Source organism: Mus caroli, unplaced genomic scaffold (assembly GCF_978045245.1).
Source record: "Mus caroli unplaced genomic scaffold, Mus_caroli_1 scaffold_3, whole genome shotgun sequence".
NCBI classification, from domain to species: domain Eukaryota; kingdom Metazoa; phylum Chordata; class Mammalia; order Rodentia; family Muridae; genus Mus; species Mus caroli.
Genome location: NW_028227258.1, coordinates 52055070 through 52124365, shown reverse-complemented (window position 1 = coordinate 52124365; position 69296 = coordinate 52055070). Strand labels below are relative to the sequence as shown.

The 69296-nt window shown below is 47.5% G+C and overlaps 4 protein-coding genes and 1 long non-coding RNA gene across 7 annotated transcripts; 3 read left to right on the top strand and 2 right to left on the bottom strand.

Annotated features, from left to right (window-relative positions):
- The first annotated feature begins 17998 nt into the window (after window positions 1-17998).
- Window positions 17999-30945, top strand: Eps8l3 (EPS8 signaling adaptor L3). The gene is made up of 17 exons (XM_021157281.2): window positions 17999-18029; window positions 18169-18233; window positions 19575-19733; window positions 19997-20146; window positions 21133-21188; window positions 21651-21808; window positions 21898-22016; window positions 22180-22300; window positions 22386-22447; window positions 22661-22735; window positions 23031-23179; window positions 28829-28910; window positions 29125-29159; window positions 29307-29499; window positions 29682-29810; window positions 30113-30186; window positions 30654-30945. Exons 1-17 carry the CDS (start codon window positions 17999-18001, stop codon window positions 30943-30945), a joined length of 1950 nt encoding a protein of 649 aa, XP_021012940.2.
- A 4188-nt stretch (window positions 30946-35133) lies between these two features.
- Window positions 35134-37996, top strand: Gstm3 (glutathione S-transferase mu 3). Its single transcript, XM_021157282.3, has 8 exons — window positions 35134-35315; window positions 35589-35664; window positions 35925-35989; window positions 36585-36666; window positions 36759-36859; window positions 37272-37367; window positions 37475-37585; window positions 37760-37996. Exons 1-8 carry the CDS (start codon window positions 35271-35273, stop codon window positions 37856-37858), a joined length of 675 nt encoding a protein of 224 aa, XP_021012941.1. The 5' UTR covers window positions 35134-35270; the 3' UTR covers window positions 37859-37996.
- Window positions 37997-44218: 6222 nt separating this feature from the next.
- LOC110291409 (glutathione S-transferase Mu 2-like) lies at window positions 44219-49324 on the bottom strand. Of its 3 annotated transcripts, none has more exons than XM_021158549.3 (8): window positions 49208-49323; window positions 48844-48919; window positions 48353-48417; window positions 47985-48066; window positions 47786-47886; window positions 46861-46956; window positions 46668-46778; window positions 44220-44853 (listed from the first exon to the last, which is right to left on the bottom strand). In XM_021158549.3, the coding sequence occupies exons 1-8, from the start codon at window positions 49241-49243 to the stop codon at window positions 44764-44766; spliced, it is 657 nt and encodes a 218-aa protein (XP_021014208.1). In that variant the 5' UTR covers window positions 49244-49323; the 3' UTR covers window positions 44220-44763. The 3 variants fall into 3 exon arrangements, with proteins under 3 accessions (XP_085691705.1, XP_021014208.1, XP_029331449.1); XM_029475589.2 differs by having other exon boundaries at window positions 48844-48954; window positions 49208-49314; XM_085835579.1 differs by lacking the exon at window positions 46861-46956 and having other exon boundaries at window positions 44219-44853; window positions 49208-49324.
- Window positions 49325-51274: 1950 nt separating this feature from the next.
- LOC147005476 (uncharacterized) lies at window positions 51275-57611 on the top strand. The gene is made up of 3 exons (XR_015046608.1): window positions 51275-51355; window positions 54002-54086; window positions 57524-57611. It is a non-coding gene; the product is annotated as an uncharacterized LOC147005476 (long non-coding RNA).
- A 5482-nt stretch (window positions 57612-63093) lies between these two features.
- On the bottom strand, window positions 63094-68487 carry LOC110291410 (glutathione S-transferase Mu 7). Its single transcript, XM_021158551.3, has 8 exons — window positions 68333-68487; window positions 68063-68138; window positions 67577-67641; window positions 67212-67293; window positions 67013-67113; window positions 65800-65895; window positions 65621-65731; window positions 63094-63728 (listed from the first exon to the last, which is right to left on the bottom strand). Exons 1-8 carry the CDS (start codon window positions 68366-68368, stop codon window positions 63639-63641), a joined length of 657 nt encoding a protein of 218 aa, XP_021014210.1. The 5' UTR covers window positions 68369-68487; the 3' UTR covers window positions 63094-63638.
- Between the last annotated feature and the right edge of the window lie 809 nt (window positions 68488-69296).

Genomic DNA, 69296 nt, shown 5'->3' with positions numbered 1-69296 from the left:
TCATCCTAAAACTTGAATCCTGAAGGCAGTGGCATCAGGAAGTGGGTTTTCTGTGAGGTGACCAGGCTCATTATAAGAGACTCCAAGGAACTACAGAGTACCTTCTGCCCTGTGCGGACACAGCAGGAGTGTGAACCAGAGAGCAGGCCTCACCAGACAGTAACTTTGCTGACGCCTTGATTGCTGACTTCTCAGTTTCCAAAATCTCGAGAAACAAATCTTCCCTGTTACAGCCTGAACAGACCAAGGTGGGGATCCTGAATGATGGTGTGTGTGTGTGTGTGTGTGTGTGTGTGTGTGTGTGTGTGCTACATCACACCCCAGAAGGGCCAGATGGAGAGATGGCTTAGCATGTAAGGGCTAGGCTCACAGATGAGGGGCTAGAAGGTGTTCTGAGGAGTGGGAAGCCCCAGAAGAACAAGCCTAGACAAGGGGTCATCCAGGGCCGTGTCCTCTCAGCACCTCCATTCTAGACAGACAGAAAGGCAGGTGGACAGATGGACCGACGAACAAACAAACAGGCAGACACAGCTCCTGGGGAAGGAGGCCGTGTTAGTTTGCTTTCTTTTGCTGTGATGAAGGCTTTGATCTAAAGCAACTTGGAAAGGAAAGGTTTTGTTTATTTGGGCGTACAGATTACAATCCATCAGCAGAGGAAGTGAGAACAGGAACTCAAGCAACCACAGAGGCAGGAACTCAGGAGAACTGATTACTGGCTTGTTCTCTGTGGCTCATGGCTTGCTCAGCTTGCTTTTTATATAGCTCAGGACCACCTGCCTAGGGGATGCCACTGCCCATAGTGGGATGGAACCTCCCTCTCACATATTAAATATGAATTAACAAAACACCCCCACACACACAGACTTGCCTACAAGGCCAATCTGATGGAGGACATTCCTCTATTGACACAGCCTGGGGTGGAATGGGGGGGGGGACCCAAACTCTGGCCCATGAGAGCACAATTCACACAGGAAATCCTCAGTAAAGGTAAAGGAAAGTGAGAAGAGAAATATGTGTATGGGTGGCTGTGAGAGGATGCGTTTCTAGCCAGAAGATCTTACGGCTCCAGCAGAGAGGGAGAAGCCAAAAATGGAGACCCCCTCAGGACAGAAAGACCTCCATCTTTGTTCTCCGTGCGCATCACATATACCCCTGACTTCAGACTGGTAGAAGTGTCATGGAGGGTCACGTGAGCCAGAACAGGGATATCAGTCAGCTCCTTGCTAGGCTCCTGAGTTCCTGACTAGGACACTTTACATCTCTGACCCTCTGACTGGTCATCTGTGAAGTGGAGGTGGTGATAACACAAGGTAGTTTGAGAAGGAGAACTCATATTGGCCAGAGGCCCAAAGGTTATTTAAAAGCACCTCTAACCCTATTCACTGACTCAATCATCAGAGTCAGCCTGGTGCCTCTGCTCATGTGGGTCCTGTCAGGGTTGTTCTTCGGCTGGTAAAACCCTATTCACATTCCAAGGCTTCCCTCCTCCTATGTCAGATCCTCTGTAAAACCTCTACCTCCCTGCCCAGAGGAGGGCTAGTCAACATCACCTTCCACCCTTATCAGCTGGGTCAAAAGCTGTTCAGTCTGTGGACTGGAGGGTCTGGGCAGGAGCTGTGTTGGTTGAATACTTACCTAGCATTCTGCCTTTCTGCCTCTAACACAGAACTGGCTGGCTAAGCACCTGCGAAATGCCCACAGGATAGATAGAACACCTTCCCCTCGTCCTGACAAGTCCCTCGACCTTCTTAAGGAAGGAAAGATCAAGGGCCCTGCATTTCTTTATCCTCTGCTACATGAATTCTTCTGTTTGGTTTAATTCCAAAGAGACTGGTAGTCAGTCCCCAGAAGCTAAACTCAGACAGTGATGGGATTCTGAGGGTCCCTTACTGAGAAAGTGTGGCTAAGGATGCCAAAGGCACAGCTGGGAAGGAAGCAGGCTATATGTGGTATATCACCTGATCTCACTTCAGCTGGCCATAAGTGGCCAGCGTCTCTCTTCTCCAGCTGTGCACAGCTGGCCTGTTTCCTTTGCCAACTGTTCCTTTTCTTCACTCTCAAACCAGCCAGGCCTCTCATAGGACCTTAGATATGTGTTGAACACGGTTGGGGATAAGGAAATGTGAGTTAGAGCTGCCCTCTGCTGGCCACTCCTGGGAACTACCCTTTCTCTGGTGATGGAAGCTGCTTTCTGTAAGTTAACCCACCCAGCCCCAGCACTTACGGCTCTCATTTTGACCTTTTGGATGGAGTTTAAACTCTCTGGCCTGGATAAATTGGATCTAGGTCCAATGTCCCTTTCCAAACAATCGCCCCCCCCTTCACATGCTGATCCACAAAACCTGACCCTAGGCTGTATGAGCTAGATCTCCGCCAACAGTGTCCACCATGGTCCTCCATGGTGAGGACTAGTTCAAGTTTTGCCTCTTCTCAGCTATTCCGAAGGCCAGTTGCACCGGAGGGTGTACACACAAGCTCCGGGGTTGAGCACGTTCCTGTAGGACCTAGTCTAGTCGTGAAAGGAAAACATATTCCAGCTTTTTCCATTTCTAGCTCCACCCCCACTGGCCCCTGAGTAGCTTCATTGTGCAGTCTGGTAGAGTCCTTCCAAAAGAGATGGCATGACTGTCAGGCAGGTTTCTGATCATGCCCAGACCTCTTGACCTTGCAAGAATAGTTACTGGCTGTCAGGGAGAGTCAGGGGTAAATCCTCAGGCATGTAGCCTTCTCACCTTCTCTCTATATGCATTTGAGACAAGGTTTCTTTGTGTAGCTCTGGCTGTCCTGGAACTAGCTCTGTAGATCAGGCTAGTCTTGAACTGACAAAGAGCCACCTGCTTCTGCCTCCCCAGTGCTAGGACTAAAGGCGTTGTGCCACCACTGCCCAGCTTTAAAAAATATTTTTAAAGCAGATGTCTTAGTCAAGTTTCTGGTGCTGTGGAGAGACTCTGTGACCATGGCAACTCTTATCAAAGAAAGCATTTAATTGGGACTAAGTTACAGTTCAGAGGTTTAGTTCACTGTCATTGTGTCAGGAAGCATGGTGGCATGTAGGCAGACAAGGTGTTAGAGAGGAGCTGAAAGTTCTATATCTAGATCTGCAAACAGCCAACAGAGAGACAGAGACACAGAGTCAGAGAGAGACAGACAGAGAGAAAGGCACACAGAGACACAGAGACACAGAGACAGACAGATACACACACATACACACAGAAAGAGAGTCAGAAACAGAGAGATACAGATACAGAGAGGAGAGAGAGAGGCACACAGAAACACAGAGCAACAGAGACAGATGCACACACAGAGAGAGTCAGAAACACAGAAATACAGACACATACACACAGAGAGAGAGAGAGTCAGAAACAGAGAGATACAGACACAGAGAGGAGAGAGACAGAGTGAGACAGAGATGGAGAGAAAAAGAAGCACACAGAAACACAGAGCAACAGAGACAGATGCACACACAGAGAGAGTCAGAAACACAGAAATACAGACACATACACACAGAGAGAAGGGGAGGGAGGAGGAGGGGGGAGGGAGGGGGAAGGGGAGTGGGGGGGGGGACTAGGCCCGGCTTGAGCATTTGGAAGCTCAAAGCCCACTCCTAGTGACAAGCTTCCTCCAACAGGGCCATACCTTTTAGGGACCATTCCTATTCAAATCACCGCATTCCACTCCCCGACCTCCCAAAGGCTTGTAGCCCTATCAAAATGCAAAAATGCACTCAGTCACCACAGTCTAGAACAGAGTCAATACTGTTTAAAAGTCCAAAGTCTCTTCTGAGTCCCATGACAATCTCTTAACTGTAATCTTCTATAAAGGCAAAGCTAGAGCAGATTAAGCACAGTACACAGAATATACATTACCACTCCCAAAGGGAGGGAAGGGGGCACAGTGAGGAGACCCTGGACCAAAGCAAGAAGGAAAACAGCTGGATAAACTCTAAACTCTGCATCTCCATGTCTAATGTCAAAGCGCTCGCTCTTCAGATCTCCAAACCCTTTCAGCTTTGTTGACTGAAACACACTTCTCTGGCTTAGGCTGGTTCCATTCCCTGTTAGCAGCAATGCTTGGCAGGTATCCACAGCTCTGGCATCTCCAACATCTTTGCGTCTCCAAGGTATGTATCCAGGCTTCACCATCACAGCTTTACGCAGAGGCTTCTCTGGGTCTCCATGCAGGGACATCCCTGGTACACATCTGAACTCAGAGGCTCAGTCTCGGAGGGAGAGTCCAGAACCGCGGAGCTGAAGCTGCCAAGTTCTGCTGCTTGCTGGGACTGGAACATGGCCTCCTTGTTCAAATATATTTCCATCAGCTTCCTGATTTGGGTGGTTTCCTTCACTCACTGAGCTTGGCTGTCCTGGAACACTCTCTCCAGACCCCCACCCCCACCCCCGCCTCCTAAGTGCTGGGATTAAAGGTATGTGCCACAACACCTGGCCCTAAACTTTTTTTTTAAATTTCTTTTCCCAAACTGGAAGCTTAAGCTGGGTGGAGTCTTCCCCTGGGGTCACCGCTCCCTTCATTACATTTGCATCAGCTTTTCTTTAATCTGTTTATCTCCTTGAACACTTAGCTTCAGCACACTCCCTGGTGCCCACCCCCCTTCTCCTCAAACATTTTGTATCTTTTCTTGTTCAGCTTGCTCCTTTTCATTGTAGATAGATCTGCATAAGACTGGCCACTAATAACTAAGCAACTCTTGGTCAATACTAGGCTGTTTTGAAATTTTCTCTGCCAACACTGTTGATCCAAAACTCTTCAACTGAACCTCTGGCAGGTTTTGTTTTGTTTTGTTTTGTTTTGTTTTGTTTTGTTTTGTTTTGTTTTGTTTTATTTTGGACAAGGGCAGAATACAGTCGCATTCTTCACCAAAATATCACAAGACTGATCTATAGACCACTTACTAATATTTTTCTCCTCTGAATCTCCTTGAGCCGGAGCATCATAATTCACCAGTCTTCCATGCTCTTACTAGCACGGCCCATGAAGCCCCACTTAAAGCATCCAACTGTCCCAAAGGCCCAAAGTCCACATTCTGCCAAGAAACATGGCCAGGTCTTTCACAACAATACCTAGTCCCTGGTATCAACTTCTGTCTTAGTCAAAATTCTATTGCTGTGGAGAGACACCATGACCAAGGCAACTCTTAAAAAAGAAAGCATTTAATTGGGGCCAAGTTACAGTTCAGAAGTTTAATTCATTGTCATTGTGTCGGGAAGCATGGTGGCAAGTAGGCAGTCATGGTTGGAGCTTGAACTCCAAAGCCTCCCCCAGTGACACACCTACCCCAACAAGGACACACCCCCTAACAGTGCCACTCCCTAATGGCCAAGCATTCAAATATATGAGCCTGTGGGGCCATTCCTATCCACACCACCACAGCAGGGGATTGAGATACACGCATCTCATTTTAGAGGGTTCTATTGGGCAAAGCTCTGTGGGAAGCTGTGGGGAGAGTCAGACTAGAGAGCCTCAGGAAGGAGAAGGGCTTGGGAGGCCAGAAGATTGTAGTGACATGAGGAAAGAGAGGTGTTGGGGAGCAAAACTGTGGTCAAACTCTGCAGGTTTGGGTGAAGAAAATATGTGACTTGTGGCTGAGTGTGGTGAGCAGATTGGGCAGCTGGGGACTGGCATGGGGAGATGGGATGGGGAGATGGGAAAGGAACTGAGGAGAGGGCAACCTCAGCCTACAGCATGCTAGGCTTGCAAATATCTTAGGGACACTGGCCAGAGGTGACTAAGAGAGGGTCCCATCTGGCCTGGCTGTCAGAGGACTAGTTAGCTCTTGTCTTTGGTGGAACCATTCCCTCAGGGACAGTGGGTAAAAACAAGGGGGGAGGGAGGAGGAGAAGTCCCATTCTTCTCACGAGTTCTGTGGCTAATTATCTAGGGGCAAGAATGCTAAAACAAATGCCTGGTGGTGAGGTTAGGGAAGGAGGCGCACACATCATATCCCACCTCCTCTAGGTCCCAGGCCATTGTTTCCATCTGGTGGTTCTCAGCCTTCCTAACGCTGTGACCCTTTAATAGGGTTCCTCGTGTTGTGGTGACCCCTGACCATAAAGATCTTTTCATGGCCGCTTCATGCCTGTAAGTTTGCTATAGTTATGAATCGTAATGTAAGTGCCTGGTTTCCAGAGGTCTTAGGCGACCCCTGCGAAGGGGTCCTTTGACCTCCAAGGGGGGTCGAGAACGGCTGTTTTAATTCTTCAAGACTCAGATTCAAGATATACACCTAATATACCTTCTATATACTTATAGCAGGCATTGACAATAAAATACAATGTCTGTCAAATACATCACAGCTCCAAGCCAAGGGGCATTCAGGAAAGAGTAGCTGCCATGAGTGATACACAGGGGGAATTTACAAAGTTTCTGAGCCTGCTAGCATTCCCCACTGAAGTCCTCTTGGTCCTAGACACAACAGTGTCATTACCAATCACAGGAGCATATCCCAGCAGGCCTTAGAAAATGATGCAGTTCCTACCCGTACCTGAACAGCACACAGGCTGAGAGACACCAGCTTCCAAGGAGTGATGCTCTCCAGACAGACTCCACAGTCCAGCATTGCTGACCCCACCAAGCCCTCAGATCTTCCCGCAAAGTCCAGCTTGCTAGCAGGAGGAAGGGACAGCTTAGCAGCCACCCTGTACCTGTGCCCCACGATACTGGTTCCTGCAGCTTTACCTGGCAGTGCCAGAGGGGATGGGTAGGACAGGCTCTGCGTGGGGCTTAGGAAGGCTCAAACTGAACCGCATGGCTCCCCTCTCTGCATATGGGAGCTCCTAAACCCCAGATCCACACAGGCAGTCTTGAAAGAGGCTGTTCAGTGAGATGGCTGGCCTTGGTCTTAGTTTCCTCTTCTGTACAGTAACAGGGTGAGCACGCACCTCCTGCTGACAGCCAGTGGTTCTTTCTACCTTCACCTCCCCTTCCTTCGCTACAATTCACCTACCAGCCAGCAGAGGGAGCTCGCACATCTCTACAAACCAGGGTTCTATGAGTTAGGGCTTGCCTAGGGTCTAAAGTACCTTAAAGGACCAGCGCTGTGTAGGTGTGTGACAAGTTTAAATGCAGAGCCTAGCCAGGTCACATATTCTGTAAATAGTAGCTGTGCCTGTCAGCATTTTGTAGATGAGGACACAGGCTCTGAGAGTTCAAAGGAGCCCACCTTTGCTATCTGTGAGCACCCCTATCTGAGAGAGTGCTGTAGGGAGTCAGAAAGAGAAGAGCAGTGCTCGCCCTAAGATGCTTTCCAGCCCAGATGGCCACATTTAGTAAAAACTGATGGGCCAGCACAATCTGCTTTGAGTCCCCAAGGCCATGACTCTGCCAGAAGCTGGGCACCACTCAGGGTGCTCCACACAGCTGCCCATTCAAGCCCTAGGATTGTCAGCCTCAAGAGTGACAAACCCCAGAGACCTGCAGGGCTCTGGATCCAGGCACACCCTAAGAGACGTGTGTTCCACGGCCATTATCTTCCATCAGGCCTCGTCTGGGAACCCTGCACAGGGCTCATGGAGCAGGGCTTTCAATGGCCTGGGTTCTGGGTTCTTTTCTGAGGCCTATAACAGCAGGCTATGAAGGAACAGCCACAAGCCATGCTTATCATACCTATTCTAAGAGCCCCTGCAAGGCGGTCTGCAGGCACCAGTTGGATGCAGAAGCCACTAAGGATCAAGTTGGGCAGCCAGGGCTCCTCGCTCTACCATCGTTGCATTTCAGAACATAATACCACAGAGCAGGCAACCATATGTCTGTGGTGCCAGAATACCCCAGGAGACACATCCAGGAGACTGAGTGGTCAGAGCACTTTTCAGAGCTCAGCTCATCAGGCTGTAACCAGGCTCTGGTTAATTCTGAGGAAAAGTTTGAGGTGAGACACTACCTTCTCATCAGAACCCCTGGGGAGTGGTAAAATCTAGACCCAAAATTCCTTCCTCATATCGGAGGCAGACTCTTCATGAGGGGGAGCTGCAGTTTGCCTCTTTACCCAGGCCTCCCAGGGAGGACAACGGTGAAAACTGCTCCAGGGCATTGCAGCCTGCCTGTTTGCTGGCTTGCTGAGGGAGCTGGGGAGAGATTGCCTGGAGGAGAGGCTCAGAGGGTGAGTGGGCTCCACAGGCTTCTACAGGGAGAGCTGGGAGCAGCAGGCAGAACTTCTGAGGTCAGCTTTGGGGAAGATTTGTGAAGCCCCTTCTTCTGCTCCAGAATGTGACCTACATCAGCCCTTTCAACCACAATGAACCTCAAACTCAAAGAATTGAAGCTCCAAGGTCACATGGCTGCAGCCAGTCAGGGTAGGGGTAGGGTGGGGTGGGGTGGGAGTCGGGAGGCTCCAACCGAGTGTGGCTCTAGAGCGCCAGTTTCTCTTACGAGGGCTTCAGCAGCAGCTGGGGCTGCAGAGCACATACTGTTCTGCATAAAAATGAGATTGGAACTGCGAAGGAACCAAAGAACCTGGGAAACCTAGGCTTCTCTGTGGAGACTGTCCACAGACACACACATACACACACACACACACACACAATTGATTTGTTTTGTGTGGGGTGGGATGGGAGGAAAGCATTTTCTAAAAATACCTTTGGAAAAGGGTGAAAATACAGAAAAGCATAAACCAAACACCCCCTCTCACAGATCTTGGTAATCTTGGTACCTCTCCCAGGGACTCGTCCCCAAGCAAGCCTGTTGCTTAGGGTCTTAGTGTGCTCCAGCTGTTCACTGGGTGGGACTGGGACACGTCAGCACCTCCTCCATTTGTAAACTGAGACGAAACTCTGAATCTATTTCAAAGGGCTGATGCGGAGCATTGAGATGGGTCCATGTCTTAGAACAGACACCGAATAAAACTCAGATTCATGTGGCTTTTTTTTTTTTTTCTATTTAGATTTTCAAAACTGAGTGCTAGCCCTTTTATGGAAATCCCTTTTTCACCTCATGGACATTTTCCCACCCAGGGATCACCAAGAACATTTCCTTCCCAGAAGTGGCCTTTAACCAACCTCCTCTGCTAGGCCTCCTGAGATGTCTGCCTTGAATCACAGTCCAAGGTCCAGGCTTCTGAGGACAACTAAACTCCAGGGCCTTCAGGGTGAGGGAGTCCAGGGAATGCTGAACTCAAGCATCCCCTATGCAGGCGAGAGCTAAGCAGGAGAGCCCCCCTTGGGAGTTGTTTGTTGGGACAAGGAGGGGAGTCCCAGACATGCCGCCCCATGACCCACATGGTGAGAGCGAGTTCTCAGTGATGGCTTCTGACTTAGGGACCTAGAGTGGACTAGGAACTGGGGTGCCTCTGAGATCCTGACCCTATTTCCTGGCCCTAAACAGTGGCTCCCAAGAACTTATTTCTGAACCCAACTCTATTTACCCATTCTCCAGAAAGGACATACAGTCAGGAGCAAGGAAAAAGATGTATTCCTACACTGGCAAAAGCAAGATGATGCTCTACATCTGAAGCCCAACTTCACTTAGCCTGCTGCAAGTTCCTTTTGCTCTTACATAATGTGGAGAGAAGAGATTTGGGTTAGGAAAAGACAGATGAGCAGACACTTGTGGATGCTACACCAGGGCGTGGAGAGGGATGTGAGGCTGTGGGCTGCTTGGTGCCCTGTAAATCTTATGCTGACATCCTTAGCCTCAGATGCAGAGTCACTCAGCCAAACGTTAGGCAGTGCTCAGGAGTCTAGCAGGGAAGGAGACTGGAGGAGCCAGAGGGGTCAGGGGCACCACAAGAACACAGACCACTGGGCTGGTGAGATGGCTCAGCGGTTAAAGAGCACTGACTGCTCTTCCGAAGGTCCTGAGTTCAAATCCCAGCAGCTTACAACCATTCATAATGAGACGTGATGCCCTCTTCTGGTGTGTCTGAAGACAGCTAAAGTGTACTTATATATAATGGAGGGAGCAGGGCTGAAGCAAGCAGAGGTCCTGAGTTTAATTCTCAGCAACTACATGATTGCTTACAACCATCTGTACATCTCCAGTGTACTCATATACATAAAATAAAATCTAAAAAAAATAACCACACAGCCCACAAAATCAACTGACCAGGACTTGTGGGGACTATAGAAGGGTTTGACCTAGGTGTCCTCTGCATATATATATATATACACACACATATACATATATATGTATGTATATATATATATATATATATATATATATATATATATATATATATGTCATGGCTTGCTATTCTTGTGGAATTCCTAACAGTGGGAATGGGAGGCTGTGTCTGACTCTTTTGCCTGTTTGTGGGACCCTTCTCCTCCTACTGGGTAGCCGCGTCCAGCCTTGATGTGATGGTGTGTGCCTGGTCTTATTGTAACTTGTTACGCCACTCTGTTTGGTTGTAGTCCCCAGGAGGCCTGCTCTTTTCTAAAGGGCAGCAGGGGTGGGGTGAGTAGGGGGAAGTGGATCTGGGAGAGAGGGGAGGTAGCAGGGAGAGATGCGGGGGGGGGGGGGGGAACAAGTTATAATGAGATAGATATAGAGATATACATATCAATCAAAGGGGGGCAAAAAAGGAACATTTCAGAAAGACCTTGAGTTATATAGATCTGGACCAACATTCCCTAAGGATGAACACGGCTTTGGGCAAAGTTGAGCAGAATCAATAACCTCAACGGTACTGGCTAGTCTCAGTCAATTTGACACAAGCCAGAGTCACCACAGAGGAGGGAGCCTCAACTGAGAAAATGCCTCCTTAAGATCAGGCTGTAGGCAAGCCTGCACAGCATTTTCTTAATTAGTGATTACTGTGGAAGAGCCCAGCGCATTGTGGGTGCAGGCACCCCTGGGCTGGTGATCCTGGGTTCTATAAGAAAGCAGACTGAGCAAGCCATGAGGAGCAAACCAGTCAGCAGCGACCCTCCGTGGCCTCTGCATTACCTCCTGTCGCCAAGTTACTGCCCTGTTTCGAGTTCCTGTCCTGACTTCCTTCGATGAAGAATAAATATGGAAGTGTTAGCCAATAACCCTCTCCTCCCCAACTTCCTTTTTGGTCATGGTGTTTTATCATAGCAATAGAAACTGAAGACACCAGTAGTCTTATATAATAAGACAGGTAATAAATGAGTCAGAGGTGAGCTGAAGATAGAGATGCCACACCTTTTACCTCTTCTTCATTCTCTTATCAACATCTGTCACCCTGAGTATATGGTCAATGCTTCTTTTAAAAGATTTATTTGTTTACGTGGGTGGGTGTTTCCTTGCATGTAATAATGTCTGTAGAAGCACAGCGCCTTCAGCGGGCATCAGAATCTCCTTAGTCTGGAGTCACACAGATGGCTGTAGGTGGTCAGATGGGTGCCAGGTATCGAACCCCGGTCCTCTGGAAGAGCATCCAATGCTCTTAACCGCTGTGCCATCTCCAGCTGCAGCCAATGCTTTTTGACAGAAGTTGCCTTAAGTCCCTGAAACTAACAAGGCAAATGCCATCCTCACAGCTAACAGGGCAGGGGCACTATACACAGCAACACTACTGTGAGGCAATACAATACAGCTCTCAGCAGCATGGCCTCTAACAGAAACTAGGGATTTTTTCTTATTACATATTTTCTGGGCTTTGTTTTGTTTTGTGTTCATATGTTTATTTGGAACAGTCTCTAAATTTTTATTACACTTTTACACATTTTTGTTTTGTTTTTGTTTGGTTTGGTCGTGTGTATGTGCGTGCATGTACATGTGGACACAGTAGAGGCCAGAGTACAAGTTGAGGAAATCAACTCCTTCCTTTCACCCTCTGGATTCTAGGGATTGAACTTGCATCATCAGTGTCTACTGTTACCTGGTGTTTTGTGTGTGGGTGTATGGGTGTGGGTGTGGGGGGGGTATATTGTAATATCTCCCCTGCTGAGTTCCCAGCTCAATCTTGCCTCTGCTGTCCTTGGAGAGCATTTGGAGAGCCGAGCAATCCGTAAAGGGGTGAGTAGCACTGAGGTGAGCCTGAACCATCCTCCAAACTTCTGCACCAAACGCCATAAACACACAGTGTTTCAAGTCCAGAGCCCAGCTCCTCGAATGCTCCCTCCCTCTTCCAGTCTACAATAGCACTTTTGTCTCTCAAGCATCTTCAGCCGGGGCTCCGTCTTCACTCCCCACTTACCGTACAGGTCCCAGCGGTTCAGGGCTCTCTTCGGTCCACCCTCCCACACATCCCCAGCCTAGACAAAGGTAAAGACTATAAAACACAAATCGGAACATGCCGCTCCTCCGCTTCAAACTTCAGTGTCCTCCCACAATCCTGATTGGAAGCCAGACTCCTACAACGCCATGGCCACGTGTTCCGGCTGCTGCCTATCACCTCAGGCTGCCGCTCCCATACACAGTCTATCTGGATCCCTTCCTAGCCACATGAACTTTGCCCGGCTGATCCCCTTTTCTGACTCTTGCCCACTGCTCGGTCTCATGAAGCCCAGCTCCCTCTTCCCAGGGATCTTCTCTGAGGACATGCACCCCAACTTCTTCCGAACCTTCATACCCTCACACTCTCATCTGTATCCCCTCCCGTGTTGCCCTCCCTCGCTGATTAGGACCCTGGGTTATGATCATCATGTGAATTTTCCTTTTCTACCTCAAAATTGTAAGCTCTCAGGGACCTTCATCTCTCTGATCCACTCCTTTGTTTGCTCAGAGAATTGTTCTCCCCTACATACCGACTGCACCCCCACCCCACCCCACCCCCATAACAGAGAGCTCCTTCCTCCACAGTCCCTGGAGTTGGACACCTCTCGACAGAGCCTGTTCTGGGACTTCTCAGGGACTCGGGCTTCCTTCCTGGGTAAAGCTAAGATGGTTCAGAGGAGCTCTTTGTTCCATCCTTCTGAGACCTATGTGTATGCTGAAGTCCCCATCGGCAGACTCTTTGTATAACGAACACCCACCCACAAATGGCAAGGCCTTCCAGGGCTACAGCAAAAGTCAAGTCATCATTCATCATTCACTTCTGTCAAAATCTCAAGAGTCTACTAATAAGTGCTGAAGACATATATATACATGCCCTGTTATCTGCTACTGCACTCTGTGTGTGTGTGTGTGTGTGTGTGTGTGTGTGTATGTGTGTGCACACACACACATACACACACATACTCATGGGTGGGAGGGGGTGGATAAGTTTGGGATATGGTTACTCGAAGCTTCTCACCATGCATTTCCCCTCCTTACCCAAAAGAATTGTTATAGCCTCTACCCAACATCCCCTCCCCACTTCATTTCTGGCCTGAAGGGTTGACACCATCAGTTCCTCCTCCAAGTGTCTTTCTGATGCACCCAGACAGACAGAGCACGGCTACCTGTGCCCTCCATACCACCAAGCAACATTTGTTTACAACTCCTCTTCTCATCTCAGTCGTCATAGAGACACAGAGATGGGGTCACAGCCCTGAGTGTGATGCAGGCACTCATAAAATGACACATGCAGCAGCCAAAGGCCAGAATCATCATATCCCTAGGCAGGGAGAAAGAGATTTCTTAGAAGGCAAGAGTCACCCGAAGATTCGAAGTACAGCATGTGTTCCGATCGGTATTCCGGGCACAGACAGCACCTAGTCAGGTGTAAAGCATGACTCAAATAGAATTACAAGATGTCCTCCAAGTGGAGGGTAAAGTGCAACTAGCATTGGGTGGTGGAAGATAAGGCGTATTTACAGCAGGAGCCTGGACTTCAGAGGGCCTCAGCTGCTGTAAGGGGTGCTGAAGTGGTTTGGGTTCAAAAATGAATAACCAAATCCCCACTCAAGGGAGGTCCCCATCCACTCACAGCCAAGGGGGAAGGATGAATAAGAAAAGGGTGGAGGCAAGATGCCAAGTTATTGGACTGTTGTAGCCAGAGGCAGACAATCTGGGGGCCTGAAGGAGATGGCCACAGAGTGGGAGAGGAGGAGCCCGCCCATGAGGTGATGGGGCTGGCTGATGTAGGGGCTGAAGGAGGAGTAAGGACTACAGCTCCCCGCTGGGACACACAGAGGTGGGACCACGGCAGAGGAGCCTGGGATGTTTGGAGGGAGGTGATGAACATCCCATCCTTGTATTTTGAAGTGGCTGTGACTCACAAGTGTGTGTTCTAGCACCTGGCATGGTGCCTGGCAGGAAGCTGAGGAATAAATAAATAAATTGATGATGGATGTTCCCCCAGTCTCTGTAGCCTCATAATTCCAGGGACATTCTCTCAGGTTCTACTTCCTTCCCACTCAAGCCCCACCTCCTCATTCCATAGTCAGGATTGCTTGGGACCCAAACTGTCTTCCCAAAGAAGCGCCCTTCCCCATTCCTGGGGTGAGTAGCCTGGCCTCTGTATGCCTCCTAATGCCCTGGTTTAGCCGATTTCCATAATACCTAGCACCAAAAAGCTCCAGTCCCAGCCTCGAAACTTCCTAGGCTACAAGGCTCCTGCCCGGTGGACACCCAAAGGACCATGGCGTTCACAATCCTGATGGTTTCTGGCGTTACTCATCCTTCTCTGCCCAAAGATGTCAGCTAGGTCTCTCTTATGTGTTGAGTCCCTGCCCTACCCTGTTTCCAGGTATCCTATGGTAATCTCTGCTGTGCTTACATTGACTTGAGAGACCCTTAGGAAGGACAGGGCCTGGTCTGAGCTGGGAAGAATGAAGTCCTGGTTAGTCACCCAAGCCAAGCCTGAGAGAGGAATATGATTGGCCTTTAAGAATAAATAAACAAATTAAGGCTATTCAAACCTGAAAGTGGTACAAACCAACATAAGGCCCAGGGAGGTCTAGAGGGCTAGTTCACACAGAATGGTGGCGAGGTGCTGACCCAACAGGCAGTTTGACCTCTAGGCCCCAGAAATTGGATGCCCAAAGGACCTTCCTGGGGGCTCACAGCAATTCAGTTGGGAGAAGTCCCTCCTAGGTCCAAGCCCTGGACTCTAGGCCATGAGGACTACGCTGGATGACTGGGGGAAGCAGGACATTATCTCTCACTCGGTCCTGAGGAAGCCAAGGACACAGTCCTGACTGCAGGCTACAGTTATATGATCTGTGGGAGTCTTCTCCACAGATCCTAACCCCAGAAGGGCCTGTAACTCTGTCCCAAGAGGCTTAGCTCCCACATGAGCATCCCTACCCCTCTCTGCTTCTTTCTACTTCTGCCTTAATTCCTTTGCTGTCTATGTCTGAGCTCCTACATCCAGCTGGGAGTTTCCAGGAGGTAAAAAGTCTGGCCTGCTCCAGGTACCACAGGAGGTTTTTAAACAAAGCAACTTGCAGGAACTAGGCAGGTTCTTGAATAGCAAAGGGAGGCCTTAGTTTGAAGGCATCTATTAGGGCCTGGGGGGCATGGGGCAAGGTGAAGAAGATAGAGTAAAGAATAAGTGTGACCAGAGGGGAGAGGGGACAGGTAGATGTGGCCAGGATGAAATAGCCCTCTTTGTCATGCCCAAGTGACTCTAGGCCTACCCCAACTTCTCTGGCAGGCCATGTCCTATTCATGGGCAAGACTTGGGCACACACAGTCCCACACTCATGGATGCAGGGCAGAAGCATAAAACATACATTCCAACCCAAAGCTTTTCTTGAGCCTATGGTCCATCAGCGGCCTGTCCCTAACTCAGAAACTAGGCTCAGGAGACCATATGTGCCTTTTTTTGTTTGTGGCCCCAGTGCCTAATGCTAACCCAGCCCTCCCCCCCCCCCAGGAGATATGTAAAAGGTAGGGAGATGAGGGGCCACAACTGAGGCCAGAGGCCAACAAGGAAGAAGCTGGGGAGCAGGGGGTCTCGGGTAAAGCTCTGGCACCCGACAGCACAGACACTTCCTCAGGTCCACTACCGTGCTGTGCGGTTGGTGGCCTGAAAGGCCTCCCCACCCTCTAGAGTCCAAAGACCACAGGTGTGGCTTCCTCAAAGCCTGCTTCCTGGCTCTCAGGCCACCTGATCACCAGTAGGTCTCTGCCTGAGGTGCTGGCAGAGAAGCCAAACAGAGCTCCCTCCAACAGCAGTGGACCACTGGCTCAAGCATCAGACTCCTTGGGGGACCAAACACCAGGTGGCACTGACAACCAGGTAAGAGCCTACTTCCAGCAAATAGCAAGGATTGATGATCCTGGGCCCAACATGGACATCCCGGTGGCTTCCTAGAGTTGGGGCATCTTGCAGTGTCTTCTTAGATTCACGAGCAAGGATTAGCCTCAGGAACTTTTAGATACCTGCTAGAGACCAGAAAAGGCAAGGAGCTCTAGAAGGCTTTCCCCTAGGTCAGCCTTGTAAATACTCCTTCCTTGCTCTATACACCTACACAAGGGAGAGCAAAGGCCAATGCCTGACACTAAAAGGGCCCAGGCAGGTCAAACAGCAACCCCAGACCTGGGGTGTAGTGTCTTTAGTAGTAGCTGTTGAATTATCTCTACCAGCCCACAGGAACACCTGGTGATTTACAGGGACCATTCTGCTGTGAAAGACTAGGACAGGGCTGATCAGAAAAGGGCTCTTTTTTTTTCCTTCCATTTAGAAGCAGGAATTGAACGCCACAGCCTAGGGAGGCGAGGAAAGGCAGAGGGGAGAGTCAGGCTTCTAGCACTATTTGCTCTTATCTAGGAACGGGGTTCTCCCCATAGGGAACAGAGATTAGCCGCCTCCTCTGCGTTCCCATGATGCTCACTTGGAGAATAATTTTCCCATCTGTGAGTCACCGTATCCACTCTCTGTTATTTTCATAACAGTCCCAATAAATGGGTGTGAGTGCTTCCTTACACTCTGGTCGGGATATTCCAGGGTTACAGAGAACCCTAGTGCACCAAACAGATCGATGCACAAAGGCACTCAAAACCACGGCCACGGATAACACATTCTCTTGACGCATACACACACCCAGCACACACAAATGCTGGACGTTTAACTCCACTCCATTTCAAAAGATGTGTGTTCTAGCCTTCCCCTGCCCCCATGACCCACCACCTAGTGACAGGGACACATTTGTAAGCCACAGAGTTCTGGTTCATTTCCCTATTAAACAATCAGAGTGACTCTAGGCCTGTTGTCCTCTCGGATAACAGCTTCAGCTCTGGGGTTGTTTTGAGTACTAGCTGGGTCACTGAGGCAAACCCCTTAAAGCTGTGCTCACCAATTGGTGCTGGAGAAGTACCAGTGGATGGACGGAGGTGAAGACTTAAGAGGTAGGGTCAGGAGAGGCTTGGCAGTGGGCTCAGAGTGCTGTCAGAGCTGCGGTGACCACTACTGTTGTCAGAGAGGATTGGGCAATGCTAAAAACACTCTGAGCAGGTGGTGGTTAAAGACAGCTTTACCAGATAGTTGGCTGTGAGCTGCATTTAGAGTTCAGGTGGGGAGAGTCTCTGGGAGAAAATTTGGAAGCACCAGGAAGAAATGAGGCAGGAGTGGTAGTCAGACATCAGATGAGTGTAGGTCCCAAGCAAGTTCCACAGAGCACACCTCACTCCGTTATAAATGTCTGTCTGTCTTCTATCTCTAAATCTTTCTAACATATAGAGACACACACATGCGCACACACACACACAGTCTCTCTCACAGCCTCTTTCTCACACATACACACGAAGACTCACACACAGTCTCTCTTTTCTCTCTTTCTCTCTGTCTCACACACACACCACACTGAAATACATTCTACCAGGCAGGGTCATTAGCTGGGAGTGTCCTCCCTATTTGCAGAATTAAAACAAGAGGCTTGCTACTGCAACTGAGGCCTCTGCTCTCCCAACAGAAGCAACTCATTCATGTTATCTTTCACATCTGAGCCCAGATCCAAATATGGGAAGCCATCCATGTAGTGCTCCCAGGAAGGTCCTTCCTCCACTGGCCTCCAAACCTAACAAGATGAGGACCTCTTGGGCAGGACATCAGATGGCTCTAGACAGGTCTCCTGGAGTCAAGGGCTTTGGTTAGGGTCACAGAGTCCCCAGGACAGAGCAACAGCAGCCAGGCCTTGTATTCCTCCTGTTCCTTAGTCCAATGACTGTCTCTGGTTCATTGTGATTCTAGGAAGCTGCCCTCAGCAGTGTCGCCATGTCCCGGCCCAGCAGCAGAGCCATCTACTGTAAGCTTCCTGCCTTCCCTGCCCTGCTCATCCCCACTCTGGGCCGAGCTCTCCAAACCCCATCTTCTCTACTGTCCCTACAATTGTCCGAGCCTCACCTCCCTTCTGCTGGCCCCTGCCCTTGATTTTGTACCCACAGTGCACCGGAAGGAATATTCCCAGAGTATGGCATCAGAACCTACCCTCCTACAGCACAGGGTGGAGGTGAGTACTGGGGCCCAGGCAGTTTCTGAATAAAGCTAGGGTTCCTGTGTGTACACTTGCCTTACCAAAATAGATGCCTGACCCTGACACAACAGCTCAACTTGACTGAACTCTATGGAGTCAGACTTACTTATCTTGAGGCCTAAATGTCTGCCAAGCCAAGGGGAGTATAGGATAGTTCCAGGGTGGGCAGAGCAGGCCCAGTTAGAGGTTGTAGGATGGGTGCTGGGTCCCTAGATGGAAGCGACAGTGTAAATAGTCAAGAGCCACAGAAAGCTATCCTTTTGATCTCCCTTGGTTTCCAACCTACCTCCTGCACTTGGTTCAGGATTGCACAGGGCTGCTAGGGAAAATGTATGAGGGTTGCAGCTATAAAGGCCAGTGTCACAGAGGGGAGAGGCATCCTGTGCTCCCAGACAAGGTCAAGCTACTGGGATGGAGTCTTTGGCCCCACTAAAGTGGACAGCTGGTACTTGGAGATCTGGTCATTTTAATTGGCTTTAAAACTACAAGGATGTGGTCAGAAGAACGTGTTCAACTAGGACATGGTAGGGGCCACAGTGCAAGGGGGAGGGTAGGAAGTAGACAGAACCCACCCCCACCCTAGTAGCCTCGGGTGTTAAGAGACAAGTAGGAAACTCACAGTGTAGTGGAGAAGGGGCTCCCTAGCCACTATTCAGCTTCTCTGTAGAGTGGAGCTGGGAACTGGCTTCATTGAGAGCCATCAGGCAAGAGCAAGAGGGGACATGCTCAGAGCAACAGGCTATTGGGCTCTGCTGTTAGGGGCAGTGTGGCCACAGAAGGCAGCTGGCCAGGAGTGAGGATTGACAGTCCAGGGGCAGGAGTTAGACTGATTGTCTCCAACAGGAGCCTGGGGGGAGCCTGGGGTAAATGGAAGATGATTCAAGAAGCCAACATTTGGCTGTGAGAAGAGGGTGGCTAAGGGGAAAGCTGCCCAACAATGGGTTCAGCAAGGACTTGGAGGGAACCTAAGAGTGCTTTAGCTCTTTCTGTGCAAGAGTCAGAAAGAGGAGGCCTCATCTTCCTGAGAGCCCCAGGGCCTTGCACAGAAAGAGCTAAAGCACTCTTAGGTTCCCTCCAAGTCCTTGCTGAACCCATTGTTGGGCAGCTTTCCCCTTAGCCACCCTCTTCTCTTCTCACAGCCAAATGTTGGCTTCGAGAGGCCAACTTCTATAATCTCTTGCTGTATTGAGAAGCATGACCTCCCCACAGGGGGAACCAAGGACACACCCTTTTCCCTCCCTGCCTTTTCCCCCACCTGCTAACCATCTGGGATCCTCTCTCCAAACCTCCAAGACCCATCTCTTCCTCTCCCCTTAGCATCTGATGACATGTAAGCTGGGGACACAGAGAGTCCGGGAGCCAAAGGATGCCCTACAGAAGCTTCAGGAGATGGATGCCCAGGGCCGAGTGTGGAGCCAAGACCTGTTCCTGCAGGTCAGAGATGGCTGGCTCCATCTGCTGGACATCGAGACTAAGGTTAGCCTTCTCCGTACACCCAGTCATGGGCCCTAGTGTTAGCTAGGGTGCTAAAGAGCAAAGATGAGGCTCCCTGTCTTCCTCTCAAGTGCCTCTTCACACCCAATACACATCTCAAACCAGGTAGAGGCAAGGCGGGAAGTGGGGGCAGAAGCCCAAGCATCGGGATAGAAACTCTACTATCCCACTGTGGACAGGGATGACCCCTTCAGGGTCTCAGTGGCTCTCAGTGGCCTCACTCTTGGCCTTTCCATCTGCCTTAGGAGGAACTGGATTCTTACCGCCTGGACAACATCAAGGCCATAGAAGTAGCCCTTAACACCTGCTCCTATAACTCCATCTTATCTGTCACTGTGCAGGAGTCTGGCTTGCCAGGCATCAGCACTTTGCTGTTCCAATGCCAGGAAGTGGGGGTGAGTGACTGGATATGGTGGCCAGGGGTAGAGTTTGGTGATCTGTTGGGCAGTGGGTGTGGGGGGAAGAGGGGAGTGGGAGAAAATCCGCGTCCCGCCAGAGTTTCAGTGCTCTGGGCAGGAGGACTGCCGTACACTTTCCATGCGGTCCAGGGTGGGTGCTTGGCTGTGGGAAGCCACTGGACACCAGCTCGGCGGGTGGTGGACAAGGGGCAGTCTTAGGTACCAGGTTCTCAGTCTCGGGCATCCCACGCTGGATACCTCGGAAGAACTGAGAACAAATGGCCCCAGGGGCGCAAAGGGAGGAGAGGGCAGGGGGGAGAGGGGACACTGGATGGTTCCTACATTGGGGAGGAGGGGGAGGCAAGAGTCCCTGGTCAGGTCCATGGCTGGAGCACAGGAAGACCTTCCAGCAAGAGGTTAGACACAGCTTGTTAGGGGAAAGCCTACACCATTGTTCAAGCACAGTGGGCCTTGATGAGCAGAGACAGTCTGTGGTTTTAGAGCTTTATTGTATAGAAAGGCAGGGAAAAAAAGAGAAGGTAGAAAGAGGGAGAGAGGCCGTCCATGTGGGGAATGGGGGGGGGGATGAGAGAGAGAAGGAGGGCTAGAGAGTAAGAAAGGTGAGAGCTTAAAAAGAGCCAGGAGAGGCCAAGCAGTCTCTTTTATAGTGGGCTGGGCTATCAGGTAACTGTGTGGGGGGGAGCATACCTGGCTATAGTCAGGTAACTGTGGAGGTGGAGTTTACCAGAATGCCAAAAGCTTGGGACATTGTCTGCGTGACTTATAGTCACAGAATTATGGAGTTGGGGGCTCTTTGGTGTCAGACACCTGACTCTGGGAACATGGTTCAGTGTTCCGTCCCTTGTTGAGTTTTCTACTGGGTCGCTGGAGCAAGGCTCATTCAACCAAAATAGGCTGCCTATCACGGCCCCACAGTGATCATCACACGCACACGCACATGTAATACCTGCTGCTTCCTCCAGGCAGAGCAGCTGAGGACAAGCCTGCAGAAGGCCCTGGAAGAAGAGCTAGAAGAAAGGTAGGCTGCTTCTGCCCTGTGACATACAGGGTCTCCCAGCTCATGCATAAAGGCCACATCCTGGCTACAAATTAGGAGAACCCATGATCCTGGGACCCAATAAACACATGCCTAGAACTAATAAAGGCTTAGGCCAATGAAGGGTATGGGGAAGGTGTTGGGTGTATTGGATACTATCTCCAGAGGCGTTCTAAAACCCAGGAAAGCCCAGGGACTGGGCAGATGAAACGTGATGGAGTCAGGGAGGCTCAAGTGGAGGCTACAGAGATAGAGTAGGGTTCTTGGAAAAAGATGGTGAGGTCCATAGGTCCATGGGGCAGAAGTATGGGCTTAGGTTTCTGCCTCTCTCTCTCTCTCTCTCTCTCTCTCTTTCTCTCTCTATCTATCTATCTATCTATCTATATATATATATATATATATAATCAAAGTTATATCTTATATCTTTTACTATGTCCTCAACAGACCTCGATTTGGAGTCCATCATCCAAGCCAGGACAGATGGAAGGGGCCTCTTCTGGAAAGGCCACTCCCTATACAACAGGCACCCCCTCTGGAGCAGAGGTTCTCTCCAGAGCATAGGTTTCCTCCAGAACAGCCACATAACATGACCTCAGAACGCAGTAAGTTTGTGTCTGAAGGCAGGTATCAGAGAAGGTTTGGATCAAGTCAAAGAAGCTCTAGGCTCATGGTCCCTCCCCACCCACCACAGGCATCTCGCCATCCTCAAGGTCCCTGACACACTACCCAAGTGCCCGAGAACCCAATGGCTTCACTCTGCCTCCTCCTCCGAGGCGTGCTCCCTCTCCCGAGGACCCAGAGAGGGATGAGGTAACTGAAGGAGGCTTGCTGAGGCTTCCAGACTCCTAAGGTAGACAGGGCAGAGCTGGGGACTAAGGCTGGGACATACGGTGGGATTGTAGCAGGACCAGGGTTGGGAGCTTCAGGGTTTTTATAACCGTCTAGTCAAGGCCATGGGTTGTTGGGGGTCTAGGAGGTGCTGAACCACGTCCTAAGAGACATTGAGCTGTTTGCTGGAAAGCTGAAGGAGGTCCAGGCAAGAGACAGTCATAAGAAGACAAAACTTGGGAGAAAAAAGAAAAAGTCTAAAAATGGTAAGTGCTTCAGGCCAGAGGAGAGATGCAGGGTCATTCATCATGGGGGGAGCCCTAGACTCCACCTTTATTCTTTCTTCCACAGGGATAACACAAGCAGAGTACATTGACTGCTTCCAGAAGATCAAGTTGAGCTTCAACCTCTTGGTTAGTAGCTCTGGCCAGTTCTGGGACCTTTGCCCCCAACTCCCTCTTCTTTCTGATGTCAGCTACCCAAGCCTTTCCTTTCTCCAGCTTCTCCTTCTCTTGGGACTTTTGAAGGGTACCAGGCTCTAAGCCAAGGCACAGAACACTTATCGGGTGCTAGGGTTCTGGTGAAGGTGGTGAAGGATGGTAATCAACACTGTCCTGTGTCTTCAGGGGAAGCTGGCTTTGCGGATGCAGGAAACGAGCGCACCTGAGTTCGTGGGCCTCATCTTCCAAACCCTGAAATTTGTGAGTGGAGGGCTAACAGGGTGGCAAAGGGGACAAGCTGAAGACCAGGGGCAGCAGAGGAAGGGGCTGGGGGAGCAGCAGGGCAGAGGGAGCTGTGGAACCAGCCCTTTACTCAATAAGCACCTTCGATATTGGATGCCACTCAAGACAAAACCCTCAACAGACCTGATAGGTTGGCAATAGAGTCAAGGATGCCAGGTCATGGAGGAAGTGAGGAAACAGAGCTGGGGACCCTTGAACCTTTCCTATTCCCTTCTAAGACTACACTGATTGCTTCTATTTCCATCTCCTCCAGATCCTATCTCAGTGCCCTGAGGCTGGCCTTCCAGCCAAAGTGATTTCCCCCCTCCTCACCCCCAAAGCAATAGACCTGCTGCAGTCCTGTCTAAGCCCACCCGAGGACAAACTCTGGAAGTCACTAGGCACAGCCTGGACCACCAGCTGGTAAGTGAAGGCAAGGGGCATGGAAGACCCAAAGTAGGACATGATGCATAACCCAGTGTGACACTATCATAAACCAGAACCACATCCAGAGGATGTGGGGGACTCCAGAGGGAGTGGCCAACTTTCCACTAAACACTGCCTATACCCACTGAAGAAACACGTTTCCTCAGGAGACAAAAGCCAGCAAGGCCAACCTTCTACTAAGGTGCATGCTCACTCTCACCAGGGACATAGTGAAAACTTGGTCTAAGTCCAGCTCAGAATTTCAGAACAACTGATCTAAGGAGATGCCACAGAGGTGACATCAGAAAGTTGATCCAGCAACCGTCAGGACAAAAGCCATGCAGCTGCGGCTGTCGTGGGTGGACATGGGAGCAGTTAGAGAGCCTGGACATTGGGGAAGGAACTCACCTAGGCTAAAATGTCACCACAGGCACTGCCTACAGATGGTACACATCTGGGCCCCCAGCTGAGAGGTCCCACCTATGTGATAGGACAGTATCAGAGTGTCTGGTAGGACACAGTGAAAGGCTTGTGCATAATCCAGTGGGAGACCTGTCTTTGCTTCCCTAAGCACAGTTTGTTCTAACTCAAGATAGCAGAGAACAGGGCTCTGGGCAATGGCTACATGAAGAAAGCAGAAGGCAGCTGGGTGTGGTGGCTCATGTCTTTAATCCCAGCATTCAGGAGGCAGAGGCAGGGGGTTTCTCTGTGAGTTTGAGGCCAGCCTGGTCTACAAAGGGAGTCAGGACAGCCAGGGCTATGTTACACAGAGAAACCCTATCTTGAAAAACAAAACAAAACAAAACAAAACAAAACAAAACAAAACAAAACAAAACACCAGGGAGAAGGATAAGCAGGGAGACAGCAGAAAGAAATCACAGAGTTAAAAGAGAACCCGCAAAGCAGAGAGATTCAAACTAAAATAGAAAAGCCCATCAAAACCCCAGAGCCATCAGCAGGCAGACAGCAGTTGAGAGCCTTGGGCTGAGAAAGGAAACGACCAACTGCGTGTTTGCCTAATGAGTAGTTCTTTTTAGTTCAGGCCGTGTGACTTTTTTTTTTTTTGTCCAGTTCACTTAAAGACATGAAGTAGTTCCGATGCAAGCTACTTATTTTAATGGTAGAATATACAAAACAAAATGTAGCAATTTCAGCATATAATTCAGTGGCACTAAGCTTATACTGATACTGTGCATCGACACCATTTCCCAGAACCAGAATGCTCTCATCCCAAGAGGAAAGACTAGTCCCATAAAGGATAACTCCCCATCTTGCTCTCCCGACCCCCTAGCTACCTTTGCTGTATGTCCATGTATGTTAGCCTAGTCTAGGGACCTTATGTGAGTGAAATAAGGCAGGGACCATCTGTTTGTAACCAGCTGTTTTATCCGTATGTCCTCAAAGTTCATATATATATATATATATATATGTGTGTGTGTGTGTGTGTATATATATATATATATATAAAACATAAGTCAGAATTTCCTTGCTTCTGTGATCGACAGATATTGCTTTGTATGAGCACGCAGCCTTTTGTTTATCCTTTATCAATGGACATTGGATTGTTTATACCCAAATGATCTATTTTATGGGCTTTGTCTAGTCAGTAAATGAAGAAACTTATAAAAAGTCTGGACCTCTCGTAACAGTCTTAGACCCTGGATCCTATGGCTGCCCTGGGCTTACATAGCCTCTGGTGACAGCTCTGATGTCTGCCTAGTACTCTCAAGATAGAAGAGCAGGATCTGTGGAGGACTCAGCCCGCAAGGCCTCAAATGTTTTCATTCTGCCACCTTAGCACTGAATAGCAATGTTAGCTATTACTTTACAGTTTTGAGAAGTGGTCCATAATGTGTCTGCTATGCAAGTGTGAGGACATGAGTATGAGTCCCCAGGACTCAGAAAAGCCAAGCACATACCTCGTCTTGTGACCCCAGAGTCAGGATCACTGTAGAGAAAGGAGGGTCCCTGGAGTGGCTCAGCCAGCCTACCTAAAGAGAAGTGTGCCGGGGTTAAGTGAGAGACTATCTCAAAAAGTAAGGTAGAGATCACCTCTGGCCTCCATATTTACACACACAAGCACACACATTCATGTGTGCACACCCCACACCAAGAATCACACATACCCTGCCACACGTGCACATATTTGCAACACTGGAAAACTTGCTTGGCAGATATAATTTTAACAATACCAGTGAAGAAGCAAAACAATCCCAGTATTAATAAAGTGGCAAAATTTTGATAACTAATCCATTAAGTCAAATATGCTCTTAAAGGGGCCCTATTTTTTTTTAAATAACTAGAAGTGAACAGCTCAACGTAAAAGAAGAACAGAAAATAGAAGACACTTAAAGTCCCTAGAAGAACTGAGTTTCTGTCAAATTAATTTCAGTGTTTTGATTTTTAGATAAATGACACAAAGTTATAAGTAGCACCAAACGGTGTAATAATCCAGAAAGATAAGGAACACAGCAGCCACTGGACTCGGCAATCACGAGTTACAGGATCATCTCACCCCTGGGGCTGGAGACCAAACCTAGGGCCTTGAGCATGGTAGGCAAGCACTCCACCACTGAACTACAAACCATCTCCAGCCTGATTATCAGCATTCCCAATGGTCCCCGTTTTAGTATGGCTGAAGTAGAGGTTGCAATCAGAGGTAAGAAAGCACAGGCACAACATACAATCACATTCCCAGGAGGCTTGGTAAAGCGACAGTTAGGACCATAGCTTAAAAGAGGTCATTCATTACCTGGTCAACAGAAGACCTGAGCATATTATAGGACACAGAGAAGGCACCAATGAAGAAGGGTTCATTCCTACTAAATAAACATGTATTCGCCAGTACCAATGACACAGCCATAGTGGTAGAAAGACAGCCCCTGGTTGCCCCAGCCAGGAAGTACAATATAATAATAAACAGATATATAGGAGCCATGTACCATAAAGTGAGCGGCTATAGTAAATGTAAATTTCTGCTGCCCCAGTGAGGCAGGGAGAAGGATTTCCAGAGGTGAATATGCATTCTCAGGCAGGAAGTGTGGAGTCCAAACATGGCACAGTCCTGAGCCATGTGCAAGGGATAGTGAGAGCCAAGTACCAGCCCCATCCTGGCATTAGCCAGAACAGCCTCACAGGGATGTGTCTTCTACAATGAAGCTCTTTGTGTGTTTAGTGTTATGGAAAGAGAGCTGCTGGATCACCACCAACAGGTTAGGAAAAAACTGAATGGATCAGGCGGGGTAGCACAGGCCTGCACTTTCAGCTATCCCAGAGGCTAAGGCAGGAGGATTGCAAATTCAAGGCTAGCCAAGGTTACACAGTGAGTTCAGGGAAAGCTCGGACAACTCAGTGGACCCTGTCTCAAAAAACAAAACAAACAAACAAGCAAACAAACAAACACTTTTTAAAAAGAGTGGGACACAGAGACTGTGGCAGCACGCACAGAGCCTGTAGAGGTCTGGGCCAGCTGGAGTCCCAGTGCTGAGAGAAGTGGGCTTGGGCCTCTATCTGGAACCTGGAAGCTATCCAATTGATAACTACTCACAAATGAAGAATTAGTTTTCTCCAACAGAGTCTCATAGGGTATACAAACTACTATGAAGGCTGGGCCTTGCACACAGAAATAGATGGCCAGCACAGAACCAAGTGAATAGTGTTTTTGAGAGATTTTTGTCTTTTGTCACATGAAGCTTTGTAGGTAGCAGCAGCAGCTACTACCTGCTGCTGCTGCTTCCTCTCCTCCTCCTCCTCTTTTTTCTCCTCCTCTTCTCCTTCCTCCTTTCTCCTCCTCTTCCTTACAAGTCTTTGTGTATGTATTATGGTTTCTAGTTTTCTGGTTTTATGGGATTTCTGTATGTGTGTACATGTGTGTCACTGCATCTATATGCACATGTGTGTCACTGCATCTATGTGCACATGTGTGTCACTGTATCTATGTGCACATGTGTGTCACTGCATCTATGTGCACATCTGTTGCCACAGACCCTCTGGGTCCCTTTGTCTGCGTGGAATGGGTCTCTAGTTGCAGGTGGGCAAAGAGTCAGCAGAAATGACAGACAGATGCACACAGGAGATTGTGTAGAAATCTGAATGTATTGTCACAAAGTGAACACCAGTCTTAAATAGTACAGAAAATAAAAGGGGTAGGAAGTCACAGCAGGCAAAGTACATTGAAGTTACCTGACACAAAACAAAGGAATGACTTCAAAGGGACTTACAGGAACCAGGTAAATGTTTATAGTAATGATAAAGCAGTCCTGCCTAGGGTTAGCTAATGACAGCTAAGGATTTCACACCCTAGTCAGAATTTGTGCTACTCCTTTGAGCCTTGTGAAGGCTAGCACCAGGGGGTTCTGCTCTAGCAGACCTTCTCATGAATAATGCAATACCACAACCCCCCTATTTCCTAGGCCTTAGTAAATTCTTATATCTTGGCTGTTCTTTTAAGTATCTGTGTAGAATCTCCATTTGTCAGAAGAATTCACCAACTTGCTTCTAATATGTAATGAAGCCTGCTATACCTGGCTGTAGAGAAGATCCCTGTCTCAGTGGGATTCCCTAGCTCTTTCATGGTATTCCCTTGTTTGGGTGAGACTGGCTACTGCCCTTAGTAAATATTCTGCAGACCAGCCCTGAGCTGCTGGCTCCGCCTTTTGTAATGCTTAGTTACTGAATAGGTAACTTCCTTACTGCATTCTTGCCAGATTCCAAGCTTGTTGGCTTCTGGAACAGTGGAACACTGGTGGGAGGCTTAGCTATGTCAGAATTCAATCTTAAAAGGCACTTATGATAAGATAATACTAAAAGAGAGCACGTGGATCCATACACCAGACTAACTCGGGGATAGGGCGTGAGTATACGGGTTAATGAGAACGCCAAAGCTCCAACAGGTGAGTTCCTTTTGAAGCTCTATGCCTCGTGAGTGCTCCCAGGCTTCTCAGCCTGTCAAGCAGACTTCACTGGAGTGTGCGTGGCAATGTGTGTCACTGCATCTATGTGCTTTTCCAGCACCTTCTCTTTGGCTCTTTTCCTCCTATTTGTTTATGTCCTATTATTGTTTGTTTTTGTTTTATCTAATTTTATTTTATTTTGCTTTTTTAGATGCCTGTTTGTATTCTAGTGAGAGGGAGGAAGGAAGGAAGGAAGGAAGGAAGGAAGGAAGGAAGGAAGGAAGGAAGGAAGGAAGGAAGGAAGGAAGAGCATGAATTTGGGTGGGTGGGGATAGGGAAATATCTGGGAGAAGCTGGGGGAGAAGAAGCCATAATCAGAATATATTGTATGAAAAAAATCTATTTTCAATATAAATAAATAAACAAATAAGAAGGGATAGGGTCAGTTTTTGCAAGTCTCCAAAGGGGTCTTCCAGCCCCAATACTCCAGATTACATTACTTTAATTCTAGGGAGGCAACATAGCTGTACTTAGGAATCAAGATGAGGCTGCCCACTGATGCTTGCACTGTTAGACATGGTCCTGTGGATCCATTTGCTCCTTTGTGGGTCTCCTGTAGCTTTTCATCTGTATACACAAGCACCACATCCCGTTAGCCACACATCCCTGAGGCTAGGTCTTCTCATCTTCTCCCTTTCCACATCCCACAGGCTGCTACACAGTGGCCCTAGACTCAACTTTGCTCTCCCCTCAGGGCTGACTGGACAGGCAGCGAACCGCCACCCTACCAACCCACATTCTACGATGGCTGGCAGATTCCACAGCCCCGCTCCATGGTAAGGGTTGCTTAGCTCTGAGATCTACGCAAAGCATTTCCAGTCCAGATCAAAATCACAACTACGAGGTGGGTTATATGGGTACCTGTTGGGGAGGTGAACCATGGACAAAAGGCAGCTGTTGCAGGCCTGTACTGGGCTGGTTAGTTAGCCCCTCCCTGCCACTGTGCTGGCTGCCTCCCATTCTAACTCATTCTGGTTTTCTTGCTTACAGATACCCATAAGAAACCAGGATTCGGTTTCCCTCCGGTATGTCAGTCACATGCTTAGTGGATTCTCGAGGTTCCGGGGAGGGAGGGTCAGGACAGAACCTTTGCACCTGTGAATCCCAGAGGCCATTGGCCGGGGGACACAATTCCCATTCTCCATCCATCCTGAATCTGTCTCTCATGTCAGAGGTTCTAGGATGAGGAGCAGCTTACATTTCCCTCAGGATGAGCCATACAACCATAACCCTGAATACGAGGACTCAAACCTCCCACTCTCCAGCCCCAGCCCTGGCAGAGCAGCCCTGAAAATGCAAGTCCTGTACGAGTTTGAAGCAAGGAATGCCCAAGAACTGACTGTGGCACAGGGGGAGATTCTGGAGGTGAGGCCCATGCTTGAAGCCAGAAAAAGAGGCAATGGGTAGGAAGTACAGTTAGCCTGGAGTGGGTGGCTTACAGATAGAGAAGGAAAGTGGGAAAGGTCGGGCGGGGAAAGGCACGGTCTTGGGGGCAGGGGGGATGGGAGGATGGAGGCTCTGGGGGCTGATGCAGTGATTCTCGGCAGGTTCTGGATCAGAGCAAGCGATGGTGGCTGGTGAAGAATGAAGCAGGACTGACTGGTTACATTCCCAGCAATATCCTGGAGCCCCTGCCAGCTGGAGCCCCGAGAGGCCACCGACAACCATCCTTTAGGGTACTTCCCACGCTGGGGTACCCAGAAGCCCTGAGTCCTAAGTCAGAGGTGGTAGTAGGGAGGATTAGGTGACAAACAGAGACAATCTTAGTTCAGTTTAATCAATATCATTGCATGCTTCCTTGATGCCAAGTTCATTATAGGGTCTGAACAAAGATTAGGGCAGCGTCCCTGCCGAACTAGGAAACCAGAAGGTGAGATAAGCGTCCTGATGGGATCTCAGTAGAAGGAACCCAATACAGGAGGCTGTGTATGTTTGTAAAATGGGATGACCTCTGATTTCTAGTGCTCCTTGATTCCAGGCCCCAATGCTTCGCCTGAGCTCAAAGCCTGAGGAGGTCACGGCCTGGCTACAAGCAGAGAACTTCTCCACTGTGTGAGTGACCAGTCCCCTGGGGGATGAGGGGCAGTGAGCCCTGTAAATGGAAGAACCACAAGTTCCATTCCCTCTCAGACTTAGAGAGTGCGACCTAGCTTCCACTGTACTTGATGACTCCATCTTAGGCTTTCTCTGCTGAATGAAAGCTGCTTGTCTGAGCCTAGGATAGGACACCCAGTGCAGAGACCATATGTAGTGAAAGAGAAAGAGTCAAGGATAGCAAATTCTGAAGGAACTTGGGCTGCCCACCTTAGCCACCCTTCCCTTCCAGACCAGTCTTTTTTAAAGTGTTTCTGCCCTCAAATCTAGGAGTTCTGTGGTTCACTGAGACCAAACCACTAGGTGTATCCCTGTACCTGCAGATACCTAATTCCTGTAACCCCAACTTTCCTTCTCTACACAAATACTAAGACCTAGTATCTGCCCACCCTACTTCTGGTGGATTCTACCATTGTTATTTACAGCACTGTAAGGACCCTCGGGTCCCTAGTGGGAAGCCAGCTACTTCACATGAGACCTGGGGAGCTGCAGATGCTGTGTCCACAGGAGGCTCCAAGGATCCAGGCCCGGCTGGACGCTGTCAGAAGGATGCTGGGGGTGAGGAAGCCCTGGGATCCTGACTCCTATTCAGAGAAATTTAATTCTCCTGGGGTGAGAAAGGGAGAGCTGGGGACACTAGGCATGGGCTATTCCTCTGGGGACTCAGCTCCATCCGTTCAGGTGTGTCTTGAAGTTCTAATCGCATTGGTGGTATAAACTCTGGGGAGTCCCTCGCTAGGAACCAGCCCCCTCTGAATTATTTTCTCCCTTCAGATGACTCATTAGAGACCAGCTTGAACACCTCTAAGACCAAGGACCTCTCATATGCAAGATGGAGTATTTGGTACCCAGTTAGAGCCCTTGGAAGTCCTCTTTCAGTTAGTGGCAAGCCACATATCCTGGATCACAAAGCAAAGAAGATGAACAGGTCCAGACACTGAGGCAAATGGTACCCTCATTGGGTTGGAGACCCTCACCAGTTACTATTTATTTTACCCCACACCCTAAGTTGGCATGCTTATTCCTAGTCTTACTCCTGATCTCTTTAGTCCCAATCCTGCCAATAAAAAGCATCTTTTAGCTTGTTCTATGACCCTCTCCTTGCCATTTATTCTGGACCTGATGGGAACCAAAGCCAAGAGAGAGCAGGAAGTTGGGATACAAAGCATGAAAGAGCAACAACTCTACAACTGAACCAAACTGAACTGAACAAAACAGAACGGAACCACAGCTAACCAAACCAAGCTAAACTAAACTAAATCTGAACTAAAGAGAATTCACTGTAACCTAGAGCCTTTGGGAGACTATGGTACACTCTTTCTCCTCTCTAAATAAACTCTAAAATGAGGCTACATGCACCACCACTGTCCTATGGGGTCACGACTCACACCCTAATCCAAAGTTCCTAGTTCAACTGTAGGCACAGCGTGTCACCACCGAGACAAAGAATACTCTGCTGACAGCTGCAGGCTTTGTTCACACTGGTTGGTGATGCAGAGGAGTCTCGAGTGAGGGATCTTGTGCTCTCCTTGGGAGCTTTGTCTTTCAAGCAATGGTTGTTAGGCAAGTCAACCTTGAGCTCCCTCCCACCTGTCTCTTCAGTGGCAGTACACAGGAGCATTGCACTGGGAGGTGAAGGTCCTCAGGTCCACTGTGTAAACTCAGGCATGTTGATCCACTCCTTGGATCTCTGTCCTAGGGTTAAATGAAGAGTTAGGGCTGTCGATGGCCTGTACTCTCTTTTGGTGTATATAGTTTACTTCCGGCTCAAAGCTCATGGAAGGAATTCTTCTCCATGGAAGGAGAAGCTATGCTTCAATTGAGATACCCTATTGTTAAGGTTTGCTGTTCTCATGGATTCAAGAGCCCCTAACAGGTTCTTAAGATTGTCCAGGACTGTAACAGCATCCTGAGGTAAATACCTTATTTTCAGATGGACTCTATCATTCACTCTCAACTTCCTGGCCTCCAAAGTCCTCTCATAGTCAGTAACACTGAGTATGAAAGCAAAACTTACCTCAAAGGAAGGGGGGAGGGGTGAGAAAAGGAGGGAAAGGCCTTCAGAGTTGTTAGGGAAAGGTAGCCAATTCAGAGAAGTTAAGGTCTTTGAATGGAAGGAGCCACTATCCCATTGGCCTTGGCCCATCTTAGAGCTGAAAACCTGGGGAAATCTATAGGATTAGGAAAAAAACACGTGCTCTACCCCAGTGTTCACCTACCTTCATAGAAAAGACTATGGTAAGGTAAGAGGCTCTAAGGTTAGCCAAGCACAGGGAGCCAGCAAAACTAACGTTTTAGGCCATCCTCAGTCTGAATCCTGGACCATCCAGGGAACTTGAGTGGTCCATCAATCTTCTCCAAGCTCCAATTCCTTGTTCTATAAACTGGGCAGAACACCTGATCACAAAGTTATTTAGCCTGAATTTGGGATATATCGTGAAACAAGTAGAATACTTAGACTATCACGCTGGTGTGCTCTAGAAGTTTTAGACTCATGGCTCAAGTTAATTTGTTGCTGGCTTTTGTTTTCTTGGGAGGAATCAACCCAGGCATTATACAGTCACGTGTCTCTGTACCATTTCTTCTGTATTTTAGAAAAATGTCCTTTTACAAAGTCTGAAGTTTGAGTCAGTTAAACTAATGGGGAGACATAATTTCCCACACCCAGACTTGGGGTGCTGGGAGGCCTGGTGTCTTAGTCAGGGTTTCTATTCCTGCACAAACATCATGACCAAGAAGAAGTTGGGGAGGAAAGGGTTTATTCAGCTTACATTTCCACATTGCTGTTCATCACTGAAAGAAGTCAGGACTGGAACTCAAGCAGGTTAGGGAGCAGGAGCTGATGCAGAGACCATGGAGGGAAGTTCCTTACTGGCTTGCTTCCCCTGGCTTGCTCAGCCTGCCCTCTTATAGAACCCAAGACTACCAGCCCAGGGATGGTCCCACCCACAAGGGGCCTTTCCCCCTTGATCACTAATTGAGAAAATGCCTTACAGTTGGATCTCATGGAGGCATTTCCTCAACTGAAGCTCCTTTTTCTGTGATAACTCCAGCTGTGTCAAGTTGGCACAAAACTACTCAGTACACCTGGAGAGGGTGAGCAGAGCAACTCGGGGCTCCCCAGGCCTGGAGGAGGGTGAGCAGAGCAACCCGGGGCTCCCCCAACTCAACTCCTCCACAGTAGCTTACACATCCTTTCCCTGCCCAGCTCGGACAAAGTTTCCAAGGGTCGGCTCACTTTCAGTCTCTTGAACTGTGAGTGAGCACAGAAGCTTGGTTCTTCCTCATACTGCAGGAGCAACCCCCAAATCTCACATTATCTCACAGGAACGATAACGCCCATGTTGCTAAATCCACCTGTTCATTCTCAGACTTCATTGCACGTGACCTGTCATTTTACATTTGATGTAAACCTTTACTTGGTCCGCCCAATGTCTTCCCTTGGCTCCCCTTCACCACACCAGCCACTCTCTCAGACTCCCTCGATGGTTCTTCCTCATCCCCCTGCTCCTAAGTGTCACACCACAGCAGTATGAGCCCACACACCTTGTCTCTTGTCTGTGGCTTTCACTCCGGGGCTGCCTACAAGGCGCCGCCGCCTCCCTGTATGTTGTCATTTCTCTGTGGGAGTTCTCTGCCTCCTGCACCAGCACAGTAGATTGCTTCCAGGAACTATTCACTGGAGAGTGAGCATCTCCCTAGACCACTATACACACAGTAAGAAGTCCCCTTCTGACAGGGAACTGCCTCCACCTGCTTCCTGTACCCTTCTTTGCTGTTTTACTCCACAATATGCTTATCACTCTCCAACTAACTTGTGGATCCTGAGCATAAGAATGAGGTTACCTGGGGCTGGAGAGATGACTCAGCAGTTAAGAGCATCAACTGCTCTTCCAGAGTTTCTGAGTTCAATTCCCAGCAACTACAAGGTGGCTCACAACAGTCTATAGTGGGATCCAATGCCCTCTTCTGGTGTGACTGAAGAGAGAGAGAGCGCGACAGTGTACTCACATATATAAAATGAATAAATAAATCTTTTTTAAAAGATGAGGTTACCCTTAATGGAGTTGTGTTTTAATTGTAAGGTACTAAAACAAAAAATAGAACACATCTCAATAATTTTCATACTACATTCTGAAACAGGATATATTGGGCTACATAAGTATATTATGGATTCACTGCCTCCTTTAAAAAATAAAAACTAGAAGCAAACCATTTAAAAACAATCATGTCTGTCTTGCTAGTGAACATTATGATCTAGATCCTATACACTCCCCACAGAGCAGAGAGAAAACACACCCTCTGTCTGTCTGGTCATTTAAGACTTTTTGCAACCTGCGCCCAAACCCTTAATGCTTTGACTCCTCCCATAAACCAGCCTAACTCAACAGCATCTGCTGTTTGTCTTGCATAGCTATTTGTCACCTTTCAGTGTTTGCTCTACCCTCCTCTTTCTTGGAGTGTCCTTTGAGGCATTTCCAATGTGCATGACCTATCCTTTTTCACAGTGGGCCTGTTCAGTGTCCCCAGCCTCCCTCAGTCTTCACAGAGCCATTTGTATCTTGCTTAAAAAATGTTTCTATCCCCAAAGTACCTTATACCTGAATCGTTTCCTACCTCGCAGTTTTATGTGTCTAAATGATTTGTTGGTTTTTTTTTTTTTTTTAATCATGCTTTCCTTCTCAGCCCTTCCCATGTTCCACCAAGGGAGCCAAAGACTGCGGTTCCCTTGTGGTCGGGATCCCGCAATGCCAGCTCAACTGTGCAACATGACTCACGCTCCCCGGGTAACTAAGGTCCAGGCCCCCACTGCCAGAAGAGTAGATGAAGCATCAACAGCCCTGGGAGTTCACACCGGAGGATTTCAGGAGCCGCAGCAACTGCGCCTGCGCACCGCCAAATGACCACGCGGAGGACGGGTGGAGCATAGAGCGAGAGAGGAGGAGACAGTTCGGTCGCGTCAGCCCGGCCCACAGCGTCCAGTATAAAGTTAGCCGCCCACAGTCCATCGCGTATCCCCGAAGGGGCTAAGATCGCCCAAAATGTCATCCAAGTCTATGGTTCTGGGTTACTGGGATATCCGTGGGGTGAGTGGCCCTCGCCAGCCCAGCCTCTGGGACAGAGAGGTGCAGGCGGCCGGGCGGGGGTCAGGGGCCGGTGGGCCGATCTCCAGTCTGCCTATGGGGTCCCCAGGACCGTGGGTAGAGGAAGAAGGTACTGGAAGTTCCCGGGCATAAGCGAAGGGGCTGCCTAAGGACAATTTCCCTTTGGGCTGGGAACGTTGACAGAGAGGGTGTTGCAAGCAAGTGGGCACCGCGCAGGCGCGCTGACCGGGGTCTTTCTCGATCCCCTGCTTTTAGCTGGCCCATGCTATCCGAATGCTCTTGGAGTTTACTGATACCAGCTATGAGGAGAAACGGTACATCTGTGGGGAAGGTAATGAATGTCTGTGCGTGCGCTAGCTACAGTTGTCTTTTACCCAGAGGGTTGCACCGCACCGAGATGGTGTGGGACCCCCTGCTCCAGGAAGCTGGGAACTTTGCCAAGAGGCCCATAGAGTTATCTCTTGCTGTTCAAGCCCATCTTTGCAGAAACTCAAGGGTTAGCTTTTGGGGATTGGGAACTTGAGATAACAGGTCTTAAGTCATTTCTCAGCTAGGTCGGTAAGGGGCTTGGGTCCCACTTCTCTCTTACAGCTCCTGACTATGATAGAAGCCAGTGGCTGGACGTGAAATTCAAGCTAGATCTGGACTTTCCTAACGTAGGTGGTTTTGGAGGAGTGGGCAGAAGGGAAGGCCTTCAAGTGTATCTGTTTTCACTTCATCTCTGGCTTGGGAGAATCTAGACAGAGACTCTTCACGTTTATAGAATGGATAGAATTCAAGGGTCATTGAACAGAACTGAGAATAACATTAAGAAACACTAATATTCTCCTCTCAAAGACAGGCTATAAGAGACATGAGTTGATAGCCAGGTCTGTGACTTTATCACTGATAGATTCCAGGTATTTTCATGGTATCCTAGTATCCTTAAGTGTCCTGGTTGCTAAAACACTTTTTTTTTTTTTTAATGTATCCATAATCACCCTACTCTTACAGTTTTACTTTAAGGTATAAAATATTTACATTTTGCTTTTTAAAGTATTCCGAGAAAAGTCTATATGGCACACATACATTCACGGTGACACACAGGATTAAGCACCCTTGTCTAGAGTCAGGTGAGGACCAAGTGCTACTTTCTATTATTTATTTTGTTATTTCTCCTGGCTTCTACTCTCACACACCTTGCAAGTCTCCTCTTTTCCAGAAGAGTGGGGGACCTGGAGGACTAGGTTCACATTAACTTTCCCCTTCTAGCTGCCCTACCTCATGGACGGGAAGAACAAGATCACCCAGAGTAACGCCATCCTGAGATACATCGCACGCAAGCACAACATGTGTGAGTGGGCTGACGGGGATAGGAGGGAGGAGGCAGTTGGTTCACCTGGAGGTTGGTAATCCCGAGGGTGATTTATTGCCATCTGGCTGCAGGTGGTGACACTGAAGAAGAAAAGATACGAGTGGACATCATGGAGAACCAGATCATGGACTTCCGCATGCAGCTGGTTCGCCTCTGCTACAGTTCTAACCACGTTAGTTTCCTCATCTGGAATCACCTTTGTTGGGTTTCAGGCCAAAGTGCTAAGGATTATTCTGCTCGCTTCTATGGTGGCCATCTTTCTATCAACCCACACTGGAAGGATTAGAAACAGACTCTAGTTTTCGTGTGGTTTGTCCTGTAAGTCTGCTGTTAGCTCCTCCTCCCTTCCAAAGCCTCAGCTCTCCATCCTGCCTTCTCCAATTAAAGGCAGAAAGAAGCTGCCTAGAGAAGGGTATGGTGTGTCCATCACTGGTCCAGACCCTGACTACAGCTATTGGGGGGGGGGGCAGTATGTATAGAAGTCCAAAGACTTCTACATTAATGTGGGACCTGGGAATCAAACTCTATTCACCCCCATTGAGCCATGTGTTGACCCAACAATAGCTATTGCTTTTCTCTCCTAGGAAAACCTGAAGCCTCAGTACTTGGAACAGCTACCTGCACAGCTGAAACAATTCTCATTGTTCTTGGGGAAATTCACATGGTTTGCAGGAGAAAAGGTAGGGAGAAGGCACAGGGAGAGGCTGTCTGCCTGCCTGTCTGTCTATCTCTGCAGGTATTGGTGAGTTCCGTAGGCATGACACTTCATTGTCCTCATTCTTTCTAGCTGACCTTTGTGGATTTTCTCACCTATGATGTCTTGGACCAGAACCGTATGTTTGAGCCCAAGTGTCTGGATGAGTTCCCAAACCTGAAGGCTTTCATGTGCCGTTTTGAGGTGATGTTCACTACCCCTTTCTCAAAGCACTATGCACAGGCTCCACTATAGCCTGTAGGCCCCATTGTGTTTGCCCAACAGCAGCAGAAATCCGTGAAGTCAGACAGCATGTTTGCTATGAGTCTGCTGGGCTGGGTCAGGGTCCTAATAAGACCTGGTATGCTTTTCCTTCAGGCTTTGGAGAAGATTGCTGCATTCCTGCAGTCTGACCGCTTCTTCAAGATGCCAATCAATAACAAGATGGCCAAGTGGGGTAACAAGTGCATATGCTGAGCCAGAGCTCACTGCTGCTGAGCCATCTTGCCCTGAGGGGCCCACAATCTTAGCTCACTGTCAGTCTTGTTCCATCCTGTCCTGAGGGCCCCGCACTCTGTCTCCTCTGCTCTATCTAATAAACAGCAGTTGCATTAACTGGTGTCCAGATGGATTTCTTGGCGTAAAGGCCAAAGAAGAATGAGGAGATGTTGAGAGAAAGAGCTGTGAATCCGTGTGTAACTGCATGGACATTCTTTACTCTTTACTCTTCGGCCGAGTTCCAGGGCTTGAAGTCCTCCCCGAGCCTGAGCGGGCACTGGAAGAAGAGGTATTGTCCATTTTGGGTGGCAGGTGCTTTTGAACAGATGTGGAACCTCTGTGAAGCCATGAAGAAAGTCAAGTGAAAATGCGTAGTGCTGACCAATCAACAGAACTGGAGCTTACCAACCACCCGCGTTGAGCAGGGCAGAGAGCTTAATGTGGTAAAGGTGGCATTTCAAACTGGCCGGCTTGTCAGTAAGTTGGAACAGTTGGTTACTAATTAAAAATTAGAGAGCCCTCTACCTCATGCTAGGCAAGGTACACCTGCTGGCGATCCTGAAGACTGATACAGGTCCCTGAAGACTAATATAGGTCCCTGAGGAAGTAATCTCACTCTTAAAATTCAAATCCTATCCCGTGGCCCAACCACTCTTCCTATGTCAGTGCACTAAAACCACGTATACCCAAGAAGGTAAATTGTGGTTTCATATAAGAACAAATAGATGCTGAATAAAAGCTAGGGAATATCATGGCAGGAAAGGCACGAAATTATGTGAGTGCATGGTGATTGTGGAGACACACACTCAGAATGCCAGTGTTAGGGAGGCAGGGACAAGCAGGTTCCTGGAGGTGCACTGCCCAACATCTAGCCAAATAGTTTCTGGCCAGTAAGACACCCTGTCCAGATGGAGAGATTGGGGATGGAGGGAGGCATGACCTCTGAGGTTGTCCTCCAGCTTCCATGTGTATGTGAACACGCACATGGGTGTACAGGTGGATGCACAGTGTACAGTTGAGGGCACACACAGAATAAGCTGTATGAACCAAAACATGGCTTCATCTGAAGGCATTATCAACGTGCAGTGAGGATCAAGATCCCCTTTCAAGGCCCAGTTGGATAAGGATCTGTTTCCAAGCTAGTGGTTGTTGGTACAACTCAATGTCTGCCATTTTGCTGGACAGAGATCTCGGCTTCTTGATGGATAACAAGGTAGATGGCTATCTTCTCTTCCTTGTAAACAAGGCCTTGCCAAAACACTTCCATCAAGAGTCTTATGAGAGAGATGTTATTGTAACACAACCATGGCACTTACATCCCTTGTCTCTGTCCTAACTGTTACAGTTTGGACACTGAATGCCCTCCAGTGGCCAATATGCTCAAGATTCCTCCAGCTGATGGTGTTTTGGGGAGATGATAGAACCTTTAGGAGAAAGGGCCCATGGGGGAACATGGGGTTCTGGCTCCTTCCTCTTTCTCTGTCTCCCTCCCTTCCTCTGCCTTATTTCCTGGATGCCACAAGGTTCAAAGTTCTCCTCAGCCACATGCTCCTATCATGAGGTACTGGGCCACTACATGCCCAAAGTAATAGGGCCAAGTGACCAGAGATTGAGATCTCTGAAACTGTAAGGCAAAAATAACCCTTCTACCTTTAAAGTTGACTTATCCCAGGTATTTGTCTCAGTGGCAGAAACCTGACACATCATTGAAGGTAAATCAGCCATTCAAGGGATGGGGATTGCACAAGGGCCTAAGTTGGGGGAATAGAAACCATCTCAGAGTCTGCTCGCCACAGGGCAGACAGCAAGGAAATAGGAAATTGATCTTGTAGCTTCTGAGTAGCAATTCTAAGAAAGGTGGTGGAAAAGAGCATACAACACAGCAAGCAGCTGTAAGGTAAAATATTTAAGAGCACATGCCTAGTTTTGTGGGTTTTTTGTTTTGGTTTGGATTTGTTTTTTTGGGGGGAAGTTGTTTGTTTTTGGTTTGGTTTTCTGGTTTTTTGTTTTTTTGTTTTTTGTTTTTTGGTCCTGGCTGTCCTGGAGCTCACCTTGTAGACCGGGCTAGCCTCAAACTCACAGAGCTCCACCATCCTCTGCCTCCCAAGTGCTAGAATTGCATCTTCTATTTTTTTTCTTGGCATTATGTTGATGGCCAATTATATGGCCCAAAATGCAATGAAAGACAAGGAAGAGAGGTGGCTCTCCAGTCCCCAGTCAGTCTTGAACTCTTAATCTAACATGGCTCAAGAAAGTAGTCCTGACAAATGGCCACCTTTTGGTTGCTTCTGGTGAAGATAGCCTATTGTCTCATAAGGACAGAGGGCGAGAATGCTGTTAAATAGTGGTGTGCTTTCTTGAGTCACATCTGTAGGTAAAGCCTTTGTTCTCAATGCTTCCCATTTGGTGGAGCAGTTCCCCGAAAGTGTTAGGAAGATGGATGGTTTTGTTGTTGCAGCTTGAGTACAGGCTTAAAGCATTTCCCAATCTCAGAGAAAATAGCTTACATGATTACAAGACCATTCATGGTGGAGTTGTTTCCTGATTTGGTGGGCGGAGCAGGGACACTGATACCCGAGCTTAGAACTGCCTGGAAAGCAGCTTAAGAGGGTTTATGAGAGCACCTGGCCTCTGTATAGAAATTATGCATCCTATGTCCTCCAGTGCAGGGCAGAGCCTTTAAATAACTGTGCTGATAAAAAAAAATGCCGGAGCTGGGTGGTGAAGGAGAGGAGGAAGGAGTTGAAATTTAGCCAGTGCTTTTTCTAATGTGCCCATCAGCTCCCAGCACTTTGCTGCTGAGCTATCTAGTAGCTTCTGAGGTCTCTGGCTAACCTTCATAATGACCTCTGCTGCTGCGACAGCTGTTTTTTTTCCCGTGCCCTCTCCACCTACTCTGGAAGGCTGGCTAATTCCTGTTGGACTCTAGATACTCACAGCATGGGTTCCTGCCCTGAATCTTCCAGGCCCCACCAGCAGTAGCCTCCTGTGTCTGTTCTAATGAGCAAACTGCTCCCCCGTCTCGTTCTGAGCACTGTTAGTATTTCTAGAATATGTGGCAATTGATATTATAAATATTATTCAGACTTATAGATCTAATCCCATGTCTTCTGCTTTTTCTTTTTTCCTTTTTTTTTGTTTTGTTTTGTTTTTTGTTTTTGTTTGTTTTTCAAGACGGGGTTTCTCTATGTAGCCCTGGCTGTTCTGGAACTCACTCTGTAGACCAGACTAGCCTCGAACTCAGAAATCCTCCTGTCTCTGCCTCCCAAGTGCTGGGATTAAAGGCTGCCACCACGCCCGGCTCTTTTGCTTTTTCATGTTTCTGACCTGCTCGTTTGCCCTTGGCTTTTTCTGCAGCCCCTTTGTTCTCCCCTCCCCCATTTACTTTCTCCTCCAAGACTTCTACTGAAGCCTGTGGAAGCCATCATTTCCCCATGAAAACCCTCCACAAACCTCTCTATCCTAAATGCACACTCAGCACGGCTTTGGCCCGTTAACCACTGTAGAAATTCTACACATTTCCCGTAGAGAAACTTAAAGAGTTTCCACATAGGCCTTCTACTCCTGCACTGCAAAGCTCTCTGTTCTACTTGGAGACAGAACACAGGATAGAAAAACACCTTGTTCCTAAAACAAATGGAGGTAATTCAGACAGAAATGTTTAGAGTTGGGACAGAAGCTCAGCTTCAGGGAGACCCACGAGGACAGATAAGAGCCGGGCCAGGGAGTAGGTTATTTGATACCAAAGCCTAGCTCACTCCCTGCTTGGGACAAATGGAATGAGGTACTTTTGAAACAGTCAGGGATAGGCTTATAGTGTACTTATGAGATTTTCAGTGGAAATAATTATAGGTGACTTGTATGCAGGACTTAAATCAAGAAAAAGGGATTAGGCAGGTGTGTGTGTATTTGCCTCTTAATTAAACACATGCTGCTGTGTTAGACCGGCTAATACAGGTAATACAGAGCTGCTATATTAGAAGGGGGTCTCTGCAATAAAACAGGAATAGAACAAACAGTATCATTTTCATATTGTTACAAGTTTGAAGTGAATTAGAATTATTAGGTATCCATGTTTTATTAAAGTGTAATGAACCAATTATATTAACAGATATTCCTTTGTTGTTGCTGCTGTTGTTTTAGATAAGGCCTCATACATGACCACCTCAAATTCATGATGACCCTGCTGCCCTTCTCAGTGCTGGGATTGCAGGTGTGTGCCACCACTCTTTTATAAAAGTGAAATCAAAGTCCTCCATGGTTTCCTGCCAGATCCTGTTTCAGGTGAGAGGAGAACTCTGGGGGTGTAGGTAATGTAATGAACCCTAAGGCCACTCTGGCAGACTTAGACTTTACCTGGGAGACTGTGGAGCCAACTCATAATGTGACTTGGTTGAGAAAAGCCTGCTCTGTTTTGAAGGGTAATGTTAGAAATCTGTGGATCAGTTGGTAAAGTAATTGCATGCAAGTGTAAGAACTTGGGTTCAAATCCTCAGGAAGCATGTAAAAGCACTTCCCAGCAAGGCATTGTGGGGCATAGAGACAAGTGAATCCCTGGGGTTGCTGGCCAGCCAGTCTCAGAGAGATCCCGTCTCAAGAAAATAGAGTGGAGAGCAATACGATGTCAAGCATCCGTCCCCCACTGGACCCCAGGAGTTGTGAGCTTCCGTGAGTGTGCTGAGAACAAACCCAGGACCTCTGGAAGAGCAGCCAGTGCTCTTCTGAGCCACCTTTCCAGTCCTGACCAAGAGACCTCTTACTGATGCTTCAATGATGTTACTTATTACTGCTCTGCTGAAGTGTTCTATTTTTGTGGTCTATTTTTGGTAAGATATATGTCAAGATATTTATCGATTTATTCTATGTTATCAAAAATGTTGGTATATACTTGCTCATGAATGTAGCATGTAGTTTAAAAAAATTTTTTTTCACACTAAACCCGGCATGGCACTGGCAAGGGCGATCTCACCCACCTCCATGGCCAGCCCCAAGTGTCATCTTGCTCTGGTTCCCAGCTGCTGCCAAGCCATTCTGATCTTCAAGGCCATCAACCCCCTGTGGCTAGCCTGCAGAAAGCCAACTACCCCTCCCTCAGATCCCCTGAGCCCCGTGAAATGCTAACTCTAGAGACTTGTAATATACCAGCCAGGTTGATAAGGGTAAATCTCCGACCCCAAAATGCCCGTGAAAAGAACACAAAGCTCACCTGATGTAAGTACAAGCTGCACGCCTAGACTGGGCACGTGAACCCTATAGTATTTTATTGCCCGTCTATTAAATTCCTAGCTTCTTGCGGCTTGTCCAGGCCACGTTCTGGTTCATCTTTTCCCTCCATCTTCTCTCCATCCTATGTCTCATCTCTCCGTCTCTCCATCTCTCTTCTTCCTCTTTCTCTAAAACTTTCAGCTCTGCCTTTTCCTTCCACTGCCCAATCACAGGCTCTCGCCTTATCTGACCAATTAAGATTTCACCTGACATCACCTGAGTATGGGCACCCTCTTGAGGGAGCAGAAAAACATTTCCCCCTTTTGGTCCAAACCCTTTGTGGTTAAGCGATTTACTTTAGTGGTATGCTTTGATTCTTTGCTTATTCTTTTGAGTTTCTCTAGTGTAGTTTTTTTGTCTGTAACTACATGAGCCTTACAAAACCACCTTTTAAAAAAATATACCTGTTTTGAAATGATATCAACATGATATGACCATACAGATAAGAAAAGAAACCACAAAGAGAAAGCAGAGAACTTTTAAAAGTTAGGACTTTCCCTCCATTCATCCCGCATTTTGAATTTTTGTCACCTTGTTCTGCATCTTTTTATATTTCTAGCATATGGGTGTAATGTAATTATTGTTTTGGTTTTTACATTTCATATCGAAGATACGATTTTCGCACCAGGTTTATCAGGAGCTTCTGAGCTTGTATAGTTATTCTTTTTAAAATTTTGTTGCTGTTGTTGTTATTGTTGTTAAGGTTTTATTTATTTTTATATTATGTGCATGGGTGCATACACGTGTGTGTTTCATGTGCTTTCCTGGTGCCCACAGAATTCAAACGAGATAATTAGAACTTCTAAAACTTAAGTTCTAGGCAGTTGTGGGCAGCCATGTGAGTGCTGGAGACTGAACACAGGTACTGTGTAAGATCTACAAGTGTGCTTAACCATTGAGCCATCTCTCTAGTCCTCATGTCATTTTATCAGTGAGGAGCTTTGTTTTGTTTAACTTTTGACTTAAGGTTACTACTGTTATGATGAAACAGCTTAGCTATGGGAGGGGTTGTGTTAACCAGCCCATGCCTGAGACCCTTGAATCCAAAGATAAAAAAGATACACAGCCAGCTTTATTACTTTAGAACTTGCCTGCTAGACACAATTGCTGGGCACAGATAACTCCTGCCTGGAAAGACATGCCTTTACCAATTTATTATCTCCATCTCTCCCTCTACCCTAAACTTAGTGGCTTGTATCAGCCAACATCTTTGGCCATCCACCTGTAGCAAAGGCCAAAGGTCCTAGCTGCTCCAAGACCTTACATGGATGCTGCCTTCTTGTTCCAAAGTATGGCAGAAAAAGCCCCTCTATCTTTCCCTGCATCTCCTTTTCCTCTTGGGACCCAGAAGTCTCACCTGTATCTTCTGCCCAGCAATTGGCTCCCAGCCTTCTTTATTGACAAATCAAGAACCAATTAGGGAACTAGACCTTAGTATCAGACCCTTCCCTTACAGAGAGGCTGGGTAGAAAGGGGAGTCACTAAAGCCTTTCAGAGGAGAATGGAGATGGGACTGAATGGGAAGACTGATGCAGAGATTCAGGGACCCAGATGGGCCCCAGACCAAAGGCCAGCAAGCATAGTGGTAGATCTCCTCCTGGCCCTGGTAGTAAGGTGCTCTACTTATTACCCCAGTGGGCCATCTTCAAATACATGGGGCCTGTAAGGAAGTGGCTGGACTTCATGTAGGCAGAGATCTTCTCCAGAGCCTGTGAGTGGAAAGGAGACAGCAAAGCTTTGGCTTGTAGCACCACTGGGCTGAGCAGCTCAACCCTGTGAACTCCACGTGGGCCCAAGACCTGGAGCAGAGCAGTCAGTCTCAGCTTCAGGTTCCTTTTCCTAGTTTTCCACCTTAAGGAGAACATTAGGTGGAGAAACCACCATTGTGACGGCTTGGTGTCCTTTAGATAGTATACCACAGGTTTGGAAAAACAAAACAAAACAAAACACTCAATGATTCTACAAGCTAAGGCCTAACTGATCATTTACCAAGAGAACACCTGAAAACCAGAGAGGTTAAGCAACTTCTTCCTATTCACACAGCCTTGTCACTGTCAGCACAGGCACATTCTTTTTCACAGGGAAACGCCTGCCTATATTTGCACATAGAGGAAGGAGCAAGCAGGAAAAAAAAAAAAAAGAGGAGTTCTCAGAACATGCTTGAAAAAGAGCCCAGATCCCACCCAATGACTTAGCAGATCCTGGGTAGAAGCATCTAGGCTAGAGGGAGTCAGGGCAGGGTTCTATCTGTTCCCAGAGAACAGAAAGTCTCAATTTCTCCACCTGCTATCCAAGTCCAATATTACTATACCTCAATCAAACGTAACTCTAGCTCTAATATAGGAACTATGCTGAATTCACTCAGCCTGCGTGAATTCTTACCAAGATGCGATTCCCAGGTTAACTAACTGCTGAGGGATTCTAAGCTCCAGGACTAGCTGTTTGCACCAAGCCAGAACCCCAGGCTTCAGGATATAACTTCCAGGTGTCTCTCCTCCGTTTCTCCACAGTGATACCAGCCCTTGCAGAATCCCCAAAACTCTTCAACTTGGACCAGAAGCAGAGCTAAGGAGAACTAGCTGAGAAAGCATATCTCTTGACAGGGAGTGGGGAAGGAAAACAGATTCTGGGCTTAGAAACAAAACATTAAGTTAATGGTTCAAATTACAAAATTTCTAGTAAAGTAGATTTTTAGAAGTGTCAAACCCAGGAGCCTGGATGCCAAATGAGCAGCTGTGAGGTGACTTTCAGGCTTGGATCTCTGGCCCCAGGTGACACTGGGTGCACCTCACAATCTATTGTGACCACCATTGTGTGCTATACTTAGTCCCAGGATGAGAGTTCAGGGCCTGTCCTCTGAGATCTGACAAATGTGCCTCACATGAAAGATGTTGAAATAGATGCATGATTTCATCTCACAGATGGAAACAGGGGCATTAGAAGACAGGAGATGGAGGCAAGGTTTATCCACCCTAAAAAAGATAACCCTCCAACAAGGGCTCTGCTTGTCTAAGTCCAAGCACGGTCTCCAGCCCTAAGCTCCCACAGTGGGGAGGTGAGAGACAAAGTGTTCTGCAGGTCAGCTGCAAAGACTCACTGGGCCGTAATGCTTCACATGAACCCTCACCTTCCTAATAGCTAAAGCCAGCTAGCTGCTTGCACACTTCTGCTACGCTCTGCTTCTCAGAAGGGTCCCAGACGGGAATCCCTGTTGAATAAACACTTCAGCTTTTCATTTCAGCACAAAGAGAAAGAGCCATTCGAGTGCCACCTACACAGAACAGGACCCTATCAGTGGAAGCTGAGCCCTTGAGCAAGTGACACACCCATAACTCTCTCTACCTTGTAGGAATCCTGTAGTGACAAATTTGCTCTTATAATGTAAGGTGCTGAGCGCAGGTCCTCACAGAAAGCCAGTGTTCAATACATGATAATTAGTCTCTTAATTTAAAGATTAAGAAATCATCCTGGGAAAGGGGAAAGGAAGTAGGTAATCCAAGAGGAAGTGAGAGCAGGGCATCACCTCAAAGCGGGCCACGAAGTCCATCAGGTTTGGGAAGGCGTCCAGGCACTTGGGCTCAAACATACGGTGCTTATCAAGGACATCATAAACAAGGAAGTCCACATAGGTAATCTGCAGGAGGCCCAGGGTGAGTACACTGGAATTTGATGCCTGGGAAGAATGGCAACCCCTCCTTCCCACCCCCTCCCTTTACCTTGTCCCCTGCAAACCATGGCTGCTTGCCCAGGAACTCAGAGTAGAGCTTCATCTTGTCAGGGAGACCCTCTAAGTACTCTGGCTTCCGTTTCTCCTGAGGTAGGGGGGGAAAAGCAATCCCTACCCTCAGATACAGGCTCCCCCAGACACAGGCTCCCTAGCAAAGAGTTTGACTTTAACAGGAATGTGGAGGAAGAGTGTATGCCTTCTTAAGGCTGGGCCTGAATAGTCTCCAGATTTTAAGTTAATTCATCACTATTGATTAGACTCCTACAGACACCAGGTCCCACTTGTTAAAGGTGAGTGAGAAGCCAACCAAGTACAACTCTGCCTTTGAACTCCACTTATTGCCCAAATCAGATCCTGAGGCCAAATGAAGAGGTGCCTGTGTAGCTGGCTCACTCTGGACTCAGATGGCTGGTGCAATCAAAGAAGCAAGATGCTCAAAGCCCCTCCTAATAGAGGGCGGAATAGTGGATAGTTGAGTACTTGTTATAAAGTGAAGGCATGTTTGATGTTGAAAGGAAGGAGGGACAGGGACCTGGTGGCCAAACTTGAGCTGCCTACAGGGAAGTGGTCCAGGCTCCTGCTCCTACTAGGGGCATTGCTCGGGAGAAATAGCTGGGCAGATGTCTGAGGCCATGGTGTGTAACCCCCTCTCCCACTTCTTTATTTTAATTCATGGTTTTAGTCTCCATATTCCAAGAGCTTATTGATGACGTAAACATCTGGAACAAAAGGCCTATAAGGGTTAAAGGTCGGAGGTGAAAAGGACTCTGAATATGTAATCTAATGTTTAAAAACTGTATCTCTAGCTTGTGGAATCCAAGCTATAGGAGTCAAATGCTAAACTTGACCAATATAGACACGAACATAAGACTCTAACTCCAAACCCTGTCTTCCCCATCCTCTGGGGCACTCACAAACTCAGGGCTGTAGCAGACCATTGCAAGCTGCCTCCGAGTGTCCACGGCCTGGTTCTCCAAAACGTCCATACGAATCCTCTCCTCCTCTGTCTCTCCACCTGCGGCACACACAGCCCAGACTCACCCTCAGCAGCCCACCCCAGATTAGCCCAGGGAAATGACCACCATCCCCCACCCTGCGGCCAGCCCCACTCACACATGTGGTGCTTCCGGCCAAGGTAGCGCAGGATGGCATTGCTCTGGGTGATCTTGTGTGATCCATCAATTAAATATGGCAGCTGGATGGACAAGCAGGGAAGGTCAGATGGGATATGGGGTCTCAGCATCCCTTCCCTGGGTGAGGACAGACTCGAGGCCCAACACTCAGTGTGCCTGCCATGGGAAGCCCTCCATGGGCAGTGTGCACTGAATGGGAGAGCTGGGACAGAGCCCATCACAGAACATTGTGCAGCCAGCAGGGATGGAACAAGGGAGCAGAAACACTGATCCCAAACCCTCAGCCAGACCAGGAGGTGAGGTGGAAACACCATGCCTTCCCCAAACCTCCCCTTCCCTTGCACCTACATTGGGAAAGTCCAGGCCTAGCTTGAATTTCTCATTCAGCCATTGGCTTCGGTCATAGTCAGGAGCTGTGGTGGACAAGAGAATGTGAAAAGAAATCACTCTAGTTTCCACCTTCCTACAGAGACCAGACCAAGGAGTCAGAAAACCATTCCATCCCCTATCCCCAACCCCCTCCTATCCCACCCCAGCAGCATGGAATCTGAAGCTGAGTCTCATATCCCAAGGTTGCAGGAAAGAAGAGTGCTTGGGACTGTGGGTCCTCCATTTGTAAAGCTTACAAAAAGTTTAGGCAGATGCTAAATTATGAATAGAGGGAAAGCTGGAACCCTGCATTGGAAAACTAAACTGCCTCCACAGAGGTTTCCTGAAGGTGTAGCTACTTTTAGCTAGAGGAGCTCCACAGATCTGGGCAACAAGGGGCCAGGCACAGGGGCCCCTGAGGACCACCAATCATAAGTCAGGGAAGAGTCTGACTAAGAGGGGGTCATTACCATCTCCCATGGCGTATCTCTTCTCCTCATAGCTTGAATCTGTATATTCCAGGAGCAGGCGAATGGCTTGACCCAACTAGGAGACATGGCTGATCAGAGATTCACTGGATCCTGTTTTAACGGCGCGCGCGCGCGCGCGCGCGCACACACACACACAGAGACAGAGAGAGAGACAGAGACAGAGAGACAGAGACAGAGACAGACAGAGAGAGAGAGAGACAGAGAGAGAGAGTGAGAGAGAGAGAGAGAGAAAGAAACTATCAGGTGCCTTACAAGGAGGATCCATTTCCTAGACTGCTCCCAACTACTCAGTATATCCCGCCCAGCTTCCTCATCGTTCTTGGATGTCAGACCCCTCTCTCACCCCACGGATGTCCCAGTAACCCAGAGTCATAGGCATGGTGCTGGTGCTGTCTGGCTTCCGCGGAGCTAAGTAAATTAACTGTAACTATATCCTGCTGCACGGGGAAAGAAGCCCTGAAACTGGTAGTGAGTCCCACCCTCCTTGGCAACGCCTCTTTCTTCTCCACCCGCCCCCTCCTACCCACCCCCTGCTAGGCTAAACTCTCACCTAAGTCTTCTCTCACCTTCCAATCCTAAACCACTCCTCCTGGGAACGAGGCAAGGTCAAATCCAAAGTAACCTTGGGTGGCTCAGCAGGCCCTGCCCCTGCCTGTTCCAGCCACCTCTGCCTCCTTCTCTCCCTAAGCCCCAAGCTGTCAGTACCCTTGGAGAGGTCAGATGTAGGAAATGCAATGATCTCTCCTTCTTTCCCTCCTCTTATCACTCAGCCTGCTGCTAGTCCAAAACAGGACACCCCAAACGAAGAGTTTAGTCTTATTGCTGGAAGGGCAGGACCCTAGCCAATTTGAAAAGCAAACAAGTAAGGAATGGTGTTATCTCCTTTACAGAAACAATAAAATGGACCAACCCAAGGACAAAGGGCGGGCAAAATATCAAGAGGTTTTGGTGTTTGTAATCTTGGCTGTGTTTGCATCTCTGGATGCTGAGGGCACTGTGAAACTAAGAGACCCCCACAGCCACAGAGGGCAGTAGGCTGCCACTGCTTGACCCTGACCACCAAAGGGAGAGGCCAGATGCACAGAGCTCACAGCTGGAGTATGCTAGGGTGTGGAAGTATGAGTTTCAAGTGGACAGACTCCTTTCCTGCTTTCAAGGGACAAGAGGATGCTGTCCAGAGCAAGTCCTTGGAGAACTCTGCACAGGACACAGGGAATCCAAAGCCATTTAAAATGGGTCTTTTTTTTTTTTTTTTTTTTTTTTTTTTTTGGTTTTTCGAGACAGGGTTTTTCTGTATAGCTCTAGCTGTCCTGGAACTCACTCTGTAGACCAGGCTGGCCTAGAACTCAGAAATCCGCCTGCCTCTGCCTTCCGAGTGCTCAACCTCCAAAAGGTCAATGTCCTATCAAGAACACTCTCACCTACCAGCCTACTTCCTTGAAGGCAAGATTATTTCAAAATCAACAGGTGTGCGATTAAAGGAGATGACAAGACGACATTAACAGTGAAAAACAGATGGCCTAGCCCTTGCCCATGGAAGGGCAAGGCTGCGGCTCTACAGAAAGTGTATTTGGAGAATTAACACCCCTTAGGACTTGAGGGTACGGTATAAGTGTGCCTGGAACAGGTTGAAGCTATCTCAGCACCAAGGGCAGAGGAACCACATGTTCTGAATCCTTATGAAGCCCAGAGCTCAGAAACCATGTCATGGGGCTAGCAGAATTCACTAGCAGAATGCCACTTGCTGTGGCAAATGCTACTTATGTGTTTATTCATGGCCAGTCCTCTCAACTCAAGTCACTAAACTGCACTTTAGCTACAGAAGGAGCCTAATGCCCCAAATTAAATTCTCACGGGGCTTTTCCCAGACCAGAGTCTGCCACAAGGCACAAGTGCATGTACACACACATGCATGGGTCTCTGAATCATTGTTAAGGATACGTGCTGGAGGGCTGGCGAGATGGCTCAGCAGGTAAGAGCACTGACTGCTCTTCCGAAGGTTCTGAGTTCAAATCCCAGCAACCACATGGTGGCTCACAACCATCCGTAATGAGATCTGACACCCTCCGGTTGACCAGAGTGAGCAGAGGTCCTAAAATTCAATTCCCAACAACCCCATGAAGTTCACAACCATCTGTACAGCTACAGCGTACACACATACATAAAATATTTTTTAAAAAATCTTAAAAATAAAAAGGATACGTGCTGGATAACTTTATGTCACCCCACAAAAGCTAGAGTCATCTGAGAGGAGGGAATTTGCAGCTGTGGGGGCCCCCATAAGATTGGCTCATAGACCATTAATGATTAATGATTGTTTGATGATTAATGATTAATTAATGGTGTGGGAGGCCCCTGGTCTTGGGTGCTATAAGAAAGCACAGTGAGCCAGCCATAAAGAGCACACTAGTAAGCGGCATTCCTCCACAGCCTCTGCCCTGTTTAAATTCCTGCCCTGACTTCTCTCAGTGACGGACTGTGATGTAGAACTGTAAGCTGAAATAAACCCTTTCTTCCTGGAGTTGCTTTTAGTTATAGTGCTCTGTCAAAGCAATACGTAAGACAGGGCATATCATTGTCTTCATAACTATGAACAGGAAGATATATAATTTCTGACTATAATTGCGAAAGTAATTTTTAAGAAAAACTCATGCAAATTAAAATAATAACCTTAAGAGTATGGGATGGGGTCTGGAGAGATGGCTCAGTAGTTAAGAGTATTTGCTGCTCTTGCAGAGGATGGGGAGTTTTACTCTCAGTGTCCATCTGGAGGCTCCCAACCGTCGATAATTACAGTTCCAGAGGATCTGCAACACTCTTCTGACCTCCACAGGCAAAACACTCATTCTTAAAACAAATTTAAAATATATTGAACAAGTACTAGAACTTTAGTGTATGTCCACCTGACCCTTCCTGACTATATTTTTAAAAAGTATTTGACATCTTCCTACAGACTGGACCCTCTGCATAGCACGGCCCTTCTGTAGACTAGTGATTCAGGAAATAGTGGCCACATGGTCCTGTTTCTATATTCTCCAAAGACTGGAGAGGAAGGCAGGGGCATCAGGAGAGGAGGAGCCATGATGGCCACTGCTCTGAGAGCCTGCTGACCCAATTCTCCCCTTCCTTGAGCAGAGCTGTTCTCCTGCAGTGTCCCCAGGAACCAGAGAAGAGGTCTGAAACAGTGGTGAGTAGTGACCTCACAAGGACTCACCCCAGAGTTGCCAGACCCTCTGGATCTCTGAGTGCTTGGTCCCAACTGCACAGTGTGGACAGTTCTAATTGTTCAAAGGGACTCTGCAGGACCAGCAAAATGTTCTGGGTAAAATGTGGCCAGGGCCTAGAGAGTGCCCTTGGGACTGTGTGTCCTAGCTCCTTCTAGATCTGTAGCTAACATTCTAATATTCTCAAGGCTAATTCATAGAAATTTCAAATAAGATCAGGTCGGAATGTAAGATTTTTAACATACAAATGGTTAGATATAAATGCTGACAACATGGGGTGCCTCCTATGGAAACTCCTTCATCCAAACTTAGAAAATCCGGAATCTAAAGAGAAGAAAATAAAATCTCATTCGTACAGTGCTGGCAAACTAGAATTCGGTAAACAAAATTTCCCATATGCTTCAGATATTAAAAATATGGCAAAAATAAAGGTTTTCAGAAAGCAGAAAAGCAACAGGATCTGAAATTACAGAAAACAAAAAACATTTCTAAGAAGAAAAATGGGGAAGCTTAGAATTCTTTTTGCTGTTATTTATTTCTATTTTATGTGTATTGGCATTTTGCCTGCATGTGTGTCTGTGCACCACGTGTGTACAGTGCCCTCAGAGGCCAGAAGAGGTCAGCAAATCCTCTGGAACTGAAGTTGCAGATGGGTATGAGCCACTAAGTGGATGCCGGGACCTGAAACCAGCTCTTCTAGAAGAACAACCAGTGCTCTTAATGGCTGGATCACCTCCCCGGCCACAAAACAGGAAACTTTTGCCAATATGCTTTTTAATGGGATAGCTGGTTTTCTAAAAACATTCTAAATGGAGAAAATATTAGTCCACCAAGCTAAACACATAACTTTAGGAAAGGTTGTCTGGCCTGCCCATGGCCATATGCAGCAAGCCCTGGGGACTCTTTTGGAGATGTCGTTCACATACCAAGGCCACAGAATAACTGCAGCTAGTTAAGAGTCTAACTTGAATAGATAAACTGTGAAGTGACTTTTAAGTTACACCCTTAGTCTCTCTGTCTCTGTCTCTCTGTCTGTCTGTCTCTCTCTCTCTCTCTCTCTTTCCCCGAGATAGGGTCTCTCTATATAGCCCTGGCTGTCCTGGAACTCATTCTGTAGACCAGGCTAGCCTTGAACTCAGAAATCCGCCTGCCTCTGCTTCCCAAGTGCTGGGATTAAAGATGTGTGCCACCACTGCCCAGCTGTATATCACTCTAAAAACATAGAATTTAGGACTGGAGAGATGGCTCAGTGGATAAGAGCTCTGACTATTCTTCCAGAGGTCCTGAGTTCAATTCCCAGCAACCACATGGTGGCTCATAACCATCTGTAATGGAATCTGATGCCCTCTTCTGCTGTGTCTGAAGACAGCCACAGTGTACTTACTCACTTAAAAAACAAACAAACATAGAATTTAGTACCTTAGTCTAGAGATTCATTTGTCTGGCCACTCCTTCACAGAGTTGCTGTTCACTGTAGAAAGGTACAAAAGCATCAGACTTTACTCGTTGCTTTAGACTTCAGTCTTGTGAAGATTCCCATGTCTACATAGATTATGAAATGTTTGTGGTTTTCTCTTGGGCTCCTAGATCCAACCAGCAATCCCAAATGAGAATCATCCTCTAACCACTTGATACCCAATGTGTGGTTCGCCCTTGCTGACTGAAGCAGGGTTCTGCCCACCCCTAACCTCATCATAGGGGGCTGCTCCAGCTGAGATCCTGGGCCTCAAGCAAAAGATGAGGCTGCCTTCAGGTCTTTCTGTGTTGCCTCTCAGAATCAGTGCAGCTACAGGAAAGATAAACTGTAGCGGTCTTTCTAAGTTTGCTGTGTGCACTGGCCTGCAGACTGGCCAGTTTATGGTTTCTGTTATAACAACAGCATTTCTTTTCTTTTCTCTTCTTTTCTTTTTAAGACAAAAGTTTACTGTGGATCCCAAGAAGAAAACAAAATAAAAACAAACAAACAAAAAACCCCAACAAAACAACGACAGCAAAAAGGTGAGGTTCCCCTCCTGAGTTCCATCATAAGAGTTTGAGAGTTTGGTTTTATGAGCGAAGAGAACGCCTTCTCCAAATTCTGCTTTCTGAGAGCACACGAGGGCTTGGCAGCCCCTGAGATGTGGGAGACCTGAGTTATTAAGCAACATTCTGTGGCCTGCCAGCCTTGAGGAGTCTAGGCTAAAGGAGTTTCCTCACTCACTACTCCCTGGCCAGTTCTGGCAAACTCCCTTCCCACCATCACTCGTCCAGTGTCTCAGATGAGCAGGACTGTCTGTGGCTGGAAGCTACTGGATTTCTGTAGGGAACTGGAGGTCTCATTCATACAGGCAAACACCTTTAATCTCCTGTGTCGACAAGCGTCTTTTATTGTTTCAGTCAGTTCCCAAGAGTGAATTTGGATCCTAGCTTTGACACTCCGAGGTACCTAGTTTAAGAATAGCTCTGACTTCCTAATCAGCTTCTGCACACACAATCCTGTCTGCAGCCTGGTTTCTCCCAGCTTTATCTTGGATTCTGTTCCACATTGGCAGTTTTCCTTTGTGTTTAATGATTTCTCCTGGCCGCAAATGTTTCAAGTGTAATGAAATTTTATCAGCAAAACATTGCACAGGGTTGATACAAAGAGCTGTCTCTGCTGGCCCCTGCCCTTTGTACTGAGAAGTGGCCAGATAGGATCTCTGGCTGGTTTTCTCAGACAAATCTTACCATGATTTTAAAATGTTTTTTAAAAAACACGTTGTAGCCGGGCGTGGTGGCACACGCCTTTAATCCCAGCACTCGGGAGGCCGAGGCAGGCAGATTTCTGAGTTCGAGGTCAGCCTGGTCTACAAAGGCTATACAGAGAAACCCTGTCTCGAAAAACCAAAAAAAAAAAAAAAAAAAAAAAAAACAAAAACAAAAACCAAAAAAACAAAAAAACAAAAAAACAAAACAAAAAAACCCACGTCGTAAGATGCCTCTTAATATGGGATAGTGTTTCTGCCTCATAAAAAAATGCATCTTAAACTCCTTTCTTAATGAGTCCCTGTGGGCTCCAGAGGGGGGCGCTGTTTCGACTATTTTGATTGTGCGGCTCTTGAATTTGGGGGCATGATGTTTTCTTCTTCCATGGATAGCTTTTGAATTCCTGCTTGTCTTGCTGCTGTTGATGTTCCTTCTCTGAGGGGAACACATAGTATATTGAGCCTTTGTGTACAGAGGGCCAATCAGAATGGGGCCTGAAAAGACCGCTAGGCAATAAGTGTAGGTAACAACTCCTGTGAGTGATAGGAAATCCTTTCTTCTTTTGCCTTGTATTGGAAGTCCTCTGAATTTTGACAGAGAACGTTATTTCCTTGTTGGAGAGCTTGATTTTTTTTTTTTTTGATCCTTTAAAATAAATCTTTTTTAAAAAAATGTTTTAAACGCAGGAGCTGTGCACATGCTAGACATGTACACTACCAGACAGATTTCCGACACCCTCTCATTATTATTTGTTAGGCTCTCACACATAAATAATGGTTATAGTTTACATTGCTTATTTAAGCATGCCTCTGGTTTAAAATTCTGCTTCATTTGTAGAGCATGACAACAACTTTGCTTTATTCTCCCCCCCACCAGCTGAAACGAATTATAAACTCACGTGAGAAACAATTTAGGGTCTGGGGATATAGCTAAATGATACGGAACATACCTACATGTGTGAGTTCTGGGTTCAACCTGCATGCTTGTGCTCGTGCATGCACACACACATACACATACATATATATACACACACACACACATACACATACAGAGTTGTCAACACATTTTAAAAGACAAACCCTTTGTTCATTTGTAGTAGTCTGTCTTCCAGTGCTTTAGCAAAACACCTGAGGTAATCAACTTAAAAAGAGGAAAGGGGGGGACTGGAGAGATGGCTCAGTGGTTAAGAGCACTGTCTGCTGCTCTTTCAAAGGTACTGAGTCCAATCCCCAGTAACCATGTGGTGGCTCACAAACATCTCTACTAGGTTCTGGTGCCCTCTTCTGGCATACAGATGCATATGCAGATAAAGCATGCATGTACATTAAATAAGTAAACAAACAAAAAACCAAAAAGATGAAAAGAGCATTTTGGTTGCATTTGGGATGTCTTAGTGCATGGTTCACAGCCCACTGCCTTGGAGCCTGCAGCAAGACAGTTCATCACATTGGGAGCATGTACCCGAGGAAGCTCCTTCACCTTATGGCTAAAAATGAGAGAGACAGAGACAGAGTCAGAGAGAGAGACAGACACAGAGAGAGACAGACAGACAGAGAGAGTTACACACAGAGAGATACACTGAGAGAGGAAGAGAGATCAGAGTCCCACAATTCCTTTCAAGGCCGTATTCCTATTCCCTAAAAGCTCCCACTATATTCTACCTCTTAACTTTTCTACCAGTTCCCAGTCACACCAAGCTAAGGTCCATCCCCTTAACATGTGGGCCTTTGGAAAACATTCCAGATCAAAACTAAAGAACCACTCTAAATTCAAAGCAGAGAAAGTTTTTGTTTTGTTGAAATGGGATCTCACAACCCCGCAAGCTGGCCTTGAACCAGTGATGCTGCAGAGGGTGGCCCTGAGTTCCTGTGTCTCCTGATTCCACTTCCCCGGTGCTGGAAGTACATCACCATGCCTGGCCAGAGAACTCTTATTTCCATTTGTTGCAGTTTGGATGCCGAATATCCCAAGGTCTGCATAGTAAAGGCTTGGCGCTCAGAAAGTCCTATTGGGAGGTGATAAACCTGTGAGAGGTAGAGCCCGAGGGAGATTATTATGGTCTGGATAAGAAATGTCCTTCCAAAGAGGTCATGATGCTAATCTTGTCAGTTTGACCCACCTGCAGGGAGAGAATCTTAGCTGAGGAATTGCCTCCATCAGGTTGGCCTGCGGACATAGTTGTGGGGCATAACCTTGATTGTGGTTGGCACAGAAGGGCCGCCCATTGTTGGCGGTACAATCTCTAGGTGGTTGGCCTGGCATTATAGCATGGTAATAGAAGCTTGGAGAGATGATACTTTACAGGTGGTCCTTGGGACTTTGGAGGCACACCTTTGAAAGATACGTGGCACCCCACATTCTTCCTCCTTTGCTCCCTGGTGTAAACTGAGTGGTTTTCTCTGCCATATATTCTTGGTGTGATGTATTCCTCATAACAGGTCCAAATGACGGGGCCAATCAGTTAAGGACTGGAACCTCCATGACTATGAACTAAAAATTTATCTTTTTGAGTTAATTATCTTAGGCATTGCTTTACAATAACACAAAGTTGAGCAAGGCACCACCTTAGCTAGAAATCTGTGCACTGATGCAAATGAACGAATTATCAACTATACAATTAGGTAGTCAGATCTACCTTTTGAGATTCAGGTTATGTCAGTTCTTGGGGGAATTGGAAATTAAGTGCCAATCTTGTTCTTGGCACCTTCTAGGAGGTCATCTGACCCAAGATGATGCTGAGCATCTCCTTCCAGACACTGGCTGTCAGAAACGGACTGAAGTGGATGATGAACACAAACTTCGCAGTTCCTATAAGATGTGCATGGCTGCAGACATCGCTGCTGATGCTCTGGGAGAAGAGTGAAAAGGTTATGTGTAGTGGGTCTGGCCTAATGCTGCTTATATTGTGTTAATTTGGTTCTCCAAAATTGTTTGGTTGAGAATCTGCACATCCTCATGTAAGGCAATTGAGGGACCCTGCTCCCACTTGGTTCTGATTGATAAATAAATTGATAAATAAATAAATTTGCTGACGACCAATGGCTGGGTAGGGCAGGACAGACAGAAGAGGGACTTTAGTATTCCTGGATGAGGGCAAGGTACCAAGAAGGAAGGAAGGAGATCCGCCATGCTGGGGATGGGCGTGGGGGTAGGGGTGGGAAGGAGAGGAGAGATGCCACGCCTGAGAGGGACAGAGAGTTTAGCCGCCCTGTAGGAGCTTGGGGAACTCCGCCCAAGAGGGCTGCACATCTGGGTCCAGGGCAGCCAAGATGGAATATAGGTTTTAGTATGTAGTAACTCGGGAATATCGGGGGAGGGGGAGGGAAGTGAATTAGCCACGTGGCAGTTAGGAAGCGTTCCAGTCATTGAGCTGATTAAGTCATATCAAAATATAAAGGCTGTGTGAGTGTGTCTTTCTTTTGGAAACCCAGAACATTGGGGTGGGGTGGGTGGGGAGGAACCTGCTGCCAGGATCAATTACTTGGCAATTAATGCCAAGAGTCTGCTCTGTTTGATTCTACAAATTAAACCATGGGTTTTTAATGAGCACAAATCCATATGAGCTAAATCCTTTTTGGATGACCTCTGCCCTTTTGAATTGCATGAAAGGTCACAGGTCCCCTTGATAAAACAAGAACACATGAGTCACCACCAGTAACAGTGAGGTGAAATTCATCCCGGGCCTGGCGCATGAGCAAGGGTGAGCAGGAACATAGATGCCTCTTCATTCTACGCATGAGCTGCGGAGACCATTTTCATTAGAGAATACCTTCGGAAAGCAGTTGCTAATTACCAGTTGGCCCATAGTCCCAGCCACTGGATAGGGCTTTGAGAGACCACAGTGTATCTAGAGGTGGTGTAGAAAAGGTAACATTTACTGAATTTTACCAACAGAGAAGCTAACAGAGAAACTTACAGTAGGGTCAAAGGGCATCCACGAGGAGCATGTTTCAAATCATTGGAAGGTTTCATGGCACCGTCAGACCAAGAGCACATGTTCTCTCTACAGCACCTCTTATAAAAACCCGGGCCACAGTCTGTACCCCACAAAAGCCAAAGTCATCCACCCATCCTTGAGGGGTCGACCGACATACCAGATGAATAGTTAAGAGCAGAAAAGGATTAATTCAATGCAGCCACATTAAAAACAAGGACAGAGACCTAGAAACTTCTTCTGGTCCATCTTTGGGATCCTGAAATGAGATTAATGGCTGAAATGAGAAATGGCTGGTCAGGAAGATATCATCTAAGCAGTGTCTGTCAAGGTGTCTGCTATTGATGCATTGTCTGTGTCCAGTGCTCTAGCAGGTCCAATCATGACAAACATGGTTCTGACAGGTTTTTCCCCTTCCCCTGCCCTCTCCCTTGCTAAACCATTAGATTCTATTCCTAAAGATTCCATTGTTAGCTTGCTCTGTCCTTATGGGACCAGCATTCCAAGGAACAACTGATTTCATAGACACACAAGGAGTAGGTTCTGGTCTATATAACACCAGTTCACCTCAGTCCCCAGAAGCCTGAGAGGGAGTCTGTGGGGCTCCATATGGTCCTTTAGCTGAACAGCCTGGTCATGGCACACTCTCAATAGAGGACATAGTGTCCAATGTTCTTCTTTCTTCACTCATCATACACCATCAGCCAGGAAAGGGACTTTGTACTGGATGAAAATTTCTCCTGTAGCTGTGGTAGTGAATTGTTGACTGTTGTCCTGTGCCTTTAACCCCTAGGGTGGCCTGGGATTTCTGATACTGGTTGAAGTCCAGACCATTAAAATAGCCAGTGGAATGGAGTTTTTGATCCAGTTCCAAATAAGATGACTCTGTACAGAGTGTGACACCTTGAAGAGATCGTTGAAGAGACTATAGAAGCATCAAAGGCTTTGCACTCCAGTTGTAGAACATGGTTGTTGTTAAGTGCTGGATCCTGGCAGCTCTTAATTCATTCCTTCAGTCAACACATTAACGGTGCCTTGGAATATGATTTTTTACCAAGTACAAGAATTGTACTAGAAATTAATATGATATGAGAAGTTTATTTCACCTGAGAAACTTGGCCAGTTCACTGCCAAGCCACTTGCACTTCCCAGGCTATCTGACCCCTGTGGCTAGTCTGCAGAATGCCAGCTATGACCACTCAGTTTCCCTTAGCCCAGTAAAATAATAAAACAAGTGTTCAATACGTGATGGATTTGAAATCGGATATTTAAATCAAGATGATCAGTGTCTGTTCAACGATTGACATAAAATGAAGTGATCTCTCTCTCTCTCTCTCTCTCTCTCTCTCTGTCTCTCTGTCTCTGTCTCTGTCTCTGTCTCTCTCTCTCTCTCTGTCTCTCTCTCTCTCTCTGTCTCTGTGTGTGTGTGTGTGTGTGTTTAATGTTTGGCGTTTAAATCGACTAAGCCCTGGGGAAATGTTGGATAAACAGTTTTACCCAGAGAAAGTAAGTCCTAGGCCTTGATCCACCAAGTGGAAACAAGAACGAGCAGTAACAATTAGTCAAGAACAAAGAGGAGGAACATCAAAGAATCATTATAATTATAAACTTCAAAAGTACTGTGAAGTGGAACAATGGACTCCAAGTGTCTTGGTGACACATGAAAGGGGCCACATGTCTTCCTGGTGACACCATAAATGTATTCATAGAACAGGCACTTAATATCTTATAACACCACACAGCTGGTCATTCCCTGGGCCCCAGACTGTATCTTTTGGGGATCATTGAAAATACAGTAACAAAAAAGAAAAAAAAAGGAAGACAATATATTTAAAGGTAACCATAGTGGTGTAATGAACGCTAAAAGCTTAGAGGTGGCCAGTAGTGTAGAAAGGATTAGGAAAGTTGTACTTTATTTACAGGAAGGAATAATAGATGGTGGCTAAGTCTCATATATGTACATGGGAGCAGAATGATGGTATGTCCCACTTTAAATAAATATATATACACCACAGGGAGATAGAGTGGTTTACTGGATAAAGTGTTTCACATGAGGTCCTGAGTTCAGATCCTAATATAAGCTAGGCTTGGCTGGGCACCTGTAGTCCCATGTCTGGGAGACAGAGGATCCTAGAAGTTCACTCACAAGCCACGGTAGATTCAGTTAATGATTCAATTTCAAAACTTAAGGTGGAGAACAATAGAGAAAGGCACCTAGTGTCTACCTCTAACCTCCACGTGTTCACACACAGACAACTGCACCTAAACACACTTGTGTGCACACACACATCATGCACACACAGAAACACACACACACAAAAACACATAACACATACACTTATGGTCTTGTGTTATCTTTTTTTTTTTTCTTATACAAGAGATCCAAGCCAGAGTTCTACATATGTTAGGCAAATACTCTACCAACGAGCCACACAGCCAGCTCCAATATGTTTTAAGTAACGTGCTAAAGAAATAATGAGCAGAACCTCTAAGGAGCAGAGGAAATGCTGAGTGAGCAGTCTTGTGTGAATGTGTATTTTGACATGGGCACAGCCACATAGAGGACTATAGGACCTCATGGGACTATTGGCAGAACCATTACTCATATGGCCCAGTCCCAAGAGGAACGGCAAAGCTTTTCTTGGGAGTCTCAATGTGAGTCTTAAACAATTGTTCAGTGACTGCAGCTCCCTCCTCCAGGATGTTCACAGCCTGAGATTGCTTGACTACAGAGACCTACCTAGATTAGCTCACCCCCAGCCCCTATACTCTTTCTAATAATCACACTGAAGATCCAGGTTACAATGTTGTTAGAACCCTACCCAATCCCAGCTTCACTGTATGTGTGTCTGTCATTTCTTCATTCCCTTGCTGACATTGCCATCCCAAACCACACTGATCCCAGGAAGAGCATATGTGAACATAAGACTTACCTGATTAAAGCAGACATTATTTAAAGTCAAGAGAATCTGAAGTAATGTCACTAAATAGGCATTTATTGAACCCCTACTATGTTCAGGACATTTCCCAGGTGGTAAACACTTAAAACACTAGTGAACAAGAAGAAACTAAAATACATGCCCTTTTGTCATTAACATCTATGGAAAGAAGCATACAATAAACGTGAATAGTAAGGTTATATATTTCCACTGATGGGTGGAACTCACATGCAATAAATGTGTAGCTATTAAGTGTATGTCTGTGTGAGTTTCGTATCTGTATCCTTTGTGTGATTACCATCTAGATCTAGATAAGGAACATTCTCGGCACTGCATAAGCTCCTGTCAGCAAATGACCCTGCCAAAGTCAACATGCATTTGTCCCAATCACACTTCCCATCTATAGACAATGATAAAGAATGCACATTCCACGTATCTGGATCAACGTGATGTCATTGTCAACATTAGTCAACATTATGTCTACATGCTGTGGTGTAGATCATCACTACATTTATCTTAACTTATGCTACTTCATTACATGATAATGGCTTTATACGAATAAACTACACCTGATTTACTAATTTTCTGCTGATGAAATTGCAGAGTAAGCAGTTTCCCACATTCTTACCTCGGTCTTTCATGGCTTTTGGGAGACAAAAGCTTTCATTCTGGTTGGGAGACAGTCCTAGGTAAGAGGTCACTACTTGCTCAACACTAGTTGACATTGTCAATGTCCCAAAGAGGTTATACTCCCAGCATTACACAAGTTCCATTACTTCACAAATTACCAGCCATTGTCAGCCTGTTGCATCTTAGCCATTCTACTTGGCCTACATTAGGCTACTACTGTGTTTACACTAACTCTGCTAGTTAATGGTGCTTGTTGTCATTTTACAGGCTAATAGGCTACTTGGATATTCACTTTTAGGAAATAGCTGTTTAATACCTGTTGACTCATTTTGTAAGGTATCTTACTGGTTATATTACTTTTGAATAAGAGGTCTTTGTTGAGTAGCCATGTTCTCCCATCCAAGCATGGGCCTGAATGCCTACCCATAAACCAGCTCTTTCTGGAACCATGAATGGGAATCACTGAGAAAGTGAACCTCCTAGAGCTTGCTCGCCGGTGTTGTTTTAAATTGCTTCAGGAATACATGAAGCAAATGCAGAACTGGTGAAGGAGGTGTCTGAATAGACAAGGTTATATACACCAACAAAGTACATAAAAGGGTGTGAGGTACCACAAAGCAGGTCTCCCTACTGGCTTTTGACCTAGAAACTTCAGAAGGGCCAAAGCAACAGCCTTCAATACTGAAGATCATCTATCTACAAGGAGTTTTGAATCCATTGGAGTCGAGCTCCTTACCAGCTGTCTGTTGGTGTAATAAACGACCAAAGAAAAACAATGTAAGCGGAGAATGATTTATTCTGGTTCATGGTACAGGAAGAACAGCTCACAAGAGCAGGGAGAAAGAGTCGTAGGAGAGGGTCACAGATGCAATGACAAGTGCTGAAGTCACAGCACACCTAGCTCAAAACAGAGCAAGCAGAAGAGTGTTTTGGCTGCAATGGTCAACACTCCTAGCAATCTACAGTCACCATATGGACCCCACCTCCCGGAGAGTGCACAGCTGCCCAAAATAGCCATGAGCTGGGAACCACGTATCTGAACACATGAGTCTCTAAGTGGTGGTGGTGGGGCAGGGGGACTTTAGCTTTAGAAGGCTACTTTGCTAATGAAAAGGAACTGTTAGGGATTTTAAGAGACTGTGTTGGGCAGGGATTGGATGACCAAAAAAGAGTGTCGGTGAGGCTTGGGATCTGGAACAGGATAGAAGGAAAGAAGAAGGAAAAGTTGGCTGTGGGGCTGCAGGGATCCTGCCTGCACCCCAGGGCTCCTGGCAAACTCAGGAGATCTGGTATCTTTATCCTACAGCCCACCCTGTCAAGGTCCTAATTGCTGCCCCAAGTTGCCATCTTTGTGAACATGGGTCTTGGGAGGAAGCGACTGGTCTTCATGTAGTCGGAGATCTTCTTCAGGCCCTGCGTGTGAGGACAGAGCAGGAGGTCAGGCCAGGGGCCCCACTGGGATAAGCAGCCCCACTCCAGAAACAGCTTTCCCTGTAGACTCTAATATTTGAGTTCTAGAAAGGGGAATCCTCGGTGGCCTATGCGAAGATGCCTGTGCATCGGGATTGTGCCCATTATAGATTATGACCTCCGCTCAGAAAACCCACTCCATCCTCCAAGATCAGTCTCATTGTGCCTACATGTCAGCAAAGAGGTTATGTGGCTTCCTCCTGCTGGCACAGCTAGTCCATGAGACAGGACCTGAGTCAAGCTGGCTCTATAGCTCCCATTCTGTTCCCTCTCTACCCAGGTCTTTCCTGTCTTCCCACAGGAAACCCTGCCACTCCTTGCCTTCACAGACACGATCCTTTCTCACAGGGAACATCCTTGCTGGTTTACACAGAAACCTTCTGTAGCAGGACAAAGATGTCCATGATAGGCCAGTTCAGCAGGACAGAGAGCCCAGACCTGAGCCAGGGACCCAGCAAACCCAGGATCAAATGCACAAGGGGAGGAGGGCCAGCTAAGGATGCTGAGCCAGCTCTAAGTGTTCTCCTGCAAGTAGAGGTCCAACCTGCTCTCTGTGGAGCCTCAGGCCAATCTCACTGAGTCCCAAAGATGCCTCATATCCAGCCCTGCTCCATGGGGTCATGCAAAGAGACACTGGAAGTGTTTGTTCCATCTTACCAGGAGAACCTGCTCAGATAATTTCTGCAGGATTCAGAGACCTAGAGCTAACTGCAATCAAGAAACCAGGTGCAGCAGGCCTCAGGCTGCAGCCCTCAGCTCTTCCATCCTTCCCTATCATGACCACAGCAGCTCTGGTACCCTTTCAAGGCCACTGGGTCAGGACCAGACCCAGAGTTGGTAAACCAGCTGAGAAGATGTATCACTTGATATAGGGACAAGATTCCAGACTATAAGCCTGTTGTTCTAATGCCTGCCATTCCCAAATCTCTGAAAGCATATTCTGTAGGTGCTAAGTAGACTCTGGGGGACCCATGACTAGCTATGCAGTGAGGGCCAAGCTGTGACTAGCAGCACCGGGTGACTCTGTGCCTGTTATGTTCACTGCACTCTGCTATACTTGGTCTCTGAATGGAGTTCTTTCCATGTCTCACTGGGCCTGATACTGAGCCTCATACAGAGGAGGGGGCCAGTGAACAGGAGTCAAAATAAGTATATAAATACATTGTAGAAATGGCTTCATGGAGACATGGGGAAAAGAAAAGGGCAAAAGGCCCTATGCCATACAACTCTTTAAGATAAAATCCTGAATAGGGCTCACATACACTCTCAAATCTAGCACCAAAAACATCTCTGGGGTTTGGCATGTGCTCAGATCCGGATGGACCCGAGTGAAACTTTCTGAAGACCCAGTATTGTCTACACGTGGCTATTTCACACAAATCCCACCATGCCTCCCTCTCTGAACGTCTGAACTGCGGCTTACACACTCCTGCCATGTTCTGCCTTTCCCTAGCATTCTGGACTGAGTAACCTAGGCAGCACAAGGACCAAAAGCTCTTCCTTTTGACACAAAATAGGAAATGTCTACTCCCTGCTGGCCTTAGAGGCCAGACACCCCCAGGGAGCTAGGCACAACCTCTGCTAGTAAGGGACTTAGCCTCTATAGTCTGTTCCCTTATCTGTCCAATGGGACTCATAATTCAATCTGTCCTACAAGTTGGTTGTAATGATAAATTTTACCCAATAGATAATGTATGCTGAGCCAGAAAGCAAGCACTCAGTACATGTTACTGGCTTTTGCTGATTTTAAGCTCAGCTCCAGGGCTAGGAGCCTTGCAAGCAAAGTGGGGAAGGGAGGACCTCAAAGAAGAACGAGGATTTAGAGTGTCCGTCACCTCAAAGCGCGCTATGAAGTCCTTCAGGTTTGGGAACGCGTCCAGGCACTTGGCCTCAAACACTTGGTTCCTCTCAAGCACATCGTAAGCAATGAAATCCACAAAGGTGATCTGTAGGAAGCCGAGGGTCAGGTAAACCGGGAAGGATGGCAGCCTCTCCTCCCCAGCCCTCCCTTTACCTTGTCCCCTGCGAACCATGGCCGCTTGCCCAGGAACTCAGAGTAAAGCCTCATCATTCCAGGGAGTTGCTCCAGGTACCCTGGCTTCAGCTTCTCCTAGAGTAGAACACACTGTGATCACCCTCAGTCACAAGATTCCGGGCAGAGGCTGCCCAAACAGGACAACAAAGACCCTATCTGGGCAGAGGTGTAGCCACCTTCCCGAGACTAGGCCTGGGTTAATTCTGCTTTAATTTATGATGTCACTATTATTAATTCATTATGTCTATTGATTAGAGTCCTACAGGCACCAGATCCAATATCAGAGGTGATGAGGAGCCACACAGGGGCACGCTGTCCCTGAGACTCACCACAGGTGCTCAGAACAACTCTTGTGAGTCACATTCAGGACTGTGTGAGCCGGCTCTCGCATTCAGATGTTATGTGAGTCAGAGAAGCAAATAACTAAAGCACTCTGGAAGAGAAATTGGATGTTCTGCACAGTAAAGTGACAGGAAAGAGAACGGTAGGACTCCAGGGCAGTTTCAGAAAGATGAAGTGTGACGGGGTGAAAGGAGATTGAGGCAAGAAGAGGCTTATTAGCCAGCTGTGACTGCCTTTTGGGAACCCTTCCTTATTACTGTGAGTATCCCAGGCATGGCTCTGGGTATCTGGTTGGGAAGAGTCCCCAGGTGATGGCTCCCATCCATTTCCAGCTTACTCCACTTTTTCTCATTGTTGGAATGTGTACTATAGAAGCAATGATGATGTAAGACATAACCGAGTAGAAGACGTAACACAGGCCAGAAATGGGTGAGAGATTCAGAGCTGAGAGATTCTAAACACAGTCTTTACTACCCAGCTACCGACGCTGGACTGTGGAGTGTTTGTTCTAGTTGCTGAAGTTCACTGTAAGTGCCATTTGACAAGACTCTGAGTTTAAGGGTCACTCTGTTGGCAGGGTGTGTGTGTGTGTGTGTGTGTGTACGTGCATGGAGGGTTTGGTTTTGTTTTAGTGCTTTTGATTTTGAGACAGTGTAACCAGGAAGACCTTAACCTTAGTCCTTCTGTCTCAGTCTCCACACTGTGTCACCATGACTCCGCCAGCAGTTCAGAGCATCATCTGTAGGTGAGCAGCGCTAAGACGTTTAGATGCTAAGCACACAGAGCACATGAGAAGGCAAAGATACAAGCTCTGGTTCCCCCACCTCATCCAGCCCAGAGCAGGACTCACAAAGTCAGCGTTGTAGCAAAGCCTCGCCAGCACCATGCGGTTGTCCATAAGCTGATTCTCCAGAATATCCACACGGATCCTTTCCTCCTCTGTCTCCCCACCTGTGAAAAACACAGCCCAGACTCACGCTCAACATGCCACCCTGGACAAGCCCAGCTGGTGGCCATCGGTCCCCACCCCTGCAGCCAGCCCCACTCACACAGGTTGTGCTTGCGGCCAAGGTAGCGCAGGATGGCATTGCTCTGCGTAATCTTGTGTGACCCATCAATCAAGTAGGGCAGCTGGATGGACAAGCATGGAGAGTCAGATGGGATATGAGATCCCAGAATTCCTTCCTTGGGTGAGGACAGACATGGGGCCTGGCACTCAGTGTGCCTGCCATGGAAAACCTTCTATGAAAATGCTGCTCACTGAACAGAGAGCTGGGATACATCCCATCACAGAAAGATGGTGCGGACAACCAGGAATGCGAAGATGAAAGCCAAAGGACTGATCCCAGGCCTCCTCATCTGTATAAACAGGGACACTACCACCATCTCCACACCTCCCCTCTCCTGTACCTACATTAGGAAAGTCCAGGCCCAGCTTGAATTTCTCATTCAGCCACTGGCTTTGGTCATAGTCAGGAGCTGTGGTGGACAAGATAATATGAAATCAAAGGGCCCATGTGTTCAAACCCCTTTCCCAAGATTTTCCCAAGGGGTCAGAGACAAGACTCTCTGAGGCAGTGGACCTGCAAGCTGACTCACAAAGTCACACTGCAAGCTTGCAAGGATGAAGATGTTTGTAAGGGCTGTGAGCTTCTTCATCGCTAAAGCTTGTGAAAGATTTAGCCAATTGCTAGAAGAATGGAGCCCAGTTATAAATACAGAGTACGCTCAAATCTTTCCTTAGCATCTTCCATTGGTAAATCAAACCACACCATCAAGGGTTTTGGAAGGGGCATGTTACAGCTCCAACAAAAAGCGTCAGAGCTGAGTGATGGGGTTGGTTGCTGGGCAACAATGGGCAGGAGTTGGGCAGGGATCTGACTAGAAAGGATGCAGTCACCATCGCCCATGGTGTATCTCTTCTCCTCATAGCTTGAGTCTGTGTATTCCAGGAACAGGCGAATGGCATGGGCTAGCTGTAAGAGACAAGAGATGGTAAAATTCTTTACCCCTTCTACATGAGTGCCCATTCTCTGACGTAGTTTCACTATGTCCATGGATGGACCAGAACACACACACACACACACACCTGCAAGAGCATGCCTCCATTGACTACACGGATCCTTGTCCCTCCTCCAAGTCCTACCCTGCATTTGGACCCCTCACTCACCCCACGGATGTCCCAGTAACCCAGTGTCATGGGCATGGTGCCAAAGTCTGAACGGACAGGCTCAGTGTCAATCTAGCCTTGACTGTTCAGAGAGCTGCCGGAAACTGACTGGCTTCGCTTTGTCAGGTCTTCAGACTGCCCTTCCCCACCTCCCAGTTCCAGCCAATACCGGCATCCAGGAGCAAGGCCAGGCCCGCCCCCAGAGCCAAAGCTGCCTGAGCTCCGTTGTTATGGTGGTGGCTTGGCTAAGTGCCAAGAGCAAAAGGCGGGGCTGGGTTTGCTAGCTTTTTATTGGTGGTGCTGGGCTTCTGCTGTAAGACTGCTGTTTTCTACCCTCTAGTCTAGATGGCAGCAGCATTCCCCAGTGGTGACAGTTCGAAAGGCCTAGGACCTTGACAACTGTGTCCTGAGGGCAAAATTATCTTTTATACTGTGAATACTTAAAGAATGAAGAACTGGAAAACATGAGAATACAAATATATTCATGAATGCAAAACAAATTTTTCTGATGAAATTTATTTCATTTAGGTGTGTGTGTGTGTGTGTGTCCTGGATCACATGGTAAATGATGTATCTGTTTGGTTTTTTTTTTTTCTGTTTTTTATTCTGATATAACATTAATCTTTGAAAAAAATTCACAAAAGAAATGAGTACCCACTTAATCACCTGTATACCGTAGCTGCTCCCTTGTTCAGGTGCCCTCCGCTAAACTCCGCCCTCCTTGGCTTGCCTTTCCCTCTCTCCTGATCTTTCCACCCACTACCTTTGACTCTTTCCAGCATGAGTACAAAATCTTATAACCAAGAGTCATTTCATTTTCTTTCCCACCAACACCATGCTGGGGATGCGTGAGACCCTGGAGTAGCTGTGATTGATAATCATCTCTGCCGTGCCGCTTCCTGGCCAGGCCTGCACGTGGACCTGTGACTTCTGACAATTGACGGAACATGTTTCTCTTTACAGA

Excerpts from the sequence above, each read along its gene's own strand:
- Eps8l3 (XM_021157281.2), top strand. The coding sequence starts at position 17,999 with ATGTCCCGGCCCAGCAGCAGAGCCATCTACT. Across the intron at positions 18,030-18,168 it reads CAGCAGCAGAGCCATCTACT|TGCACCGGAAGGAATATTCC; the intron begins GTAAGCTTCCTG and ends TTGTACCCACAG. Across the intron at positions 29,811-30,112 it reads ACCGACAACCATCCTTTAGG|GCCCCAATGCTTCGCCTGAG; the intron begins GTACTTCCCACG and ends CCTTGATTCCAG.
- Gstm3 (XM_021157282.3), top strand. The coding sequence starts at position 35,271 with ATGTCATCCAAGTCTATGGTTCTGGGTTACTGGGATATCCGTGGG. Across the intron at positions 35,665-35,924 it reads ACGGTACATCTGTGGGGAAG|CTCCTGACTATGATAGAAGC; the intron begins GTAATGAATGTC and ends TCTCTCTTACAG. Across the intron at positions 36,667-36,758 it reads CGCACGCAAGCACAACATGT|GTGGTGACACTGAAGAAGAA; the intron begins GTGAGTGGGCTG and ends ATCTGGCTGCAG.
- LOC110291409 (XM_021158549.3), bottom strand. The coding sequence starts at position 49,243 with ATGCCTATGACTCTGGGTTACTGGGACATCCGTGGG. Across the intron at positions 48,920-49,207 it reads GTTACTGGGACATCCGTGGG|TTGGGTCAAGCCATTCGCCT; the intron begins GTGAGAGAGGGG and ends CATGTCTCCTAG. Across the intron at positions 48,067-48,352 it reads TAGGCCTGGACTTTCCCAAT|CTGCCATATTTAATTGATGG; the intron begins GTAGGTGCAAGG and ends TTGTCCATCCAG.
- LOC110291410 (XM_021158551.3), bottom strand. The coding sequence starts at position 68,368 with ATGCCCATGACACTGGGTTACTGGGACATCCGTGGG. Across the intron at positions 67,642-68,062 it reads GAGATACACCATGGGCGATG|CTCCTGACTATGACCAAAGC; the intron begins GTGACTGCATCC and ends TGTCCACCACAG. Across the intron at positions 65,896-67,012 it reads TTTGCTACAACGCTGACTTT|GAGAAGCTGAAGCCAGGGTA; the intron begins GTGAGTCCTGCT and ends GTTCTACTCTAG.